General features: G+C 47.4%; 1 protein-coding gene across 1 annotated transcript; it reads left to right on the top strand.

The window, feature by feature from the left end:
- Positions 1-4418: 4418 nt before the first annotated feature.
- Positions 4419-51884, top strand: robo1 (roundabout, axon guidance receptor, homolog 1 (Drosophila)). Its single transcript, XM_053423192.1, is given in 33 exon segments — positions 4419-4565; positions 10591-10770; positions 15453-15573; positions 16569-16707; positions 16893-17020; positions 21001-21009; positions 22328-22452; positions 22660-22831; positions 24500-24705; positions 26566-26647; positions 26811-26979; positions 27078-27244; positions 27364-27485; positions 29147-29245; positions 29248-29380; positions 30320-30441; positions 32074-32103; positions 32105-32161; positions 32163-32247; positions 34317-34517; positions 36954-36980; positions 38365-38407; positions 40015-40169; positions 42549-42941; positions 43656-43772; positions 44890-45034; positions 45309-45542; positions 46211-46680; positions 46683-46706; positions 46845-46979; positions 49796-50071; positions 50179-50372; positions 50579-51884. Coding segments are annotated over 33 exon segments (4722 nt in total). The 3' UTR covers positions 50594-51884.
- The last annotated feature ends 4003 nt before the right edge of the window (positions 51885-55887 follow it).

The raw sequence follows: 55887 nt of genomic DNA, 5'->3' as shown, positions 1-55887 counted from the left end.
AGGGAGGAAAAACTTCTTTCTTTGTCCGTCCTCTAATGAAAATGTAAAGATGGAAAATCCTGGGGCTTAGCGTCAGTCTTGAAACCTTACACAGTGTCAATTTCACAGGGATCAGGCTAATTTCTGGCACACTTGCATTACGTTCTCCTTGGCATCAGCCACACTCGATATTGCATGTGGGACAACTTGACAAGCGCAGTGAGGAGCCACAGCACTGTCACTGTTTGGCAGTGATCACGTGCCACATTCCCATTGTAGACAAGTGCTCAAGATGAAATTACAACTCTCCATTTCTTTCTTGGCCAGTTCCCACTGACGGCGCTCCCTCCCTCGCTCGGCTCCTTTCCCTATCACCTCCCACTGTAACAGATCCCCTCTGCGATAGGGGTATGGTCATCGTTTCATCTGGTCCGGGTCCATCTGGGACAGTTTAGGGTCCATGTGGAAACCATTGAAACGGGGACAGAAACTGATCAGAGAAAGATGTGCCCCTCTGGAGATGCAGCACATGTTGGGATCCCTCGTTTGCTTTGTCTCACCCTCTTTAATGTCCCTGCGCCCTGTATCTGTGGAGGACCCCCCCCCCCGCCACACACACACACACCTCCACACTTTGACTTCATCCGCAGAACCTCTTCCCCTCTTTCTGTCCCTCTTCCTCCTTCCTTCCTCGTCTCCCCATTCCCCCCCGTGCCTGGTAAAGTGATCGCAGGAGGACCGGCGCGGTGGAAATGAAAGTGGCCATGACGAAAGGCTGAGGGATCTGCTGCAACATTACATCGGAGCCCCTTGTGTTTTTTTCCTTCCCCCCCCCCCCCCCCCCCGCCCCTCCCTCTGTGCCTGCCTGTTTCCCCCCCCCACGCGGCCGCTATCGTATTACGCCTCTGCAGTCACCTCCGCAACAGCCGCTGATGTAATCCAAGTTTATGACCACGCTGCTCTCCACAACAATCGCTCGCCCGCTCACTACCGTTTCCCAAACATCTATCACATTAGAGTTTCATTGGAAACTAAGTGTATTAGGCCGAGATTTCCATTACGCCAATTGGAGATAAAAGAGAGACTTCCAGCTTCCTCTGCTTTGAATTAGGTTGTTTGACATGTGCTGCAGAGGCATCCGCGCACCGCATGTGCACTGGAGCTCATTAGGCATGTATTAATAAGGCGTAGCCCAAACAGACAGGCAGTGGGGGGGGGGGGGAGTCTTAAAACGCAAGCAAACACACCTGCCCGCACACACACACAGGAGGATCCTGCACTGAGGCGATGGAGTCTGTGCATTGACCACCGGAGAGTCCAGCTGAGCAAAGGAATGAGCGGGAGCTGGTTAATGTTTATGATTTCCATTATCTCTGACATGAGGAGAAGTCAGACCCTGGGTCAACATCAGCTGTCTCATCTCCAGCTCCACACCAGGATCTCATTCCCCCCCCACCCCCCCCCTGTCTGCACAGCACCTCTGCAGAATAACACTCCGTCAGTCCCTGCTGTTTGTCGACGATATCTCTCTGTTTTTGGAAGATGAGGGGAAGATTGGTGGCCATCCTGTTATCTGGTCGGGGGGGGATCTGGGGCTAATAGAGAAGGGAACAGATCTGCAGCAGATGTGTGGGCTCCATAACGTACAGAGGAGGGTAAGCCGCGGGTCAAAAGGCGCTCTGCAGGAAAAGTGTGCCGTGTTTATGGACGTAATTTTCCTGATGGTGTGAGTTAGAGAGCGGACGGGCTCCTCTTACAGTGACCCCCCCCCCCCCCCCCCCCAAGCCCCCAAATCACGAGTCGTCCACCTCGCTCAAATGAGCCCGTGTCGATGCCTGTCACGTCAAATCAAGAGCGATTGTGATGAATGTGCCGCCTGACTGCTGCTAACGTATATTTATTCTTTCCTAGAGCTGCTCCCAAATACATAACAGACATGTTAGTCCAATGTAACCCCCCCCCCCCCAAGACCCTAAGTAAAATCTAAACATGGTGAATCAGCTTTTAGTCCCTGTGCAGCACAGGAGAGGAACCTACTGCCTGGTGCTCTTAGGAAGGCCTCATCCATTGTGATTTGTATCCATTTGTGTAGTTTGTAATCTTTTTCTTTAATAATCCTTTACAGCACTTTAAATCTGCCTCTGTGTGTGGAAGGTACTTTTAAAAACATATATTGCCTTGTCCTCTTTCCCTAATTTTCTATCTTTTCTTCACACACAAACGGTACAAATATGAACACACAAAGCAAAGACACATGTAAAAACAGACAAACCACACAGACTCTGGTTCCTCAGGAGGAAAAACACGTTGCCTCACACACACCCCCCACCCCCCACCCCCTCCCACCATCCCTCTCGCTCTATATTCAAGAGTCCCGTGGCCGGTCTGGGTCCTACACAGCTTCTTTGTCGTCGTAGAGCCGAGGAGGGGTCAGGTCTAGAGGAGCAGGGGGGGGGAGGGCCAGTGGGGCTCCAGGGACCAGGAATGTTAATTGGGAAGATTGTTTTAATAAGGCCCTCATCTCTGCAGATGCTGGGAGAGGGCGAGCTGCTGGGGCCACACAGATGGGAGGAGGGCGGCTCACAGTGAGTTATTGTCAGCAAACAGAGCCGACACAAAGTGAATTGAGCTGTGTGCAAAACACGTAGCAGGGTTTAGAGGCACAAGTGGATAGAGATATTCCACGGCTCTCGGCGTCTTCACGCCTGCGATTCTCGAGGTAAAGAGATTTACTGTAATGAGCATTCAAGGCAACAAATCTCCAATCTGCATATTCTCACCGGTTTCGTGTAAAATCCAATTACAGTGCAGCGCCTCAGACCGATGAGTGAGGCTGAACACAGGCGCCGCAGCGTGAAAACAGTGAGAAATTCAGATGTAAATAGCGAGGAAAGAGTTCACAAAGGGTCAGTCCTCCTAAATCGAACACAAAATATAGTTTTGGAGTATCCTAAGTAGTATTTAGTCACGCCTGATAGCTAGTTTTACTATTTTAATAACTCCATTTATTTTCTGCCTCTACTTCAACACAAGGAAAGTGTTTTTGTTGGTGCTCGGAGAGGAGCTCGTGGAAGAATGACATTTAAAGATTCAACTTCTCCTTCCAGAATCAATGCCCTCATTACTGGGGATAATCCACAGAGCTTTACGCACTGTCAGCACTTTTCATAGGCAGCGTTTATTCAGCCGAATTTAGCTCCAATGGAAATGTCTGCACCAAGGTCCCTTATAAAGAGATACACTTCCTCTGGGCTGTGTTTACAATAACCTACAACAACCCATGCAATAAATCCTTTAAACAAAATAAGCATTTTGGAGGTTTGTCTTATAATAACTTATAAATTAAAATGATCCCTCTGTGTAGAGTGTGTATAACCTATGAACAGGTCCCCGTGGCCTCTGTCTGTGTCATGTGTGTGAAAGGCAGAAAGAGCCGGAGAATGAGGGAACACACTGTACAGGTGTTCATGTTTGTGTGCGTGATAGTGTTACATCTGATCTTTTGTGTCTCTTAGCAGTGAGCTGCAGGCTCCAGGCTGTACAGTGAGTGAGTGGTGAAGAGCCAGGTTCTCAGTTCCTCCTCGCCCCCTGGGAGCAGGTGGTAGAGCTCCACCTATAGACAGAGCTTACAGCGCTGAGGACGGGCTTTACTCACTCAGCTTCTACCTCTGGACTTGAAAAGCAGAGACGACATAAATATAAGTGCGGCAGTTCAATGTTGAGAGCTCGGGTGTTGATGCAGCCACATCGTTTATCTTCTGCGGTTAAGTTTCTGCGAATGGAGGCAATTTTTTAACTTGTAAAATGTGTTGATTTACCTGCTTCTCCCGCTTTTTATTATTTTACTGCAACATGAAACTCCTGAAACACAGCGTGAGACTGGCACCAGAGTGAATTCCATTGGCTTCGGCTCTGTGCTGGTTTAAATTTAACATTTTACTCATCCAGCCCAGAATGAGAAAGCGCTGTACGTCTGAAGGCGTTTAGTGAGTACAATAGTTGATGTAGTGCTGCCGCAGCAGGTGACGAGATGTCCTTGAGAATCAAAACAGCCATGAAATCACTTTCATATGAAGACAGAGTGTTCGCTCTGATCTGTCAGGGGCTGACGAATCCCCCGATGGCTCCTTGATTCCTCTCAATCACTGCGTTCGATGTGATAATCCCATACATGTGCTCATTACACGGTTTCCTTTGCGGGGATGGTCGTTCCTATACGAGGATTTTATTAGATTAAATTCCTTTTTGAACATTTTCTTAACACTTTGCTTGAGTTATTTTTGTTCCTCCGACATTCCTCCAACACTGGAGACGCTGATTTCTTTAAGTCAAACTCCGGCTCACCCAGCACTCCAATCAAACGGGCTCTGTTTATTGAACTGGGAGCTGCCAAGTCACTCAGTCACTCACTCAGTCACTCACATAAACCTGCCTCCCCGATGCCCTCTGTGCCTTTGGCCGTGTTCACCACACGCCATGGCTCCCTCGCCGGGCCTGACGAGAAGACGTATGACCGTTTAAACAAACACAGGCACTCAATGGCCTCTCTGTCTGCGCGGCTGTGCAGCAGGGCTTTCCTTTATGTGGTAAATGTCTCTCTGTGTGTGCGTGTGTGTGTGTGTGTGTTTGCACGCTTGTGTTTCTTTATGTACACAAATTAATTGCACTTGGATGCCAACGCACTTGAGGCCTGCGTGTGTTTGTCGAGGTGTGTAACACAGAGAATGAAGCGCTGAGATTGAATCGTGTCGTGTGTAACCTCACTGGGCCGCGGCGAGGGCAGACACGTCCTCTGCTGTGCCAGTGGAAGGTCCGTAAAGCCATCTGCCCCCCCGGCTGCCGGTGCCAGGTAGGGACCGTAATCACCTGGCACGGCGCGGTGTTAATGCCTTTACCCCCCCCACACCCACCCTTCATCTCACCCCTGCTTTACTCTACACACATACAGCAGCTGGGCCAGGCTGAGTCATTTCCCTACATGGCGTGGTTTACATTTGTTTCTGTATATCTCCTCAGCTAGTAGCACATGTGCCGCTCATTCTCTGGAAGCCGATCAAAACACCGGGTCGCACACACACATTTTTTTCAAACACAGTTTCCCTCCAGTTTTTCACTTGAAAGGTCCCGTTGACAGACTCGCGCTGGGCACGCCGGCGTCTTTTTTGTTTATTTACTAATAGACTCGCATGGTTTATTATTAAGGCTCTGGATATTTACAGTTGTTAATCTCGACATCCTGTCTCCGCTCAATGACGTGACATCCGAAGCGTGAGGGATGACCTCACGGCATCCAGAGTGTGCAGGTGCAAAACCCTAAAGGCCAGCCGGGGAAACAGTGGCTCTGCTCCTGCTGACATATTTACGGGTGTCCACGAGGTATCTTGCGGTAAACCAGGCACTTAGGCTGTCAAGCATTTTTTTTAACCAATGAGAGTGGGCAGATGTGACCTCATATTGGATGTCACGCTTAGTCTTGAGAGCTGCTATTGTATCCTAGAGTGATTGATCGAAGCAGCATTTGAAAATAAATGTGAAAACTATTAATTAAATCCCAAAAGAATAAAGACAATGTGCTGTGAGAATGTGCTTTATCTCTAAATGTGTAGTGTAGATGAAGTGAATGTCTAAAATCACCAATCCCAGCCCGTGTTGTGGGCCTGCTCCGTTCAGCTCGCGTGCTGCAGGAGAGGATAGAGTGTCTGCCGGGTGCACGAGAGGGCATGAGCTCAGAGCTGAGGAACGAGAGCCAGATTGAGGAAGAGAGGGGAGGCTGCCATGTCCAATCCCACCTCCCCGGTGGTGGGGTCAGGGGAGGAACAAGGGAGAGAGAAGGAGGAGTGAGAGGGGGGGGGGGGGGGAGCAGCGGTTCTCCAGAGGACAGCAGGAGTGTTGTTGTATCTTCACACCCACCAGCAAACTACAGAGTTGTGCAGTGCAACGACACACACACACACAGACACACTCACTGTACACACGCCGCCGGCAAATTATCCAGCAGCCTTTGCAATAGAGTGGCATGGGTTAGCACACCATCGCTATGAGCGCGTCTTTGATGGGAGCTGCTCAGTGTGTGTGTGTGTGTGTGTGTGTGTGTGTGTGTGTGTGCAGAGAGAGAGGTAAGATAAGGGGGTCAAATGCTGAGAGGGGAGCGAGAAATCTGGAGACACAGTGGGAGGCTCGTAGAGGGAGAGGACGAGAGGTGTTGGTCCCACAAGACGAAGCCGGAGGCGAGGTGAGGAGCACAGAGCCGCCGCACCGACTGTGAACAAGGCAGATTTGTCTTTTTTGCTTGTGGCATAAACAAGTCTCATGAAGGAGCTGAGGAGTTATGTTGTACAGTGAGTACAGCGGCGCCCGAGGGGAGCTCATCCCTTGTAAAAACCTATTTTAATACCAGTAAACCTGTCAGTTGACCAACACGCAGCAGATTTGAATACGATTGCGCTACCGTGGAAATGTGACAGTTTTTACTCACCTGTGAAATATAACGGAAACCTCCCCCATTATGGTTTTATTTCTTATGCGGTAAAATATATTGCATTTTGCTGTTTTCCAGACGTGAACTTTTCCCTGTCGCTGCTTGGTAGTGTCGAGGAAATAAGAAAAGAGCTCTTCTGCTGCAGCTGGGCCTGGAAGCGGTCGCGTATTAACCAGGAACATCTGGGGCTGCTTAGCCATTTGATATTTTTCTCTGTATTCATTTTACAGTCCATTCATCCCTCCTCCATATCCTCAGGTAATGTTTGATGATGTCTGACCCCCGATAGCCCGACACTGCGGCCGCTTGTGAAGCAAATAGAGCTAATTTGTTCTATTTTCTTTATATGTGGCTCTCTCTCTCTCTTTTTGGCTTCTACAGTTCTTCCTTTCATTGGTTCCTTTTTGCTGCCGTTATCATTCATTCGCCGTCCCTTCCCTGTCCATTGTGTTATAAGGGAAAATAAGAAAAAAAAGAGCCAAAGGCGAGACCCATGCTCTGCTCAGTGTCTCTGCAGGATTGACTCCGGGTGCCTTCTGATAAATCTTAAATCCCTAGTGGGTCTGTTTTTGTATCCTTCCACAGATTTGCCGGGAAGCTTGTTGTACTTGGTTTAATTTCCTCAGAACAAAGCCGATCTGATCTTCCCACCCAGACTTGTGTGTGGCATTAGGTCTTCATTTTCATTAATGTTGGAGGGGCAGCACGGGGAATCTCATTTTAATTTGACATTTAAACATCTGTTTTCAATTTCCTGAGGCGAAGACGGCGTGAGTGTGTGCATGTGTGTGAGGGGGGGGTGAGGGGGGGTGGGTGGGTGGACGAGGGATGGTTTGTGGGGGTGATGAACCAGGGAGTTGTCAGAGCTGAGAGCAGCCATCTCCCCTGACCTTTAAACGAGGGTTTGGGTGTAAGAAATGATGGCGGCTAATTGCGTTAGCCTCAGCGCAGCTCCACTTTTGCTACTGTGGAGCCAGGCAGCGATTTATCATACAGTAGAGCACAGTGTGGTTAGACTTGGCTTGGCAGGACCCAACAGATGTTTGCCTCTGCATACTGAACCTCTGCTTTGATAGATGCAGTTGTTTTACGCCGAGTCAGCTGTTCGTGTTGCAGCCAGATGAGACACAATGTATTTTGTTTTTTTAGTGAACAAAGCGGAAGGAAACACAAACGCAGTAGATATCTTTTATCCCGACAAAGTGTCCAGCTCCGGATATTCACCCTGTTCGTCCCATCATCAGCATATTTGAGCAAATCCAGGACAGACAAAGAGGCGTCTTCATGCTGGGACCTGTGACTTTGGCCCATTTTCACATATTAAGCCACAAACTGAAAAAATCTGTACACACAAACACACGGATACACACACACACACACACACACATTGAGCTTGGCCTCTGTTAATAGTGAAGGAAATATTATCTGCTGGGGGACAGCTGCAGGCTCACTAGAGAGACAGAATGGTAGAGTAGGCTCATTATCCCAAACACAGACACAGACCACACCAGATACACACACATACACACACACACACACACACACACACACACACACATGCACACTTTCAGGACAGTGCACAGCGTGAGAGCCTCTCTCTCCCCATTTTATTATTTTCACCCAATTCTGGGTCCCAGAGCTGGAACAGTGAGGGAGTCAGGAGAGTGGGGGGGGGGGGGGGGTGGGCCTTGTGCAGGATAAATACAGGAAGGAGGGTCGCTGGATACCTTATTTAAACCAGGGGGGCCCATAGGCAACCAATTCCTACACAGCTCCGGATCTGACAGGGCTTCTGGCGGAAGAGTCGGGGCTTTGTACCCCGTCCAGATCTGGGTCCATCTGTCTGTCTGACAGACTGTCTGGCTGCAACTGCCCCCCCCCCCCCCCCCCCTTACTCACGCGGCCTCCATCCCAAAGGATTTTGTTTTCAGATACACAGATGTTCGGGGCTGTTCTGCCGCGCTACACTCAGCTGTGTTTACAACAAAGAGGTGTTGGTTTGGAGGAGGAGAGAGGGCAGCGGGGTGGGGGAGTGAGTGCTGCGGAGGAGGAGGTGGAGGTCACTGCGCTGTTGGTGTAAACACTGAATGATGCCAGCTCTCCCTCTGGCCTCCAGCTAGTCAGCACAGCATCCCTCTCCCCCCTCACCCGCCCTGTTTTTCCTCCACACATCCCTCTTTCATTTTCCACAGGGACAGATGCATCTGCATGTTAGTTGAAAGAGTTACAGCGAGGCCAGCAGGGGAGGTGGAGACCAACTGAGAGCAGATGAGGTGCACTTAATGCTACAGTTAAAGTCCCTGGGCTCGCTCATCCAACCGCTTATTACAGGCTCTGCGTTCGCCATGCAGGGGAAACACAAGTTCTCCGACAGACTCTGCACTGTTGAGTTCTTAAGTACACTTTGGTCTCGATCAACAGGATATTGCTCAATCGTTATCGCTCACACAAGACTTTTATCGAGTAGTGAAAAACTAGAAGGAGGGATGTTTGAAGCATATATCTGAGCGAAGGCTGCATATACGGCACCAGCAGTGTTTGACTCACCTTGATTCCTAAAGACTTTTACAATAACGCTCTGCAGAACAGGTTGACCTCGCTGGAACAAACAGAGACGGTGTTTCTTCAGATGGAGCTGGTGCTCTAATGGATCGGATGTTTACTGTTTACATTTCCATTCCTGAATGACTGTATCTGCTGTTAAGTGCAGCGAATGAGCTCATTGCCACACAGCTGCACAACTGAGTTTGGGTTGGATCGGAGCGAGTGTAGAGAGTCAAGGGGGTCACACACACAGACACACACTCACACACACACACACACACACACACACAGTTGTTATTCATCTCGGTGCAGCACAGTGTGCATACATCTGCAGATGCCTCCCTCGTCCTGAGGATTCCCACTCGGTGGAAGACGAGGCAAGGAGAAGTATCTAACAGAAACTGGCTTAAAGGGTTTAGTCAGGAATTTGTTGGCTGTCAGTAGGTGAGGGGTCCAGGGGCGAGTTAGACTTTGATCTGTAGCTAAGGTGACTTTAGAGCAAACCTAAGAGCGTGAGACAACAGACGGCAAAAGCTCAGTTTTATCCCTAAAACACAGACAAAATAACCCACCAGCATACTGTATATATACACATGCATGTAAAGATAATGCACGTGCACACACGGCGCTGACCTCACATACTTTGTGTGTGGCCTGAATTACAGCCCTGAAATTTACAAGCGCTGTTTCTTTTTCTTTTTTTTACAAGTGTATGCACTGGAGCTGGGAAAATGATTACTGGCATGCTGTCTGCAGAAGTGAGCTTGTTGCTTTTTCATTACTTTCTCAATAAAGCTCCAGTTTATCTCGTACACCAGATATATGGAGGCCAGAGCGCCGCTGGTCCTCTGCCCCTCGGAAAGTAGAGGTGCATTGATCTGCTTGTAGCAACCACCAGTTAGTAATGATATTGATGTGATATTCTGATAAGGCAGGCAGCCGAAGAGTAATGATTTGAGGTGAGGCGTGGTTTTTGCAATTTTACACTCGGCCCCAAATGAAAATCCGATTTGCTCATTTAATCTCCTCAAATCCTCCCATCTATTAGTATCAAATTTGTGCCAATGAGAATGAGGAGCTACGAAGCCCTAATGTCCAAATAATGGAAATCCATGGCTGTGTCATCTTTTTTTACACCACCCTCTCCGGGGAAAATCAATGCAAATAAGAGTCATATCCTTAGCAAGTTCTCAGCGAGGCAGCGATGGTGGATTGGATCTAATGTAGATTTTCATCTGTGTCAAGGCACCACGGGTGAAGGAGGGCGGGGGGGTGTGAATGCAGAGTGTCAGGGAGAGATGAGGCAGCGGTGATGGAGCGGTTGTGATCAGCCTGTACTGAAGTGCTCGAGCCTGATTGCATGTCGGTCTCTTTGGTTCGTTCAACAAAGAACGAGGTCTCTGCTTTTAGAGATGATGACGGTTGCAAATGTGTTCATCATTACTGTTGTAAAGCTTATTCACAGTCAAGCTATGGTGGAGCAGGCTATTAAAAGACGTCCTCTATGAATGTCCCAAGAGCATTAATTGTTTGTTTGGTACATCGCAATCATCGGCTTCTTCGACTTGCTGTTCATTTCACTGACAAAGTCCCCTTTCTGTTTTCTTGCAGTTCTACGAGACGACTTTAGACAAAACCCTGCAGATGTGATCGTGGCGGCCGGAGAGCCAGCGGTGCTGGAGTGCATGCCCCCACGTGGACATCCTGAACCCACCATCTCCTGGAAGAAAGATGCCGTGAACATCGACGACCGAGACGAGAGGATCACTGTAAGAAAACTGACTTTTATTTCTGAAAACTGCAGTGATGTAAACATTGTTATTGCTGACACGCAGTCTAAATCATCGCCTGGGGACTGATTCGTATATTAGGATGATGATGATGGCCCAGTGATGCAAGTCCAGTCATTACCAACACCTCAGTGTTTGTTGAAAGATTGATTTGTTTGACTAATTATTCACGTGCAGCAATTACCGAACCCAAAGGCAGCCCATTTCGGTGGCTACAGCCTTTACTGACGATGGTATAGAATGGGTCGTGCTTCATTAGTCAGCAGCAGGGCATTGATTTGGGATGTTTTGCTGATTGAATCAAGCAGGAGAAGCATAGTTGAGGAGGGAGAAATGAGCTGACTGGAATCCAAGAGGAGAAAGCTGCACTCAGCTGCAGCAGCACCTACAGAATCCAAACAACTCTCGACATCGGATTTACAGTGAAACCACCACTTTAACCACCTTAATTAAAACAACACTTAGCCAGCACTGCTGCATCAATCAACTCTACTGGCTTGCTTACTTAAAATCTGTCTTAAATACTTCAAGCTCAAACTGCTTCAACCAAACACGACTTTGTGTCCGTAGCCATTTTCCCTTCAGCAGGAAGAGGCTTGTAGTTGTGTTTGATTATACTGATTGGATGTGGGCTTTAGGGAAGTGAAGGCTCTGACTCAGCACTCGGCTCTAACACAAGCAGGTACTGAGAAGGAAGAAGTTAGCACTGGGTCTGGATCCCATTTTCAAATCCGACTGCTGGGGTTTCAAAGTTCCCACATGGCACGGTTGTTGAGCAGTCACATAGTTTGGCCCCCAAGTGCTGACGGTGGCTAACTTAACCGTACAGTCATGGAAAATCACGTCTTCCTCGGATAATGAATACAAGGCACCAAAAAAAAAGATGGTTGTCTCTCTTTGCCTGTAGCCTTCGAGCTTAGGAAAATCCAGCCTGGACTACTTTTCATTTTCATTACTGGGGATGTTGCTGGTGAGTGAGTCTTCAGCAGAGGACTGTACATGACTAACCATTGTTTTTCCCACTGAGGGCCATTTGAGGTTGCACACATTGAGCCCTTGACTTTAACTCCTTAGCCGTGCGAGTACCCTCCCTCCTTCTGATTGAGAGATGATAGAGAGTCCGTGTCTGGCCACCGAGCGGCATAACTGAAATAAACAAGCACATAACCTAGTTTGAAAGGAAGTAAATCATATCTGCTCCTTGAGTTGGGTGGTTAGTGTAGGTGAGGTTCACTGAGGACAAAGCATCCCAGTATGACTCTTGCACACATGGCCTCTTTCATAATTATATTTTAGCTCCACTGAACTCACACACACACACGCGATAATCTGATTTGTTTATTTGCACAGTAACATCATTTCCCCCCCCCCCCCTTGCATGCTGGAAGTGCAGGGACTTATCTCGCTGCTGTATTATGTGATCTTGTGCATCGATGGGTGAAATCCTTTGAGTACGCGCGGTGAACACTGCTCCTAAGCGACTCAGCGTTGTGTCCTTGTAGCCTGCAGCAGCGTTGGGCCTTCTGTGGAAGTGAAAACAGCGACTGGTACATTAAACAGCTGGTGTTGCTCACCGTAAACTTCCTGTCAGGCACACAAACCCCCCCCCCCCCACACTCGTAAGTGTTCCCGAATGACCACTTTTGAAAGTAGCGCTAGACGTCACGTATGACCAATCGCAGTGTGTGTAATCAGCTGTGGTTAACAGATGGGAGTCCGCGCCCACGCCCACGGATCAAGTTGTGTTGGATGCGGGACAATCAAGGGGGCCAATGTGAAGAATGTGTTTACATTACAGTAAATCTGGATCGGAGGGAATATGTGATTGACGAGAGGGAAGGCAGAGAGGGCGGAATCTTTATGTGTTGAACAGCTGAGCTCCTCAAAGGGCCCTCCTCGGCCAGCCCGCATTGTTGTGCTCGGTTCAGTCGACTCCTTCCACCGTGCAACATGCTCGAACGTGCAGTCTCCTTGGTGATCAGCGGCGATCAGAGCGGGGTCTCGAACCACCTGCAGCCGGGGGGGGGGGGTTTCTCCTAGCGCTGCACTTTTCCCCCGGAGTCGGGTTGGCTCGGCTTTGGTGGCTCCAGCACAAAGACGAGGGAGTGAACTTCAGAGAGAAGAGACACTTCAGAGGAAGCTCTTGTGTTTTTTCGATCTATTTCAGTCGGCCGTGTATAAACATCGATAGCATGCCGCGTGCCATCCCGCATGCATACGTGGTTTCATGTGGAGCAGCTGTGGAAAGTTTCACGCTGAGCCATATGAAAGTCAGGTGAAACCTTTGAGGCCAGTTTATTCTTTTGAGTAACTTCTACGACGTAGCTCACTTGATAGCCTGATGTGACCTCCATAGAAATCGAAATACACATTCCAACCAGTCAGGCTGCAGTAGGTGATCGGGCTGCTCCCAACATGTTTCTCAATGGCCCGAAAAACACCATCAAACACTTCAATGGTCGTCCACATCATCTCCTCCAGAATAAAAGTAATTGTTGCTCCGACATTTAATGGCACCAATTCAAAACCATTCAATCAGAGATTCAACACATTCAAAACCGATCACAGCGGGTGATCTGGTGCCGTAAAGACAAAATGACTCAAGCTCACCAGCAAACATGTTTAAATGCTCTCAGCGTTGATCTATGTTGATCTACGCTGAAGTGTAAACTGGGCTTTGCCCTTTAATGGTGCGGCGCCGGGAGCAGCAGCTGGCCACATTCATCTCATCTTGGCCAAACGGGTCTTTCAGGAACAATTTGGGCAACAATAAATAAACAGAGAAATGCCAGTATTTAAGCCCGGACCATTGTCTGTCTTTAGAGCAAGAGTCTGTCGGCCGGCATCACAACCGGCCCAAATGCTGCACATTGTCCCCTTTTGTGCAAATGTAGTTGTGGCTAATTATCAGCCTGGAAAATGAAGCGCTGTGTGAATACCAGCAGAGTGCACGCTGAATGGGGGCTTTTGCATTATCAGCATTGCCAAATGACATGAGACAAAAGGCAGCGGGATAGAGCCATCTCCCCGTAATGCAGGGATAATGGTCAGATTGTCGGGGCTTTCAGCGGCGTGTGTGCTGTGTGGAGAGGATATGCATGCGGAGAAAGAGAGGACCGCTGCTGCATTCATTTACTCCAGCCCCTGCTGCTCCGGCACTCTAAATATGCCTGTGGAGAATAGGGAAACTGCCACAGACACACAGAGGTAGGACTATGGAGAGAGTGGTCGGGGCCTTTAAGTGGATCCTCATGTCGAAGCCCAGTGGAACCAACATTATGCCCCCCCCCCTCCTCTTCCCCTGCCGCATGGTCTGCCCTGACCTTGGGCCTTTGTGAGTGTCACAGTGTTTTAGCCGTTAAGCCTTTCCTCAAACAAACAGTAACATAATGATACTTCAAACCCCTCGTGCACCACAGGGTACCCTAAATAAACCAGCCTTCCACGGCCTCTTCACGTCCCCCTCTGCCGCCTGCTTTTTTCACCATGAATATTAAACAGGGGCGAAGGGCTCAGGAATGCCTCTGAACCAGAAGAACATTTCCCAGTTGCAAAATTGTCCTTGAAGACTCTCATGCTTCCCCCGGCTGCTTCGTGAAAACTCAAATCCATTTGCACACCAGCTGAAGTTTGTTTCTGGTGAAACCTTGACTGCACGGTGCCGTGACGTAGATTTGCCGAGACACAGCTCGCCAGTGAACACACGCGTAGGAGGGCTTGAACAGGTTAGTCACTGGGAAAGCAGATTTTTTTTTGTGCAATATTGTGTGTCAAGTTCTCTGTCAGTGGTTCTCTAATGAGGGTATCGGTTACATACTTGCAGGTGGTGGTCCACGTCTCGCAGGCTGATGTGTGCATTTAAAACCTTAACCAGGCTATTGTGTGTGTCGGCTATGACTGGCGTGGTTGTCAGCTGAGAGACGTGCTGAGGGGCCTGCGCCGGGCCCTGGGCTGCCTTTCTGACTGCCTGAGAACAAAGCACCTCCTCTGGCCTGTAATCAAAGCCCTGGGAAATAACAGACATGACATTCACCTGGACAAACACACACACATTCACTCACTGCTGTGTGCGTGTGCGTAAGTGCTTGTGCTTGAATGTATGTTCACTTGCTCTCACTTGTAACTGTATGCACACACGGAAAGAAAGAAAAACCTATTCTTTCAAACATTCCCCCGCCCGGCTCGGTAATAGACTTGAGCGTTGAAGTTGTTAGAGGCCTCCAGCAAAGTGCTTGTGGTCCTGCAGAGCCCCAGGTGTTCCCTCAGGGACCTGCGGTTGTGTTGGACTGGGGAAGTGTTCTTTGGCTCGGCTTACCCTGAGGAGGAGCAGGCCGACTGATAGTGATTCAGGCCTCAAGTGGAAGTTGAGTGGGAACAGCACAGAGAGAGATATAGATCCAGTAGTCCGGTGGTCTCTGCAAGCTCCGAGCAAAAAAAGAACTAGAGTGAACCTCTAGCGCTGAGCCATTATGTGTTTGTGAGTACATTTATCTTTGTGTTGTAATGAGCGCTCACAGGCATTCTTCAACAGCAATCAGGAAATGTTTTGCAATGTTTGCTAATGTTGTGTCAACCGCAGGCCCTTGTGTGTCTCTCCGACTCGGATACAGCGGCTGCTCCTCTCCGTGTTTACCCTCTCACCTCCTCCTCTGTTCCCTCAGATACGCGGCGGGAAGCTGATGATCACAAACGCCCGGAAGAGTGACGCTGGGAAGTACGTGTGTGTCGGCACAAACATGGTCGGAGAACGTGAAAGCGAGATAGCTGAACTTACAGTGCTCGGTAAGTCTGATGTATACTTTGCTTGCTGTCCACATACAACCAAGGTGTTTGTCCTCAGTCTGTGGTGAAAAAAACAGATTCCAGATGTTAAGCTTTGATTGTTCATCTCCCGGAGAACTAAATGGTGTCGCTGACCTTTATCAGACAGAGTGTGAGATGACCTCCAATCTCACACCTCACTACGAATCCCACACTGACCCCGGTAGCTTCCCTCCTCTCTCCAGCTGCACCCTATTTCACCAGGAGTGACCTCCGACCCTGATACTCTCCCGTGTCCCGAGCACAGAGCTTGTCCAGACTCCTGATTTTACAGCCGGCATTTTCTCACTTCCTCCTCCACCTCCACCACCCCCCCTTCTCCTCCTCAGAGACCTCTTATAATCTGTGAGAGGGAACAACAACACAGGCAGTTTCGTAAAGATAAATAATTACACTGAAATAATCCTGTCAGGGCCGAAAGTGGGCCAGCTGGTTGCTTTTGTGTTTGCCCATACGTAACACAGAAACTCTGGTTAATCACCAACCACCCTGGTTAGGTTTTGGGCGCGAGACTGAGGGAATTTGATCCGAGCAACTGAAACACATGATGATTTTTTTTTTTTAAGCCTTGGAAATTGTAAAAAAATAAACAATGGAGGTTCGGTCATGACCCTGCACCTTTGGGATTCGGTGACTATAGTTAGTCCTGCCTCAGGTTTCTGTGGTTAACAAGACGACAAGAGGAGCTTGACTTTGTTTCAGGTCTTGTTCATTGTCCTGTCTTCCTTTCATTCATTGCCTTTCATTCACCTGTGTTTTAACTATTTACCTCTTATGATATGTCTCAAGACACCTTCAATTTAATTATTTAACAAAGTCAAACTTGTCTCACTCTGAATAGTCTGAATTGCCCAAAACCACAGATATAATGAGTTAAACCTAATCAAAACATTATTTAAGTGCTGCCGTTCTCCTCTTCATGATCTTCAATGTGTGTGCTTGGTTTGTCTTCACAGAGCGGCCCAGCTTTGTGCGTCGCCCCGGCAGCCAGGTGGTGTTAGTGGACCAGAGCGTGGAGTTCCGGTGTGAGGCCCGTGGTGACCCAGTTCCCACCGTGCGCTGGAGGAAAGACGACGGTGACCTGCCCAAAGCAAGGTACTGTATGACTCATCTGCCGGTCACCTCTCATGGCACCATACTGTCCTCCCTCACCCTCTCGCTGTGTTTGAGTGAATCCGCTGCTCTCCTTTGTCTGTGCTGCCTGTTCACACATGTTGAGACGAGTGAGTCTGTGCATGTTCAATTACATCCTGACCACATGGAGCCCTGTTTCGATCCAGATATGAGATTCGCGAGGACCACACCCTGAAGATCCGTCGTCTGACCTCGGCTGATGTGGGCTCCTACACCTGCGTGGCCGAGAACCTGGTGGGCAAGGCGGAAGCCTCGGCCACGCTCACCGTCCACGGTAAGACACCGGACTTTAGCACCGCGCCGTTAGCCAACTATGTGATTTACAGCTCTTTGAACAGCCATTCTAAATTCAACACTATTTGGGCCCGGCTGCACAGTAATAGCCTTCAGCTTTAGAGGTACACAGGCCTCACTTTCAACTATTCTCTCTCAATTAGTTGATTGATTTCTAATAAAAAAGAAACGCAAAAATCTATAGCAGCTATAGAGCAGTACACATGGGAGCTCAACAGAAATTGATTCCATTTGGCCAATACAAGTGGCATTTCTCTGGAGGCCTGTCCTTCGTCACGTCTTGAAGACATACAGTACTATCAGCGGACCTATAGAATATCTTTGTGTCTCCTGTGGTCCTCTCTCCATTGGACGTCTTATTAACACAGTTGGAATATAAAGCAGCCGGTCACAGAGTGTGAACATTCAGAAAGAGCCCATTCAGAGGAACTGGGGGCTGGGATCACCCCCCAAACTCTCCCGAGAGCCTGACGAACACAGGGGCTATTTAACGCCAAGCTAATGGGAATGTTGGGAGTCGGGTTAGAGGAGAGAAGGAGGCGGAGACTGGTGGCATGGGACACTGGGATTGGGTGGAAGGACAGTGAATATGTCGGTGTTGGTGGCGACTCACCGCTGATGCAGAACGGGGTCTGGGGGAGATTGCGGTGAAGAGGACAGAGGGGGATGGGGGGTTGGGGGGGGGGGGGGGGGGGGGGCTTTATGTGGTGAGGTCAGTCATATTAATGTCACTCCCAGAAGTCAGCCCGGCGGAGATATAAAGAGACAAGGCAATGCTATTACACTGCCGACCCCCAACCTGCAAACACAGATACTTCATCTTCACACGACTACACATGGCAATTATTTCTTGATTTTCTCTCCAGGAAAGCTCTCCTCTGATTGGAGGAGCGAAATTGGGCTCACCTGCCAATACACGCGTCAATATATCTGCTCCTCTTATTGCCTTTTTCCACTCTTCTCCTGTCCCTGACGAAAGCTTAGTTAATGAAAGGGAACAGCATTGATGCCCTGGTTCAATAGCCTGTTCTGCTGGCTTAGAATCATATTTGCAATGTTTAAGCCTCCTTTGTCCTCAGTGGAAATGAAATGTCTTAACCTCAGGCTAATTCCCTGTGGTCCGCATGCAGGGCCGAGGCACTGACCCTCTTTTCGTACATTGTGCCTTTCAACCCCCCCCGTGTTACACGAGTCAGACATGCGTGAAAACTGAAGTCAAAGCACAAAGAAGAAGCTCTTCCATAGCTTTAAAGGACAAATCTGGATGCTTTCTCAAAGTGTAAAATCAGGTTAAAAGGATAGTCGTACAACAGTCACAGTTGAATCTGACCCGACCCTCCGAGCTCTCTGAGTTCCTAGAACCATTTCCAGCTACTCTTCAGCTTCCTGAGTTGCATCCAGACCAGGACGCGAGGAGGCCAGGGAAGCTGTGGCCACTGAATAGTCCGGCTAATTAGAGGCAAGCAGGCCACAGTCCCACGCCCGGAAAGGACATGCTTCTAATTACAGATGCGGGCGCAGGAGAGGAAAGAAAAGACGGGTAATTGCAGGTCTAAACAGGCCAAACTAGCCAAAAACCATGTATAGGTAGTAAGATGTCGCTGTAGAAGTGAAGACAACAGTAATGTGGGGGGGGGGCGGGAGTTTAGACTGTGGGCTCTGTGGCCAGCGCTGTCGCTCTACATCAAGAGTCAAAGAATGGCGAGATCGCCGAGCTCCGGCATAAGAATAACTGAGCAGCTGAGTAAAATCATTTCAGTGGTGAGCTGCTGGCGGAGAGAGAACCTCGACCACAGAATGAGTCAAATGGGCCCGAGTGGAATTAATGTAAATAACTCAAGAATATTTCTGCTAAATCCGCTCTGATGTGTAAAAATAACGATAAAACCAACTAGAAAAATCCTTAAGTGTTGAAGTAATTCCCTGCAAAGCCATTACACAATGTGTTCATCACAGCAGTATAGACTGTGTGTAACTGACAGTAAGCAAGAGACAGAGTATTGAAGATATTGTCCTTCAAAGCAAATCCCTTTAAAGAGCCGGACAGTTTATGAGAATAATCCAGCTCTGTGCGGACGAGGGGGGGTGGGGTGGGGGGGGGGTCACAACTTCTGTCGTGAGATTGTCGGTGAATAATGTCGACATTGTGGGAGCGGCGCCCGGGGGCTATTTTTCTTTCAATGCGCTCTGCTGTCGCTCCTCACTTAATCAGTGAATCACTGTCTTACTCATGTGTTTGTCAGTCTGCTACACCTCCGCTGCCTTGTAAACATGTCGAGTAAAATACGTGATTTATTGATCGAAGAAAAACATAATTGGCCGAGTCACCTGACGCATTTATAGTTTTGTAAAAAGAATAAAATCATTAATCTAAGCAAGGTAGGAGTACAGTTGTGAGATGGGTTGTTCGGCTCTTGGTTCTACTTCGCTTGGGCCATAATTAAGTGTGTGTGTGTATTTAAAAGATTTAAGAATCATACAGAAGCGTTTTTTGATCCGGGTCTGGTCTGGTTAGATAATGTTTATACAGTGTTTTCTTAATTAAACCTCACCAGTGAACTTCCACCAAAGGAATGTAAATACAGACCGTACCGGACGGGATTCAGAAAAAAATCAACGTGTGGTGTTTTTTCTCAGCTGGTTAATTTTGCCGTTAGCGGTGATTTATGTGTAGAAAGGTCTTTGAATGGAAATGGTGGTCCCCAGAGCGGCGTTGCTAATAAGCCATGTAAAGGCTCTGGAAGGAGGTTTTGGAACTGGTGCCAAAATCCAGTGAATCAGACGAACTTCCTCATCAGCAGTCTGCGTGGTGTTACCGCGATGATGAACACCCACACCTGGTTGGGTGCCAGAACGGAGGCTGTGTGTCACTGTACATCAGTTTATCTCCATCTCATTCGTCTTGACCATGAAATTAACCGTCATTGTGTGTTTCCCCGCTGTCGCACAAAGTTGCAGCAACCCACATTTCAGTGGATGACAAAATTTCAGAGTGGAGCCGGATATTTAAAGCGTCCTCCAGTCCTTCCACTGGGAGCAACTATTAATCACCACCAAATCCTCTGCGAGCACCAGTGTGGATTTCAGGCAGACTGAACAGCCGCCACCACTCAACTCCACCCATTAATGTCTCTACTGTGGTCCTCGGTACGTAGTGTGCCTCCTGTTGGGCTGGAGGCCACAGTGCTCTGTGTGTTTCCCTCCGCTCCTCTGATCAGCGTATTGATAGAGACTCTCCCTTCATGCACTGAGGTCCACAACAAAGTAGCCTGGTCAGATTTAAGGCTCACCTCTCCCCTTCAGGTCCGCAACTGTGATCACAGCAGCGTGGGGAGAGGTAGGGTTACCTAATGAAAGGCTTAGACACACATGCATGGATGTGTGTGGGTGTTTGTAGGGGGTATGTTCTCACGATGGTGTGTACATGTGTGTGTGTGTGTGTGTGTGTGTGTGTGTGTTCACGGAGCCTCTCGCACACGGACAGCGCTGAGCGTCTTCTTCCAGGAGTGTTTGATCTGAGTCTTATCTGCATTTTAAAGGCCAGTGATGGGCGGGGGGGAGGAGGGAGGGGCCGGTCATTACTCTGAGTGACGGCGTTTATGTTTCCGAGGGAGCTGCTGGAGCAGACGGATTAGATAAGGTGAGCGATTGGCCGGGGGCAGGGGGGGGAGGGGGGGATTTACGGCCGGAGAGTGACAGTTAACATTCACCTTGTGTTTTTATGGACTGTGTATACATTTGCGAGGCTGTTGTTTGAGGGGCCGTGATGGAGCCGCTCCTCTGGGGCCTCTAAACTTCACCAAAGGCACCGGGATGTTCACCTTCACACAACACCTGGAGAGAGACGGGTGGGAAGTAAACAAAGCCCGACACTGTGGACATTAAACATCTGTCGCCTGCGTTTCATTCTGGTGCCTGTGTGTATTTTTGTCATTTGGTTTTATTTGATCCAGCTTTTAGTTTTTTCCTGTCCTAGAGCATTTCCTAAGTCTATGGAAGGAATGTTGAATCAGATGTTCCCCTGTTTATTTTCCTGTGTGTGTGCATTTTTAATGGATTCCTGGTCATTTATGGTAATTATTCTGTGCTGTGTGCAGCACGGGTTCCCTGGGGTACGAATCCAGGATGAAATATGACATGTCTTCTATTCACTGCATAATAATGATTTGTACCCATGGACATCACATTGTTATTTTTTCCTTATCTCTCTTCACTGTCATGCCATTTGTTGTTTCGTTATTCATCCTTACATTTTTTTTTGTTGTTGTCTTTTTTTGTTCCCTTTTTAGTCGTGTCTGGTAAGTTGAAATGTCACCCGTCACCTATTCACCGCCCTGACAGAGACAGGAAGCTGTCACCGCCCCCCTTCATCCTCCTCCCATCACCTCTCCACCCTCCAATCAGCACTCATGTTTCTGTTGTCATGGGAAACAGTGAGAAAAGGACATTAATGGGTAAAAAAAAAAATATGCTCAGCGTGGGCCTCCAAGGTAAAGCCGCATCATTTCATTCTATTATTTCCCCCTTTTATGCATTGCCAAACACCCCCCATCTTATTCATGGACAAATTATGTCTGTATTTCAGATGACAGCTTTCAGATTGCTTTTATTTATGTACGACACAGCCCTTTTGAGAAAGGGATTGAAATGTTGGCCGATTTAATATAATTGAGGAAATATATCCGTGGCCCTTTTGAAATGAACATGTAAACTGTCCAGCCTCTGGAGCTCTACAATCAGAGGGTCTCCTCACAGAGATGGCCTATTAGACCGAGGCCTGGTGTCTACAGTCCGGGGTGCATGTGGTTGACATTGGACTGTGACACCACACTTAGTCTGAAATGGAATTTGTCATTAAGATGGATACTGCATCCCGGCCCAGGCCTGTGCTGTTGGGGGGTGTCAGCGTGGACAGATGGCTCAAATCTATTCCCAATTTCAATGTAAATTTTAATGGTGCCCTTGCCAATGCAAATACAGGGGCATTGGAGTAACCCTTGTTTTGTTTTTTCCTCTTCATTACATCTATAATATGCCTGCATTTTGAATTTGAGCAGTGCACTGTTTAATCTGCAGGGCACGCTCCATGGAGAGTTTTGAACGAGAGCCCGTTCCTCTAGGAACTGATTTGAATTGGCTGCGAGCTCCAGCGCTTCTGTCGAAACTCCTTTGTCTTCTGTTCAAATAAGCCAGCACACTTGTAACTGTAATATTATGACAACCATAATAACACACTATGGCATGTTTGTCTATTCAATGGCTAACCATTGTCATGGCTGTCCTGTAGTGCCCCCGGCATTTGTGGTGAGACCAAGGAACCAGGTGGTTGGGGTTGGCAGAACCGTGACTTTCCAGTGCGAGGCCACTGGAAACCCGCAGCCGGCCATTTTCTGGCAGCGGGAAGGCAGTCAGGTAAGCAAAATAAACCATGATCAATGTTTTCGTTCCAGGATGCTCTTTATCCACTTGGAACACATTTTTACACAACCACAAGCTTTGGAAATGTTGTCGGCATAGTTCACAAGACAGATGTTTGCAAAGAGTGAAACATTCAACCCCTCCAGTTGATATACTCTTGCCAGATAAAAAGTTTGACTCTATGGGTTTTGTTCTCCACAGAACCTGCTCTTCTCCTCCCAGCCTCCTCAGCCCTCCAGCCGATTCTCTGTAACCCAGACTGGGGATCTGACGATCACTGACGCCGAGCGCTCAGACGTGGGATATTACAGCTGCCAGGCCCTCAACATCGCTGGCAGTGTCATCACCAAAGCTCTGCTGGAGGTCACCGATGGTAAGCGGCCTTCCCCTTAAACACAGTTTCTGCATATAGAGCAAAGCCCCAGAGAGAATTAGAGGAACACTGAGAGGATGAATATTGGTATTTCAGATAATCTTTGGCTCATGAGGGTAAAGCTCTTCGTCTGAAATGCTGTGGTCCCACTCTGGAGCATATTAATATCTGAAATGAGGTTGGTGAGGTTTGGTCTGGCCTGTTCAGTGTGTTCCTGTCAGAGGTAGAGACTCTCTGGTGCCTGTGCACCCAGACCGTGGCTCAGTAGTTGGCTTCGCTGGCTTCACACTGGCTAATGTTTCCTTTGGTATTCCATGGATGGCTTGCTGCTGTCTACCGTTGGAAGACTGTGGCCGTGTGGTGAGGTCTGGATCCAGTCCTCTAATTACTCCGCTTAGCCAATCCCTGTCAGCCCGGTGGACGGACCTCGGTTTGCGTTTTCCACCGATCCCACAAGGGACTGGGCGGCTGTTACATCGTCCACGACACACCTAGATTCATCCCTGCGTCCGCCAAACGTCCTTCTTCATTTCAGACCAACAATGGCACGCTCCATCTCGCTCTCCTCCTCTCCTCCTCGTTCTCTCGTGCTCTCTGGGTAATAATAACAGTTATTAAAGTTAGCAGGCCGCTCCAAGGCCGCCACTTCTCCGCGGGCAGATGTAGTAATTACAGGTCACGCTGACAGTGTTTCAGTAATGGCATCATCCCCGGCGCAAAGGCTAAGACAAAGCGTCCCAGAGATTACACCGCGGCGTGCGTCTGAGGATGCTACATTCATCTTTGTGTGTTGCCTTTACACCGCGTTATTAATGCGATCGCTCCTCGCTGAAGGTACCTCGCTGGTAAATCAGTGGAGCTGACAGTAATGGTCATCAATAGAGCGATGAATAATGATAATAATCCGAGGGAGGCAGACAACCTGCAGCGGAACCGTGATGAATAACACTCAGTGGAGATAAAGTAAAAACTGTTGGAGAAAGAAAATATTCGGCGCATGTAATCAAAGTCTCTTAAATCTTTATTTGCTTCTTCTTCCCTCATTACAGCGTTTTCTCTTCTTGTCAAACACAACATGCTGTGTCTCTGTCTTGCTTCTGGCTGTTTGTTGTTGTGTCTTCTGGATGAACAGCCAGTGGGCAGGGAGCAGGAGTTTAACCGTCTTCATGCTAATAGCTCGGTCCTCTCCGGCTGGATGTTTCTGAGCGTTTTCTCTCCCTTGTTTTGTGTTTTACGGGGGGGGGGGGGGGGGGGGCACTGGGATTGCTGGGCCGCGAGCGTTCCTCTGCTTCGTGCCAGGCATCTGGCGGAGCTGCAGCGAGAAAGACTCTGAGTATCTGAGGCTGTTTCGTTTTAATTACGCTGCTTTTATTTGGCTGAGTTTGACTCCTGCTGCTGAATGATTAGAAAATTGTTTCCAGTTCTTAAAAATTGGATTTAATCCCTCCCCGACTACCCTCGCAGTTTTCACATGCTCACATTGCTACAATGCTGTTTGTCAGCTTCTCACCATTCTCTGCCTTTTTGTGCGTTTTCTCCCACAAGCTGGATGTAATCGTCCGAATCCCCTTGTTCTCTCTGGGCCTGTTTCCACCACATGAACACCTTCACAGCCTTGCACCTTCCACCTCTCCACACTCTTACTCACTCTCCTCGCTCCTTCCACAGTTGTGTCGGACCGCCCGCCGCCGGTCATCCGCCAAGGCCCGACCAATCAGACGGTGGCCGTGGACGGCACGGTGGTTCTCAACTGTATGGCATCGAGTAACCCCACACCCACCATCCTCTGGAGGAAGGATGGAGTACTGGTGTCCACTCACGACTCCAGGGTCAAACAGCTGGACACCGGTGCTCTGCAGATCCGCTACGCAAAGGTGAGACGTCACATGCACAAAACATGCTCGGATTATTTTAACGTCAAGCAGAGTTAATGTACAAACCAGTTCCCAGTGCTGCTCTGTGGCATTTGGAGTTGATTTGTAATTTGACTTTAAATGAATAAACTCGCCATGTATTTTTATATTTACATAAGACTATAGATATGTTTTTAATCAGGGTTTGGTATTAGGTTGCCTTTAATGTCAAAACCCATTCGTATAAACTTCAAAGTCGTACATATCACATCCATAATGTGCTGAGACAACCCCTGCTGGTCGCTAAATAAAGCATGTGTTCCCCGCCAGCAACCAGCCCCCGGCGAGCTGTCAGTCAGTTGTCGTGGGTTTGAAACGGAGTCTGTGAAGTCGAACAGTCTGTAGCTGCTGTCAGTCAGTAGGCGCAGTGGGTTCTGTGTGTGTGTGATTTTTGCGCCTGGGCTCAGAAGTGTGTGTTTGAGTACGGCCAACTGTGTGACGCTGAAACACACTGTTAGAGAGAGGCAAGCATGTGTGGGGGGGGCGGCCGCTGACGTGTCTTCCAGATGGAGGCGTCACGGGGTCAGAGGTCGCGTCAGTCTGCGGCGTTCTGATGAGAGCTGGCAGGTCTTGTGGTGAGGAGATAGTGGTGTGATTGGGCGGCCGGTGTGAGGCAGGAGGGAGGAGATCTGAACCACTCTCCTGTCCTCGCCGGGGAAACTCCGCAGGCACCGAGCAAATGGAATTTGTCATTTCTCCCTGACAAACGTTTTAATGAAGAGGTTCTGATGAGGGTGGTAATTCATTTCATTGATGTGGTTCCATGAATGTTATTACGGAGAGAAATACATTTCTTTAACCTGCCAGACGAAAAAACAACACAAACCTTGAGGGTCATTGTCGAGACGTGTTCACATTCAATTTGTCTCTTTCTCTCTTTTCACTGACACACCAGCTCCATATGGATTCACCAGCGAAAACCACAGAAGAACTATTTGTTCTCACTCTCAGACTTTGCAGTTGACAGGACAGACATTTAAACATGTGTAATTTAGTCATTTACTGTTGCCAGCAGGGTTTTTTTATGTCTTGTGCTTTGTTTATTGGCCTGCGGGCTCCCAGAGCATCTCAGGAACTTGTAAACATGGAGGAAATTTAGGTCATGAGCTCAGAAAACAATGATTTGTTTTGGTCCGGATTCAGATTCAGGTGCTGATCTAATAATCCGTGTCTTTGTTTTCTCATGAACTCCTGCACCTTCAGCGAAACAGAACCTGGCAGCACCACACACAGTGATTGTCTCTCGCTGTGTATGTTGATGCAGATCCAGATCTAATTCAGATCACATTTGCAATTACCAAACTTATGGTGCAGCCGTGGTGGAGAGAGAGGTATGCGCTCGTGTAGTGCTTTCCCATGAACAAAACATTTTCGTGCACTTCTCATTTCCCAACACAGTCATATATTAAAGCTTATGAATAATCGAGGTCTGACCACATGTATGGCTGGATTGTCATCACACATCTGGTGAACGGGGGCAGCTGCCTCCATGTTTGGAAGTCAGGGGGGAGGGCGGCGAGAGAAAAAAGGTCTCCAATTAGTCTGTGATTCTGTGGAAATCTTTTCCATTTGACCAGGAATGGTTCAGTCACCTTTCCAGCTGCTTTCCCCCCCCAGTTTCTGCTGTGAAAGAGATGCTATTGAGATGATCAGGCACTGACAGCGACCTGCCACAGACTCCAGCAGACTGTCAATAACTGGGGCAGTGAAGTGGAGAAATAGCAAAGGGGACGCAGGGAAGAGACTGCTGCCTCTCTGGAAGCTGTAACACATATTTGAATGATTTCCATTAAACTGATATCCTCCTCTCTTCTGCTCCAGCTCGGTGACACTGGCACCTACACCTGCATCGCCTCCACCCCCAGCGGCGAGGCCTCGTGGAAAGCTTATTTAGAGGTTCACGGTAAGCTCAATCCAATAGTGGCCCGGTTCCTAGCTTTCTAAGAAGTGTATTTCTTTTTCAGTTGCAGGTTTGTATTTTCATTTGATTTATTCAGTTCTGTGAAATGCCTTTGGCTTTTAGGAAAATACTCAACTAACTGGTTTCTTTCCTTCTCCTAATCCAGAGTTTGGAGTTTCAATCCAGCCAAACAGACCCACTGACCCCAACCTGATCCCCAGTGCCCCGTCCAGACCTGAGGTCACCGACGTCACCCGCACCTCCGTCACCCTCTCCTGGAAGCCCAACCTTAACGCCGGGGCCACGCCCACCTCCTACATAATAGAGGCCTTCAGGTACAACTAATCAACTTCACCATCAACACGCTAATCATTCCTCTCTTTGTTTAGTTGAAACCTCTTAGACTTAAACTCCCTCTGTTGTGTGTCCACAGTCATGCATCAGGGAGCAGCTGGCAGACCTTGGCGGAGCATGTGAAAACTGAGTCATTTGTACTGAAGGGCCTGAAGCCCAGCGCAGTCTACCTCTTCTTAGTGCGGGCAGCCAATGCCTACGGGCTGAGTGATCCCAGCCCCATCACTGAAGCTGTGAAAACCCAAGGTGAGAACTGCCTTGTTACTGATATTAAGCTGACATGCCGCACAGCAGTGTTTGTGGTTTTCTCCGGTTTTACGAGAGTGTAAATCAGTTTTGGTGATTTACACCCTGTTCCTCCGCAGACATCCCCCCCACCAGTCAGGGTGTGGACCACCGTCAGATCCAGAGGGAGCTGGGGGACGTGCTGATCCACCTGCACAACCCCACCATCCTCTCCTCCTCGTCTGTCAGGGTGCAGTGGACAGTGAGTATCATTTTCTCCATGACTGCGTTGTTGTCACTCTCACGCAGCTGCAGCCAGTTACAGATTGCCGTGTGGTTCATCGGAATAACCGGCCTCCGCTGCTCCGAGGTCAGTTTAGTGATATACCTACGGTCAATTTGTCAGGCGACTCAGCCGAGCTAATGCGTTAACAGGAAGGACTCTGCTGATATCAGCCTGGAAAGGAATTCTTAGTGTTTCTTCAAATCCATCTGGCACGAGTGTGACCGGTCAGCTGGCGAGAGATCCGAAAGTCTGCACATTTTTCCATAGGGCGCCTCTAGACCAAACCCGAAATCTACACCGCAGAGAGCTCAGGCTCCTGCGAGCGGCCGCGCGGGGCCGTGTAGCAGCGTGTGGCGTGCCAGCTTGTGCCCTCTCAGATTGAAAACACTTGACGGCTGTTAAAATAATACAAGCGAGAAGAAGGAGGCGGCCAACTCATGCTCCTTAAGTGGAAATGGCTTGCAGATGTTAGAGCGGATAGGTGGGAGACGAGGAAGTAGAAGCAGGACTGGGAGCTCGTGTTGCTGCTGATAGAACAAGCTGAATGCGGAGCACGAGTGTCCACCTGCAACCGATCTGGTTCATGTGCAGTTGTTTGAAATCACGAAACAACACAACTGAAGTGTACATTACGGCTGTCGACCCGAGATGTTAGTCCGTGGGATGACTCACTGGAGGGAGAGAACTGCCCATTTTGCCTCTTGACATACGGCCACCCCAACGTTCCCAGTTATTATGAAGTGCCCCAGTGAGTGATGAATGGGACGGAGGAAGCGTTAAGAGGATAGTGACGTGTCAAGACTGATTTGAAACGTTACTGCCCAGTTACCCTGACACCGTGGAATGTTCCAGGAAAACACGCGACACGACGGAGACGGACATTCGAGTCAAACTCCAACACTCTCCTGGTTTTCCTTGGTTTTTACATATTCCTTTGTGTGAAGGTAAATGGAGCACAGTTTCCTGGCTAATGAAGACCACCTGAGCCGCAGCAATTTTTTAAAGAAATCAGTATAATCTTTACAAGCCAGTGCTGCTCGCCTTCCACAGGGATATTAGCATACTGGTTAGCGGTTATATTCTTTTTCTCAAACCATGCTGCTTCACAAAAGCAACATTAGTTATCCCGAGATTAAACAAACAGACAAAACCCTTCCTATTGCATTTACTCAATGTCTTTAGCTACCGTGCATCAGATGCTGTTTGAAACAGTCGCATTCTCAACTTCTGAAATTCCGGATTAAGATCCACTTTTCCGCGCCTTCCCCGGACTTCAGCAGCCTGTCAGTGCACTTCAGAGCAGGGCAGGATGAGACAGGCTGCTGTGGGAGCCCGGGCCCTGTTTAACCAGCTCCAGACTTAGAGGAACCTCTGGCCAATGACCTCATACTGTGGTTTTGCACAAATCGCTGCTGCTGCTCCAAATGGCTCATAGACAGACAGGGAAGAGAGATGTAGATGTGGATGAACGAACAGAAGGGCCATATGATGAGTTAGCTTCCTTTTCCATTCAGCTCCTGCTGTATCAGTTGAATCAAGTGGTTCTACAATTAATTACATTGCTGTATAATTTTCCACTGCATACTGTGAAGCATATAATCCACCGACACTGTCTGTGTTTCTGTGCCATTCCCCAGGTGGAGCAGCAGTCTCAGTACATCCAGGGCTACAAGGTGATGTACAGGCCGTCACCGGAGGGGCTGCAGAGGAGCGAGTGGGCCGTGTTCGAGGTGCGCACACGCCCGGGGAGGACAGCGCCGTGGTGCCACAGCTCCGGAAGGGAGTCACATATGAATTCAAACTCCGCCCCTTCTTCAATGAATTCCAGGGAACAGACAGCGATGTGAAAATTGGCAAGACGCTGGAGGAAGGTGGGGGATGTGAACGTGTGCGACTGCCTGCAAGTGTGCTTCAGCGCCTAGCATGTGTGTGTGCATGCATGTTTCCGTGTTTACACAATTTTTTATGTGCACAGCTTGTATGTGTGAGAGCATACAACAGCTGTTCACAGCGGGCAGTGAGGGAAGGATTATGTTAGGTTCAGATGCAGTGTATTCAAGCGTGCTAAGAGTTGATGTTGAGCTCTTTAAAAAGGCCCTATGGAAAACCATACACAACACACAACATGGCAGGACTGGTGTTATACTAATTTTTCACAGGGTGTGGCAGTTGTGGTAGTCTCGTGAGGTTTGGTCCAGAACCCAACTGCAAATTGTAATCTGCGGCAAACAGTTAGGAGAAACGTGAGCGAGGGTGTTTACTGGAATGTGTGTGTTTGTGTGTGTGTGTGTGTGTGTGTGTTTGTGTGTGTGTAATTTGGTCTTGCGTGTGTAGTGTGGAGTGTTTTGATCTTTTTTCCTGCCGAATTCTCCTTTGTTCCAAATTTAGTTTATAATTGTTTTTTGGAGATTTATGCACGTTTGTTTTTGTAACACTCGCCTTTTATGTTGGACTGGTAATTGTTTCGGCTTAATTACTGTCACTGCGCCACAGGTTGACGTCTGCGCCCCCCCCCCCCCCCCCCCCCCCCCCCCGGCTCCCTGTCTGTTTTCAGTAAACACTTATTGTTGTCGTCCACATAAACACTTGTGTGAAGCAAACCCAATTTTCTGATAAAAGGGTTGTAATTTCCATCATTAGTGCTTTGTTGTCACCTCAGCTTGAATCTCACACAAAGACACAGGATAGACTCCAGCAGCTAAATGTGATGGCAGGGCCAGACTGTGTGCAGTTATGGAAAAAAAACTCGGTCTCATGTATGAAGGTGTGTGTTTAAAAAAAAAAAAATCTTTTGTCTCCCCAACCCTCAGCCCCCGGCGCCCCCCCTCGTGAGGTTACAGTGACGGAGAGTGGGGACAATGGGACCGCCATCGTGGTCTCCTGGCAACCCCCTCCGGAAGAGGAACAGAATGGGGTGGTCCAGGAGTACAAGGTAAAAACAACAACAACAACAACAACTAAAAATGCACCCTGCAGAAAAAGCCAGGTCTGAGCGTGAGAGGGACTCGGGGCTGTGGAGACACAAAGGAGAAAAACAAACAGGGATGCAGGCAGAGCAGATAACCGAGAAAGGGACAATGCACAGACATGGAAAGGTAATGAATTCCTGGAGGAGGCACACCTTTGTGCGCTCCTCGGTGCTCCTCCTCTGTGTGCTGACAAGAGGCTCAGACAGAAGAAAGGAGTCTGAGCAGGGGAGGTGGTGGAAACTCTTATGAACCAGTGCCATCTGGTGGAGAGAGCAGGCTCCTGGATACTCGCTGGGAACAAGCTCTGGTGGACTACTGATCTTTTTCTTTCTCCCTCGAGTGGTAGTTAGGCCTTAACTAGTGATTTACAATCCTTGTGTGTTGGGAGGAAATAGGAGAAACGTTTGGCTTTGAATTTCATTAATTGGATAATAACTATTTGTACTGATATGAATGACAATTAATAGAATTTTGAATTAAATGATGACAAACTATATAAAATTAGACTCAGCTGTACATCTAATATAAATTTAGAACAGATTTGAATGCATAGGCGGAATATGTTGTATAATGACCAATGACAGAAATTGACATCATCATTTCTTCGATCCAGATCTATACTAAATTCATCCTTAAATCTACAGCACGTCTCTTTGGTTCCCTTTCCTCTCCTCCTCCTCCTCCTCCTCCTCCTCCTCCTCCTCCTCCTCCTTCTCCTCCTTCTCCTCCTCCTCCTCCTCACTCGACAACGCATGCTCTTTTTGTAATGCCCCCCCTTTGCAGAGCACACCCCTCTCATTCTTTATGCTGTGGAAGTCCTGTATTTTAATTGGGAGGCCTTAGTGTGTCAAAGGGAAATGTAGGCTGGTGGTGGAAGGGAGGCCGAAGCAGAGCCACTGTTAATTTCCCAGGTAAATGTTCCTGGTGATAGGGTGATAGAGTAATTTCATGGGTTTTAAGTCCGGCCCGAGAGTGTTCCCTGCTCATTACCGAGCCCTGGGCCCTGGCGGCAATTTCACCCGCCGCAATTTTTGGAGATACACAGCGAGAAAAATTTCAGGGCTTTCTAGCTCCATCATAGATAGTGCCCACCCAAGGAAGTGTATGTGTTAACCTAGTTAACTGCTGCTAGGAGGTGGGGAGCAAAGAAAGTAGATTGTCAGGGCTGCAGGATGTGGAGGTCTCCAGGCCTTGGAGCTGGGGTGAATGTAAACTTGTCTTTGTGCCGCGTGGCTCGAGTCCAACTGAGACTCGGCTCTCCTGCCTGGGAGTGACAGCTCTTAGCTTCTGCTGTAATTGGGTTACAGGGGGTGATTACTGATCCCCCCACTTGTTTCTCGGGGGCTTCAGGCTACACTGAGATGTTATGGCTACCTCAACTATAACTGACTCTGTGTTTCGCCTCAGCCTGTAAAAGCCAGAATCGTGTTGTAAAAAATGTTTTGCTTCCTCGGAGATGTAACGCAATACCCGCAGTGCTTGAAAATGTCGCAATAACAGCAGCGGCCAATTACCAGAGCACAGATTGGTGTTGTCAGGAAAACCCTCATAACATTCCCTCAATCTCCACTTTGTCCTTGTCTCTGTTTTGGCAGATTTGGTGTTTGGGGAACGAGACTCGGTACCCACATCAACCGTACAGTCGACGGCTCAACCTTATCCGTGCTGATCCCCAGTCTGGCCCCCGGGGATCCGCTACAGCGTGGAGGTGGCGGCCAGCACCGGGGCGGGTCCTGGGGTCAAGAGCGACACCACCGTCTTCCAGCTCGGTGAGTTTGAACCAACCTTTTAATTCTTAAGTCTTATTCAGCTTTGCAGTTTGTGAATGCATGTACTGTCTTTACTGTGAGTGTGTCCTCCGGCTCTCCTTGCACACCACAATAAACCCCCAATCATCCGATAAATAATAACGGCATTAATCCCGTCATCTTCGAAATTAGCAGGTTTTCCAGTGATGTGACATTTTGCCAAGTAAACAGACAATTATGCAATTCCTTTCTTTGCAGTAATGCACAACGCTCAAGCCCCGGCCTGCTTTCCCCCCCCCTTCCATTATCAAGGATACTTAAAAACTGTAATTGTGAGTTATTACTGCTCTACAGACATCATCAAGAAGAGGAGTGTGATGAGTGCAACAGGGAACTTTTTTTTACAGTTTTCCTGCACTTTGAAATGGCTTTTTTTTAGTTTCCAGTAGCTGGCAGTTATAATGAACTCAGGCACTTTGAATGTGTGTAGGGGGGGGGCGGGGGGGGTGGGGGGGGGGGGCTGTTGAGCTGGCTGCCCCACCCTGCTGCTCTCCATTCTTCAGTCAAGGATGCAATGTTTTCTTTCTCTGCTTCACTTCAAACAACAAAGGCAATAATGAATCCTGCACTCAGGGCTCGGGCTCGACACGTTATTAATACCGAGGAACACGGTGCAGAGCCGAGCAGTGAGGCCGGTTGTTCTAATTTACTCCCTGTTTTTTTGTCCTTTTAGTCTAGACAGACAGATATTTTGAGATATTTTTTTTGTCAGCTCTTATTCCCCCAAAGCTCTGGGCTGGGCGACTCAGGAGAGAGATGGAAAACACATGAAGAGCAGGAAGAGGCAGAGACAGAGAGAGAAGGAGAGAAAGAGAGAGAGAACTCCATCTGGTTTTAAATGTGTGATTGAATGGGATGGGATGGGCATGAAGGAGCATCGACTGTAGCTGATACAATTCCTCTCACTTCGAAGAGTTCCTGTGGTGATTGCTGCCGTTGTTCCGACGCTTGCGTGGTGATTGCTGCCGTGTTCCGACGCTGCGGTGGAACAATGCGCCTTCGGGGACCAGCACTTCGCCCAAATGCATTTGTCACACTCTGAGCTGGCGTGCGTCATCCCAGCCTAGATACCTGTACAGTCCCTCGTGGGATTCTTAGTCACATCGGCATGCTCTGTTCACCGGGGCCCGACAGAGCCACAAATTGAGCAGACAGAGGAGTGGGAAGGGAGGCAACCCGACATGGAGACATGGACTGAGTGACTGAGACAAAGATAGGCGGAGGGATACGGAGGGGTAAAGGCAGGGAGCTGATCTCTTCTGGGGGGGGGGGAAGTGTTTCTGCCTCCGGCTCCGAGAGTTGACAGATAAGAGAGGCTGCAACATGAAAGACCGGAGAAAAAAAGATATGAAGGAGAGTAACGCGTACATGACGACATTTCCGAATGGCGGCGGGGGGTGTGCGGGGGGGAGGTGGGGCATCCTAGAGAGGCCTTTCATGTATCACGCATGAGGGAGAAGCACAGAGAGAATGGAGAGATGAGGAAAACAGGCCGAGAGCGGGTTGTTGTGAGCAGCAGCCAGGCAGACGCTGCTTTTCACGGTGGAATCGGCTTGGAGCCTTTCACACCTCAGCTTCCCACAGATGTGCCTCTGTTCGGCTAATTACCGTGGTGTCTGGATCCGAGGATGATCTCATTGGATTTGTTTACATGATTATGAAACAGCCAGTGCTCAGTGCTCTGTGTTCGGTGGCCCCTGGTGCGTTCGAATGTGTCCGGCTTCTTTCGCCTGCTCACCTGCTATTTGTTGTGAGAGATTATTGATGGAAGCAGTTTGAATAATACAGAGAAAAACACTTTGTTTCCACAACCCAGCGTCTCACACACACGTTGAGATGCAGACTCTCTATATGCGTCTTTCAGGAAAAAAGAGGACTTTAGCTGACTCCATTTATTTTACATCGATTTCCCCTTTTTCAGATCTTTCCATGGTTTGAGTTTTATTTTTCTCCTCCTCTCTTGCCTGCGTCCTTGCTCGTCTCATTCTAACTCCACACATCATTTGAATCCTGCTCTCCTGTGTCCTCAGATGCTTCTGGGCGGATGACGGACGCCGACGCCCCAGAGAACCCCCTGTCCCAGCAGATCTCCGACGTGGTCAAGCAGCCGGCCTTCATAGCCGGCATCGGAGCCGCCTGCTGGATCATCCTCATGGTCTTCAGCATCTGGTTGTACCGACACCGCAAGAAGAGGAACGGCCTCTCCAGCAGCTACGCAGGCATCCGCAAAGGTCAGTGCACGCGTGTCTGGCATTTATCAGGTGGATCTACCTGAATTTTGGGTTTGCCGGTTGCTGGTTTGAGGTTACAAGAGGTTTTCTCACTCATAAAATGGGTGGATTGAACACAGTGGAATGATCAGTGTGTTCGCCTCTGTGTCAATCCAGTCCTCGCCATCATCTTCCTCCCACATTCTGCCAGCCTCCCTCACACCTCCCTGTCACCCACAGAGAGATGTCTTTATAGAGCGCTCGAGGTGAAGTCGGAGTGAAAGTATACTCTCCTGTCGAGCACTTTAAAATGTGATGTGTACTCCTGTTGTCAGCGCCGCATGAAGACATCTCTCATTTCTTTCTTTTTTCCCCCCCTCGGTCACGCTGATTCTGCACAAGGTGTGTTTTTCGTAAAGTACATTTCGAGGGTTCAAAAGCCTTTTTTAGCAACGACCCCTTTTAGCTCCCTCCCTCTTAGAGCAGCCACAGAGCAAACCCAGTGGGCTCTCACCTGAGTGGAAGTGACAGGGTTCACGACTTGCCCAACCTCTGCCCACAATAGTTAGAGGATAAAGAGAGCTATTAGCCTTTCTTTCTGAGTCTCATTTGTGTTTAGACTGGCTTAATGTGTAGCCTGGGGCTGTGCAGCTGCTGCCTGGGAGAGCTACCTGCGCCGCACTCACTTCTGGGCTCAGGTTTACCGCTGACGACCAGGGTTAGAGGAGATCCACCTTCAACCTCCCAACACACTCAGAGACTCGACCGACTTAGCTGTTGCTAATCTGTGGCTGTCACACAGAAAACACAGGTTATCCGTGATCTGAAACCAGGGCACCGCAGCTAAATGTGTGAATTGTGAAGGTTTTCCTTAAAAGGCCTTTTAAAAAAATACCTGTGTCAACTTGAAAACACTCAAACACCCAGATAACTTTTTTTTGTTATTGCTATGGGAATAAATTCTATGAACAAAATTAAATGTTGCCTTTAGTATTTTAACAAAAGGAACTTGAGAGCAGAGGTGACTCAGTAGCACACCATGACACTGCGTAGGCTAAGATTAGCCTCTGGTCCTGCGTGATTCTCGATGTTTTCTCTCATAAACTTAAAAAGCTCTTCAGAAGCACAGTAGACGAGCATCACTCCCCCCTCCCTCTCCTCCCCGTGTCCCCAGACCACAAGAGGCCACGGCCTTTGTTGGAACTGGTAACGAAGAATGTTTTCAAAAGTGTATAATTGCAACCACATGAAGCAGCGATCTGCACTCGGGGTGAAACGAGTTGAAGAGGGACAGTACTGTGTATGTGTAAGTGCAACAGTGTAGATTACATATTTCAATTTGTCAACTCGAAAAGGAGAAAAAGGAAAAGAAAGAAAAAACAGCTTTTTCTTATTTCCTCAACAATGAATCCAATCCTACGAACCACATGGTGCTCTTCTGTTGAATATTAAGCATTCTGCAATCCCACACTGGAGGAGTCCTCAAGAAAAATATCATAACTGAAATAATACAAACAAATAAACTACACAAAAAAAGAAGCTGTTATCCAACATGGTCACAGCTCCGTGGCAGCTCCATGCAGCCGGAGACTGAGCAGCTGTGACAGTCCTGCGACAGAAGAGAATTCTGATTCACGTATTTTAGTCACGTTTCTCTGACTTTCGACTACAAAGTGATAAAGTCTGCTCCTCTGAGACGTTCATCAACCGGAGAAAAGTCGTCCAACTTCTCAAATCTTTCGACTTCTCTAAGCGTCGAGAGATTATTCAGAGGATATTTATTGGCGCAGGCTCTGAATGAATTAATCGTTTGAGGAAATGAAAATGTGAAAACAGCCGTTTCTGTCTCCTCAGATGAAGTTTTAGGTTAAAGGCAGACAGCAGCGCTTCTAAAAATGTGCATATTTAAGGCCGAGCGCTGGATGACTACCAGCGTGGTTCAGCGTTGCATCAGCTGTGGTGCATGCTGGAGCATTCTTCACTTCTTCAAAGAGAGCAACAACAAACAAAGTGCATTTTAAAGAAGAAGAGAAACCCACAGACCACACCGTTTATTACAGAATATAAATCAGCCCTTTTCCCACAGGAACCCCCGTCCGTGCCAAAAGTGGAGTAATTGAGATGTGTGGGTGATGATGTGGGTGTGAGATAGAGCAACAGCTATCTCTCTGGTGTGTGACCCCCACCCAGCAGGTCTCTGATACTCTGGGTCGGGATTTGAACCAGCAGCTGCCACAACACTCACTTTCCCTCCGTCGGGGTCCAGACATGTCTGAAGGGAATCAAAGACTTGAGGGCAGCGAGGAAGCGTGTGAATACAGGCTGAGCTCCATCTCCAGGATTTATTTACTCGGGCAGATGTTGTGTGGTGATGAAGCAGAAGAAACTGTCACATGAACTGACTCCTGACATTTTTATCCAACAATGATTTAATGTCCTTTGTTTCTGTCCCTACAGTGCCGTCCTTTACTTTCACACCAACCGGTAAGAATTCACATATTTTAACATATACACATAGTGAGTAATGTCTGTTTGTGCTGGATCCTTTTCCCCGTGTTAGTAAAGCTCTTCATTTAATTGCCATAGACTGCAGAGAATTCAGGCAGGGACACTTCATGCTCTAATCTTCAGCACCGTTTGAGGATCTATGTGCAAATAAATATTTCACCAAATGATGTTTTGGGGGCTCGTGTCAGAACACAGCTCGTCGAGGAGCCGGCCACGCGGCCGATCAAACGCTGTTAAAACTCGTGGCAACTCGATCAAAGGGCCGCGGCCGACCTCAGATGGGATTTAAGAGAATGACACACCAGCAGTGCTCCAACGCGCCAATTAGAAAGGCGAGCAGCGGCACAGCTGAGGAGGTTATCTGTGAACTGAGGTGACACAGTGTAGAGCAGATACAAATCAAAGCTCTCTCTCTCCGCGCCTCGCCATCATTCTCCCTCTGAGAGTTTGTATTTACAGTGCTCGCCTTCTGACTTTCTTTCATCCGTCTGAAATACTTTGTTCCCCAGAGGTGTGGCAGGGAGTGCAATGGCGAATGTGAACCATTGAATATGTGAGGGGAAGTGAAGAAGAGATAAAACCTGTGTGCTCTGTGTTTGCGGTCACACTGGCTCATCCTGAGATTGTAGCTGAACAGTAGCCGTGTTGTTTGTGTGTCTGCCTCAAGGCTTCCAGTCAGTCAGAATCTTTTTTTGCAGTTGCAAGTTTGTTTCTTGATCTGCTGGAAATGTTTCAGGCTTGTGTTGTTGGGTCTCTGTCGGTCTGAAGGAGAAAATCCCTGCACTCTTCTAAACCCAGGATGCACGAGGGAATTGTGATGGTTTTAATCTGCAACCAGATCGTGACACTTTGCATTAAAGAGAGCTAATCTGAGAGCTCCTCCGGCTGCATGTAGGGGCCGAAAACACACACTTCCTGTTTTGAAAAAGAGAGACAGGGAATCGACATATAGCCGAGTCCCCCCGACCTACCCTGCTTCCTCCATCTCTGCTCTCAGGGAAAAAGATTGTAATTAAAGTTGGGAGTTTATCTCTCCTCCACACACCGGCAGCTTATGGCTCCTTGAAAGAGTCCAACTTGCAGCGTATGAAGCTTCAAAACCCGCTGAACCCGAGCCAGACAACCTCAGAGCTCTGGCTCTCTGTTCCTCATAAGCCTCTTACATATCCTCCTCCTGCTCCTGTTGCTGTTTGGGTGACTCAGCCCAAATTATACCTCACACTCGCCCGTAAAAAAAAGAAGAAGCGTTGCCGTCATGGCTTGCAACGCCGATGATTCAGAATCAAATGAATAATCTGTTCGGTATAGATGCTGATTGTAGTGTTGACAGAAGTAACAGTTCTTTTCCTTTTCTTTTCAGTGGCATATCAGAGAGGTGGAGAAGGTGTGAGCAGCGCCGGAAGGTAAGAGTTCACTCATTGTTTTTTCATGTATGTGATAATATTAGATATATAACACAAATGATCAATTCAAGCCTTGTAATCACAAACACAATAGGACGAGTGCAGTTGGGCACGTGCACTTTTGTTTGACGGACACTAGGGGGAGTGCTGTGCCTTTCTAAAGCCGCAGAGAGCTGAGGAGGAGTAAGGAGGTGCTCTAAGCAAAAAGGAACAAAGCCCCATATAGAGTGCCAGGAGCCCATCCTCATCCCGTGTAGTGGAGAGACACATCCGGCCACAAGGCTGTGCCATAGCAACACCATACAACTTTAGAGGAGATGCATGCAAACACACACACACACACACACACACACACAGCAGTAACAACACAACTCTTCATGTTGTGGAATGGTGCATTGTGCATAAACTGTGAGACTGCACAGGGAAAACACTGCATCAACTTGCTAATGCGCATCTATATAAATATAGAATATGCACAGTGTTGTACTGTGAGTGTGCGTGTGTTGTTTATGTGTTAATGAATACTAAGCTTGGAGCCTTCAGCAGGAAATCCATATTCATTATTCTGTCCCGTCCTGTGACTGAATCCCATATGCAGCATGGCTGTCTCGGCTCTGTACAAAGACAATGGCCATTCAATAACAACATACAACTGCCCGGGTGATTGAGGAGCCATTGTGAGATTGTATTTGGCTGCACAAGACAAATGTGTTCATTACCCAAAATGAATCCAAGAAAGGAGTCATTTGAGGGGGACTGAGGAAATGTGATTCAATGCTTATTCAGTGTTTGGAAATGCAAACCGGGAGTGGTTCTGTGGAGATTTGAATACCGAAACAATATGTGGCACTGCGTTCTCTTTGTACACTGGATTGATTCATTCTATGAGGAAAAGGAAGCTATTTATTCTCCCTGTTTGGCCTGAGGTCAGGTTGTACAGTGGAATCTCGTTGCACAGCTGATCTTGTATTGTATTGGGATTAAAGCCCGAGAAACAGGCGTAAGACACGGACACAATAGAGATGGACGGTTGCACGATGATGTGTAACACTGGTCCACGTTGGTTTCTCCTCTGGTGCTTGGATTTCTCTCCGTTCCCTCTGTGCAAATATTAAAAAAGAACTTTTTCAACTGATAGAGATGTTGTGTGACACCATGGAATCTACTCTGGGAGCCTTTGTGGTTCACTGACTGTTCAGGACACGCATTTCGCAACATTGGGAGTGAATTTTCTCTGTGCTGTCTAATCCAGCCGGATCGCTAATGCTCACGAGGGCTCAGGGAAAGTGTCATCGGCTGTGGGCAAGTCAAGCACACACAATCTATTTAGCTGGGCTTTTTTTTTTTCTAATGTGCTCCCCGGGCCTGTGCACGTACGACCATGCGTGTTTGGCCAAAAGCCAAAAAAAAAGAGCTAAAGCCGGATTTTTTATTTTTTTGTTTTTTCTATTGTGAGCTGCTGGATAAACAAACTCCACATAATCTTCTCTTTAAGATATTGTTTCTGGGGCTGTTTTTCGGTTGAGTCACATAAATGTCACTGTGGTGTTGTCTCTTACTATTGTTAAACCATTTGGTCCTGTTTTTTTTTGTGTGTTTTTTTTCAGGCCTGGTTTGCTGAACATCGGGGAATCTGCCACTCAGCCCTGGCTGGCGGACACGTGGCCCAACTCCTGCTCCAACCACAACGACTGCAGCATGAACTGCTGCACGGCTGGCAACGGGAACAGTGACAGTAACTTGGCCACGTACAGCCGACCAGGTATGTCGTGTTGACCCCTCCGCAAGAAGGCGGCGAACAAAACAAACACTCCCCTCGAAGGCAATGATGCAGCCCTCGACAAAATAACTGTAGAGATAAGAAATGCAGGCACCGGGGGAATCTGCAGTGCAAAAAGGAAGTAGAATCTGATATCTGGGTTAGCTCCCCGGAGAGTTGTTCCTGTGTATCTCTCCTTTGTGTGTTAGGTCTCCACGAGAAAAAACCCGGAGAAATATTAGGATTAAGAGTGGCTGTGTGCTTGTGTGTTTGATTTATCTGAGGTTAAAGTAGGAGCTGTTTTAGGCAGGAAATAAAAGGAGCACACTGAGAGGGGCTTATGGCTCTACTCTGTTGCTAATCGAATTGCTTTGCTGATTTCCATACTGTTGTTATAGCCTGTAATGTAATTTCCCCTAAGTGCTCAGTTATTTAAGAAATGTGCAGCGGGCGAAGAGGTCAAGGCTGGACTGCAGTCGGTGGCCAGGAAGAAAGAGAGAGTGAGAGAGAGAGAGAGGGAGAAGAGAGAGAGAGAGAGAGAGAGAGAGAGGTGCACCTGTTCACCAGATGGAAGGAGTGATGAAGAAAGAGTATATGCTAAATCAAACACATAGAGTGCAGGAGAGCATGAATGAGATACAGTAGGGGAGGTGAAGAGGAAATAAGAGGAGGTGATGTATGGAACACCAGCAGGTGGCCTGTGAGTTTATTCTGCACAACGAGAGATGTCAACAAAAAAAACACACATTACACAACACAAAAGTAACTTCTGTGCATAACAGGGATAGGAATCTGTGCAGATGCATAAAAGTTGACACCAATTAAAAAAGTAAATGTTAGTATGCACTGGAAAATAGTTTGAATTTGGGAATTGCTACAAATTCAATGTCTTAGCAATATTTCAGTTTTCAAAATAGAGACAGATGCATCCAATTTTTAAAATGCTGTGCTGCGATAAAATATAGAAACATCAGCACTGTCGTAGCTCTGACTGTGTAGCTGCACTCACTGAGCTGCCGAAGGATGTATATTCCTCGTGATTCCCGAACAGGAAGTGCTGTCACAACCATGTCAGAATAAAAGAGGCCCCCGTTCTCCCAGTTACAAGTCAGTGTACCGTAAAACTGATTCTGAAGCTGTTATTTCAGGGTAAAGCAGATGCATAATGCTGCTCTAACTTATCGGATCATTGACGATGCATTAAGATGTGTATTGTGTGATGCACATCCTTATTAGATATGCAGACGCTCACTGTGACCTTTCTGAAAAGAGACGAGGGTAAAACCTCTGAGCCAAAAACATCAGTTTGGATGAAACAGAGCTTAATGTTATTAATTTTTCAACTGTGACCAAAGTCTTAAAAAAGAAAAAGAAACTATCCTTGGAAACTTGGACTGTAATGAAATGCTTTATGTTCTAAATGATGCACTTTGGGACTGTGCCTTTAAGGGCAGACCATAATTCCTCTCCAGCTGTTTGGCCTAATATCCATCCAGCCGCTCGGTAGTCTCTTCTCACTTCATACCTTCCCCAACCAGGATTAATAATTCATTCTGTAGACTCTAGTCATCAAGTTCGTTTTTCTTCTCTGCGCTAATCACCCCTCTGAGGCTGAAGTGTTGAACTCTACCTTAACGCGGTGTGAGATGTTTAACAGGGAATAACAGGCTAAAGGCAGCCCTCACTCCTCGCATGATGCCCCCCCCCCCCCACCTCCTCTGTATGACACTAAGGCGCTTGCCAGACGCATGCTTTGTGTGTGTTGCCAAACCTAAACTCTGTGAACATTAGGAGGATCACTGAATGGGTGACAGAGCAAAGAAATGGGAGTTAATGTCCCTTTATCTCAGCCATAGGGGCGCTTTCCCAGATCAGCCATTGATGTGTCGATCACGTGCAGCAGCGTGCGCCTATGGCCGTCCTCGGTATTTACCGCAAGGCTGGCTCTCAGATCTGCCGGAGGATTTGAATATTTTATGAGCCAGGGAAAATTGGATCTGTCAGTGGGAGCTGTGCTTCTGCTGCGTGCCTCATCCCGAGTCTTTGATACAGACATGTCTCTCTGTCCCTCTCGATGAGAGAAGACGCTCCCGCCGTCGGTTTGGGGAAAGAATAGAGATGACACCCACATTGAAACACTGAGGAGAGACAGAGAGAGAGTGGTGCAATACCACCTGTGTCACTCACCTTAAATAGAACATTATTTGCCAAACAATTCTAATGCTTTAAATGGAGATCTCTCTCTCTCGTTGGCAGGGAGTTTTTTTTTCTTTTCTCAAAAGCCCCGAAATGAATTGCTTCCCTCAGGTAAATGCTTTCAGCTCTGTAGTAGATCAGACGAGGCCGTGTTGTTTCAAAGCTTCTACCCCTCGTGTTCTCCAGCCGACTGCATCGCCAATTATAACAACCAGATGGAAAACAAGCAGACCAACCTCCTGGTGCCGGAGTCGGGAGTCTACGGGGATGTGGACCTGTCCAACAAGATCAATGAGATGAAGACCTTCAACAGCCCCAACCTGAAAGACGGACGCTTTGTGGGTCCGGGGGGCCAGCCGACGCCTTACGCCACCACCCAGCTCATCCAGTCCTCCATCATGGGCAACAATATAAACTCGGACAGAGGCCCCGGAGGGATCGGAGGTGGGCCCGGGGGCGGAGGGGAGCTGAACGAGAAGCACTGCTGGAAGCCCACCCCGGTCCAGCAGCAGCAGCAGAAGCAGGAAATGGGCTCGCAGCTGCAGTACATCATCATGGAGCAAAACAAGCTGAACAAGGGTGAGTGTGTGGGATACCCAGCAGCCACGGTTGAAGAGGTCATCTCCGAGCCGTGATCTTCCTCCACCTGGTTTTTCCCTCCTGTTCTCTCCTCTCCCGGCTCTTCCAGCCTCACTGTGGAAACCTGTAGAAGAGTCTCACGCTCCTATTCTCCTTGGTTCTGTCTCGCTCCTTCTTTCAAATCAACACACGCGTCATCACTCTTTCTTTCTGCCCCGTCTGTTCGGAATTCATCTAACCCCCCCAATCACCCCTTCTTGCAATCATGTATAATCTTTGCCGCTAAACGTGAGCCATGCTTGAATCGTTGTCGTGTCTGGGTTGTGTTGTGGTGGAGGCAGGTGTGAAGGTTTTATTTGGGTCTTTAGATGCTTGGAACAAAGCTATCATCGCCTCGTTGGAGCTGCCACGTGTGGTGTGATAGTTTTGAGATTTCTGTGCAGATGTTTGCATGTGTTCTCATACTCACCTGGAAATTACAAAGCATTAACTGCATGGCTCTCTTCATCTCTGGCACTGTGCTCGGTGTAATGTCATTTCATGGTATACATATTTCCATATTTCTCCACCGTGAAATGATTTTTGTGCTGCAACTCGAATGCAGCTCTTAATTTCCTTGTTTCATTACCAAGTGAGCGGTTGCTTTGCTTGAGTGTTTGTGAGATGTCTCCCTGGGGCCACACTAACCATGAGCTCCACCGTTCCCACCATCAGACCGCTACAGAGGAGGAGACAGTCCTATGCCGGCCACCATCCCCTACAACCAGACCCATGACAGCCACACTGGGGGCTCCTACAACAGCTCCGACCGAGGCAGCAGTAGTACCTCCGGTAAGAACAAAAGAAAATGTACATCTAAGGACTCATTCTCCTCCTTTTAGCTCTCAGAAGTATCTCTTTATTGTTTCGTTCCTCTAAACCAAACTGGCAGAGTGATTTCCACAGCTTATTGTTGTTGTTGAACTATATAATCGCCTACATCCCCGCGGCTCCATTTGAAGAACCCCAGTTTTCCTCAGAAGCAATAAATCACTTTGAGACGCTAATAATGCCTGCTTTAAAATGGTAATGTGATTAATTTCCATGTCAGCCAGGTTTGAGGAGAAATTGAAGGAGGGATTCCTTCAGAAAGTGGAAAATTGCCCGAATAAAGAGAGGAGGAACAACAATGCTTTCAAACAAAGGCACCAGCCCCATGCTAGACATTCGATTGTGCCTTTTGTTTCCCGGGTGCAATGTCATCCAAGGGATGTTTAAAGCAAATTAGATAAAAGCAGCTTCCTGTTTTGTTTTGTTTCTCATGCCTTAATATTTTATTTCTGTTTGTCCTTGCTTATTTTGCATTGCTTACATTAATTGGCTTTACTTTAATTCCGGTCTGGAGCAGCCTAATTTCATCAGGGCCGCAATGTCTGTCTGTGGACAAGGACAAACGATAACACATTGCGGACGGCATGCAACGCTGCCACCTTAATGCCATGTATCCATTCTGATATTGCGTTTGAAGTTCAAGCCATTAAGGAGAAGCCTTTAGTGCTCACTGCACCTCACAGCTCATTGGTTCACCGTCCTAATAGTTTGGTATTAATTAGATCCCTCTCTGCTGCTCCCTTCCTACCCTCTCTGGTAGTACTGGTTAACACCACAGTATGGAAATGACTGTGTTTTGTAGTGTTTCCACCTCATGTAGTAACCTCGAGGTTTGTGTGCACACTTGCATAAAGTGGAGCGTTGCATTAGCCTCAGCACTCTATTGTGTAAAAAATCAATTTTTTTGTCAGCCGGTCCTGTTAAAGCGTTTTATCAGCTGTCATATCCTCGCTCATTAACTTGAGATTTCCTTCAACATTAATAATTGATGTGTTTTCCAGAGGCAGGTATTGTGTACGTGTGTAGGTGTGCTGTGACGGATGGATGCTAATCTTTTTTTCCCATTTCCTCGGAGCAGGCAGCCAGGGCCAGAAGAAGGGAATGCGCACCCCCAAACTACCCAAACAGAGCACAATGAACTGGGCTGACCTGCTGCCCCCTCCCCCTGCTAACCCACCCCCCAGTCGGAGCATGGAGGAGTACTCTCTACCGATGGAAGAAAGGTGGGACATGTCAGTGCCGGCCGAAAGACACAGACAACCTGACAGGCGTGTAGCACTATCTCTACATGCTCATTCACTCTTCCAGCCTTCTCCTCCAGTTTCTTGCATTTATTACATGTATTTACCCCAAGGGTGCTCAATCTACCAGTGCTAGGTTCATGATAGAAGGATGGCATGAATATTAAGTGCATGTTTTTCTGGCTTCAATGTAGAAACATCCATTTTTTCTGTGAGTGATGTGACGGTAACGAGGCTTGTTTCTCTCTGTTGGCAGCTGTGACCCAGACATGCAGTGCCCCATGCCCCCCTCGCACATGTACCTGCAGCCTCACGAGCTGGAGGAGGAGGAAGAGGAGATGGAGAGGGGCCCCACTCCTCCCATCCGGGGGGCGGCATCTTCCCCGGCTGCCGTGTCTTACAGCCACCAGTCCACGGCCACGCTCACCCCCTCGCCCCAGGAGGAGATGCGGCCGATGCTCCAGGACGCGGCCGACAGCCACGAACGCAGGTACATCTGCCAGGATACAAACATGACAAGTAGCAGGAGATGAGCGTTTCTTTGAATCCTCACAGAGAATCAATGTCTCCCCGACGTGATTGAAATTCATTTATTTTTCAGTTTTAGCCCATTAATTCAGAATTCTGTATATTCTGTCGACCATCTTCTCTTGATTTGTTACCTCACTGGGAGCCATTAGTCTCCCTTCATTTCAGTGCAGCATGAAAATCAACTTTGCAGCGATTTGAATGTTTTTTGAAAAGAATTCATACGTCACAGTCTGAATTTCGTCCATTCGATGGTTTTTTTGTCAAAGATATATTACTGTTGCGTGTTAATAGAGCTGTGAGCAGGAACTGTTCATCCTTGTTAGCACATAAGGGAAAAAAACCACATCATCATAAATTCAGGAAGGAGCTGCCAGAAGAAGCTGTATTAAGCTGTAAAGATAATACAAAACCATCACATTCACATCATTGTTGGCATTTCTGGTTTCTTATAGGTTAATTTATGGGACCGATTTCAGCATAGTTGTAAACCCTCAAATCTTGAATGTTATGTCAATATATTTAATGCAAATACCAGAACCTCCTCATAATAATAGGCAGGAGAATTTTGCTTTGCGTTTAATTTGATGAAAATATTCTATATTCTGACGTGTCTCCATCTTTTAACAGGCGCCGTGGTGTAAGCCCCCCAGCGCCTCAAAGACCCCTCTCCCCTTCACACACATATGGGTACAACTGCAGCCCGCTTGCCTTGGACACGGACGGCATGGAGGAGGACGACATACTGGAGGAAGAGGAAGAGGAGGAGGACGACACAGATGCAGAGGTGGCCAAGATGCACTACCACCACACCCACCCCCACACACACACACACCCTCACCACCCCCAAATGCACCCGCGAAGGCTGCTGCTACGGGGGCTCGAACAGACGCCGGCGTCCAGCATGGGCGACCTAGAGAGTTCAGTGACCGGCTCTATGATCAACGGATGGGGGTCGGCCTCTGAAGAGGATAATGTCTCTTCGGGGAGGTCTAGTGCAGTCAGCTCTTCAGACGGATCCTTCTTCACTGATGCTGACTTTGCCCAGGCGGTCGCTGCAGCTGCAGAGTATTCAGGCGTCCGAGTGGCCAAGTACCCCAACACACACGGCCAGGAGGTTGGAGGAGCTTCAGGTAGGTCTAATAATGACCGCCACATCCACGAGAAATGTTATTGCAAGGTTTTTTTTTAAGGAATGAGGGAAAAGACCAATATATCTCTCTCTTTTCTTTTTCAGCACGAAAATACCAAATAAACCCATCAGGCCACCGTCCAGGCAGCCCGGTGTCCACAGACAGTAACATGAGTATGGCCGCGGTTCACAGGAGGCCTCCTAAAAAGCAGAAGCAGCCTCCTGCAGTCCATCCAGGCAACCAGAGACGTGATCCCTACAATGAAGGTACACACATGTCCGGATTATTAATACAAACCTTTATCAAAATGATTTTCACAATAAAAGACATTCTTTTAAAATATCCTTCGGTTGTAGGCTCCTAGCCAAATAATGAATATGAAGCCAAATATGTGTTTTCAATGTGTTTTAGCTAAAGCTCTGGTTTCCTAGAGGTTATATGTGTACACAAACTAAAGATATACCACAACTGTGTTTGTGTAAATATGCACAGTAGACCTAAAACAATTATTACTGAGACTGTGAGTATTACGCTTTGAACCCACTGGTCTGTAAAGGATGTGAATGACTCAATGCAGCCAACACCCTGACAGAGCTGCCGCAGTAGTGGGTCAGCTGTAGAACACAGATGGCCGGTTTGTATCAGTGGCTCTCCCTCTATTCCCTCTCCAGAAATGAAAGTGAAAAATGCAGTTTACTGTAATGCGTTGGAGCACTGCTGTGCTGGCGAGCCAGAGGTTTAATCATCTTCTTTCATGTGTTTCATGCACATGCATACGTGGCATCACTCCTAATCTGTGGCGCTGCTGAACAGATCGGGCGAGGGGTGGGCAGGAGTGGAGGGGGAGTGGAGGGGGGTGGGGGGGGGGGGGGGGGGCTGTCTCGGGGGAGCGTTGCCCGGCTCCGCAGTGCTGACACTGGGATGTCTCTCCACTCTAGCCACTAATGAAATTGATCCAGGTGCTCTGGCTCATTCTGGAGTGCCACCTTTTACTCGGCAGGGGCCGGACATAAACCAAACAGGGGCTAAATACCAGAGCAGCTGCACACAGATAGCAGAGCTTAAGTAAAAGAGCAATTAACTTTTCTATTGCATCATCTTTTTTTACAGCACAAACCCCTTCTTTCTCTAATCTTTCCTCTATGTATCTATGTGTGCGTTGTGTGGGTTGTGTGCGTTGTGTGCACCCTCCCTCTGCTGTGCAGCGTGTGCAGTCCCGGAGCTGGCTCTCCTCTTTCTGTCAGGTGTCCTTGAGGCTTGGAAGCACTTGACAGGGAGATTTAATATCCAGCTCACTAGGAGCCAGACCAGCTATATCACAGCAGAAAATCCAACACCCCCTCCTCCAAACCCCCCCCCCCCCCCCCCCCCTCCACCTCCTGCCATCATCCTTATACCCTGGCTTCTTCCCCATCCGCTGCCCCTCCCTCTGGAGTGATCTCCATCCCTCTCCGCTCTTCTCCCTGCTCCCCTCTCCTCCGTCTTTGTTTGAGCAGCGAGGGGGCGGGCTGACAGCTCCGCAGCTCTGTCTGTCCATCAGTTCTCCTGCTGATTGCATTTGATCTGAATGGATTGTTTTTCATTTGGAGGTTATTGCCTCCCCCCCCCCCCCCCATCTCTCCCTCTCCACCCCCACCCGACCGGCCCTGTCTGTGGTCTGCAGGACCCGTGCTGAGGTGATAGGTGAGAAGGTGATTTAATGAAATGTAAAGGAGGATGGAAAACAAAGAAAAGCCCAGATGTTGGCCACCCACACAACGTAATGTAATGTGTATTTCTATTGTTTGTTTTATGTCGCTCTACCTTTCCAATTACTCCACACTGGGCGCTCTATGCGGGCAGCATCATTATAGTACATAAAGACTGCAATAAAAAGGCAGGAAAACACATGAGCAATGGGATCAGCCCCCTTCCTTACCTCTTACCCCACTTTGACCTATAATCATTTCACACGTTTACACAGTGGATGTAGAAAAACACAAGTTCTATTCCCCCCCCCTGACTCATATTGGGTTTGGCTGTGATGCCTTTGTCTTCTACCCCCTCTCTGAACTTAACCCTTTCCTGTCTCCTCATCTGTCTTGGCCTTGTCCGCCCAATTAACCACCACGCCCTCCGATAAACTCTCCCTGGCAAATCCAGAGACACTTTTCAGAGCCGAGCTCTGTCCTCCATGATATTTCCTCATAAATCTCCCAGGCGCCCGGCTCCTCCCTCGCAGTGGGCTATATCTCACAGACTGTGGCATTGATCGGACTCTGACTGAGCCAGGACTCAGGAGGCAAGAGAGATATTAAAAAACTGCAGACGCCTCTCTGCTGTATGATATTGACTGGCTCCCTTTTGTATTCAGGAGTGGACAGAGGTGGAGGATAATGAGAACAGTGTATTGAAGGTACCTGATTCTGCCAACAAGACAGGAGCAATGAGATCACCTGCCTCATTAGCCCTTCATGTGGTAAAACACTTGAATAAAAAAAGGTTATATTAAAGCTTTGATTCTTGTTCAATCTTAAAAAGTACAAAGTATCCATTGGGATGCACGGAATGATAATTATCTTTATTAACGTTTGAATCCAATGTGGATTATCGGTCTGGGTGCCGACAAAACCATCATGCAGGTTAGAGCCATCAAATCACAGGTCCCAGACTTTCCCCTCTGCGATCTGTTTAGACGTCTGTGATGTGTGGGAGACCCGGCCGCCCACTGGTTGGCCTCATGTGACTAATGGCTCAGAGAAGAGCAGCATTGATTCATCAACAGGGGAAAGGGGAGCGGGTCAGAGACCCAGCTGCTGACCATCACGCTCCCCTCGTCCTCTTCACACTCCCCATCTCACAGCGCCGCGGCCAGATTAGGGCTGTCTCATGCTATCTGCTCTGTTTACTGTGTCCCTGTGTGCAGATATAAGTGCATGTGCACACACTGCAGCTGTGTTTGTGTATCACCTCGCAGGTGTGAGACAGTTGAGAGGCAGATGATACACACTGAAGTTTCAAGAGTACACAGATTCTCGGTCCTCAGTCTTGTGCGTTTATGTCGGTGGCTCATGTGCTTTTTCTTCCTGTGTTTATCCTCTAGATCTCCCCCCTCCTCCCATCCCTCCTCCAGCAGGGCTCAAGTCCCCCACACATCCCTCCAAGGCAGCACTGGAGGGCCGGGGGGTGGTGTCCCCCAAAACAGGCGAGGGTCGAGACAAGCGAGGAGCGACGGGAGGCTACCGGCCCCGAGAGGGTTCGGACCCCAGAACCAGCTCCTCTGAACGCAAGGAGGCTCAGGAGAGACAGAAGACTTCTCACGGAGAGAAAGGGAATAGACACGAGAGTAGCACTGCCAGCAAGGCACGCCAACATGCAGGTAGGGCAACATGTGGAGGAATCCTTCAGTGACACGTGCACTACTTGTGATCACGCCAGTGTCAATTCTCTCTAACATGCTCCTCCGTCCTCCCCCCCCCCCCCCAGGTCCAGAGGACATTCTGCCCTACAACAGACCCCAGTTCCCCACAGTCAACAGCACCCGAGACCCGAGCTCCTCCAGCTCCATGTCCTCTCGGGGCTCAGGGGGCCGGCGGAGAGGAGAGGGAGGCCGCAGGAACCAAGCAGACATGGGCCTCATCACCACGGGGGCCTTACAACCAGGAGATGAAGAGCTAGAGGTATAAATCACCAGATCTCACCACTAGTCAGTATTGATATTTAGAAGTTTGAAAAACAAAATATTGATAGTTTATTATCCTTTTTTCTACTTTATTACGTTGCCTTTTTTTCTAATCAGGTGACATATACACAAATATTGGCAGATTGTTCAGTCCTGTCTCTAGTTTTGACAGATGGATGTTTGTTTGTGTGTTTTTTCCCCCAGATGGCAGAGAGCTGAAGATCCACGGAGACAAGAGGAGGAGCTGTCCTGATTTTTCCAAGAGTGAAGCACCATTGTTTCTCTTACATTTTTAAATATCTCAGTATTTCACCGTCATGTTTGCTGCCATCATACTGTACATCAGTAGTGTTTCTTTACATCTGGAAATCAGACCTATGTTTTTTTTTTCTTTTTTTTTCTAACTATTCATTTTCTATGTCCATTTGACAAAAAAAAAAAAGGCGAGCGTGTGTGAAGATAGAAGAACGGTGCATTCAAAAACTAAAATACGCAGTAGTATATTTATGTTTTAATTCCAATGCAATATGGAGTGATATCTGACTCCAGACATTGACATGACTCGGCTTGACAAGAACTTTGCAGAGCCCATCACAGTCACATGTTACTGTAATAAAAATAGCTGCAAGCAGAGGTGGACTGTAAATATACGTGTATACATGATGTCCTCTTGTTTTACCCACTGTGGTACCTCGAATTTGTCTTCCTTTGTTTTTTTTCGCGAATTCTAATTTTATTATGCCAGTAAATATAAATATTATTTTATCATTTCCATTCATGTTGTAAATTGCAATATTATTTAGCTGCCCCCCCCCCAAGAAAGTGCCACTTTGGGATTATTCTTCTTTTTTTTTTTCTCTCTCTCTCTTTTCTTTTTTTGTTGTTTTTGTAATGCACTGTTATGTTTCGTGTTGTCGTCAACGTTTGTCATTTTGTTTTACTTTGGTTTTAAAAGCACAATCACTAAACTTTATTTTAAACCATTCTATCTATTAACCTTTTTGTCTTACTGGAGGAAAACAGGTACGACAAGAGAGTCTAGTTAATCCTGATGATGGTGATGATGATGATGTAGGTAAAGGTTGCTGTTTACGAAGGCTGTGCTTGAAAGGAGACTCCTTTCATTTTGATTGTCTCCCTCTCCGGTTCTGACGCTAGCTCCAGTGAAAAAAACTAAAAACAGACAGTTAATGTGAGTCATAGCTGCAATGTAAATATCTTTTTCGCATTGACCATAAACTCAGCTATTGCACATTAATGGAAATGGTTACGTCGTCTACTAATGCACTTAAATGAATTTCAAATACAGGAAATAAAGAGTCACTTTGGGAACCTGGAGAGGTTGTTATTGGACAAGAAGGGTCTCTTTTCTCGAGAAGGCAGTCGCCTCCCTGTCTTTGAGAAGAAAGGTGCTGTTGTTTATTCATAGAACATCTGCAAACATTTGTTTCGTAAAGCAAAAAAGGAAAAAGAACTACAAAAAAAAATGATGAATAAAAAGTTCAAACTATTCGCGCTCCTCTCGTCATTTGTCAACATTTTCATTTGGAATGAAGTGGTGTATTCTTCTTGATTTGATTCCACTGCTACAAATTCCATATAAACCCTGCATCGTTGTTGTGCTTTCATATTTGAACCTTTCCCTGCCCTGTCTGTAATGAATTCTTACTGAAGACACACATTTTAAAGTTTCAATTTTGAAAAAGTACTTTTCTTACCATCCGGGCACTAGATAGAGGGATGAATGGATAGATCTGATTGGTTTATAAAGGTTCCGTGACACTGCTAGTCCAGCTATTAGCCGGTTTCTATACATGTTTAAGCCATTACATTTAATCACATGTTCCTGTGATGTCTCCAATATTATAGGCCTATCATTAAACGTCAGTAATAAACAACCTAGTTTATGTGAATATTACTTATATTGACAATATAAAGACATTTTATTAAACTACCGTATCCTTCTTTGTCCTATTATTTCAGATTTTGATCAAAGAATCCATTAATTCAGTGTTAGATCTAAAATGGTATTGAGCACGTACCACCTCCCAGGTCCAACAGTCCCATTAAGTTCAATCAAGCTGCAACGGAATTTCACACACTCATCATTCTACTAAACACGACAGCTTTATTTTAACAAGATCCATAAATTATTCCCTCGGGTAAAAATGTCAAAAAACGCCAATTCACAACATTAAAGGAAGTGAAAAGCTGATCGTGGATCTGCCGGATTCAGAGTCAACATTTAATGATCTTTTTTAGACCATGTCCCATTATTGTAAGTTTTGTAGAAATCTGTTCAGTATTTTTTGGCCTAGTGACCAACAAACACACAAACACACAAACACACAGGGTGAAAACATCATCCCCTTGGCGGAGATAAAAAGCCTCCATTTGTAATGATCCAGATTTGTTATCACCCAACATGAAAAAGTACGCAACACCCAAATTTGCTTTGTAATGATCCAGATTTGTTATCACCCAACATGAAAAAGTACGCAACACTCAAATTTGCGGGGATAAAAAATATTAATAAAAGTGATAAATTAATCCCACTGACATATTTATTACAGCTATAATTGAAAAGCATCACAATAAAAGCTCAATGTCAGCGCGTCTATTGCATTTTAATGTGAAACCATCGGAGTCGGCCTCAACCCCCGAAAGGACAGGATGTACTTCAGCAGCAGCGTCAAGGAGGCAACTATCAATATCCCCGGCTCGGAGTCTAAACAGCTATTCCTGTTCCGTACAGTAGCCATTCAGATATATTACCTAACGCCAATTCCATTAGCGCTCTCCATTACTCCCAGTATCAGCATCCCATGTCATTCAGCAAAGGCATTTGGGGCCACGGGAGGGAAGCTAAAACCGATGGTGACGGGATTATATTCGATTTGACAGGGCTAGATTGCTGCCAATTAGGCGTGAGGAGGCTTCAATGAGGTTACGTAAGAGAGAGCGAGGACAGTGCTCATCTTATTTGTCATCACTCACCATAGCCGGCGAGATAAGCTGCTGACGCGGCAAAACAAAATGTCCCCGGATTCAGAAGATGACATTATTGCTGCCGCAGAGCGACTTCCAGACGGCGACTTATCCTAATAGGAGAGCCAGATACATTTGTTCCAGTTTATTACATCTAACCTGCCAACTGCTTGTCCTCGCAGAGGCAATAACCGGGCCGATGGGAGTCCTTAATGTCCGTCCAGGCTTATTCAAACATCGTTGATGAAGAAAGAGAGTCGGGCTCCTCCCGTTCACTCGCCCTCCCGAGCCCTCCGCACAACTGGAATGGAAGTCCTGTTTTTACAAGTTAATGAAGAGTGCTGCCCGACGCGACGCGGTGGAGCCTCGGGAGGGCCACCGCTCCGAGTCGACAGAGCGACAAGAGAGTCCACGTGCTCTACGCTCACTGACTGCCACCGTTTGATAAGGGTCAGCCCATTTAAAGACATGTCATTTGGGTTTTGAGAGGGAAAATACTGGAATTTATACATATAAATGGAAACTGCATTTTCAGCAGTGAATACGTGTCATCAAGGGAATTTTAATCAAACCACAGTTTTGCTGCATACGGTGTTGACAGAGACAAATTGGAAGCAGATCGGTGTAACTCAGTAATGTTTTAGTGATGACAACTGTGGTCTCTGAATCCCCCTCACTCCTCCTGCTCCTCCTCCTCCTCCTCCTCCTCCTCCTCCTCCTCCTCCTCAGCTCTCTCAGCATTTGAGCCCCCGCCCCCACACCTATATTCCCCCCCAGGTGTTCTCTAATAAGCACCTTTCTAAACAAGAACAAATTTGGAACAGGGGAGAGCATCCCCCCCCCTTATGCCTCCATCCATCATTTTAATGAGTGGAGGTGTGTCCGGGCCCCACGAGGAGATGCAGGTGATTAAGGACATTAAGCGGATCCACTGGCTGCCCCCTCACAACCCCATGAATATGCAGGATGAGGCTGCAGGGTCTTTAGTCTGGTCCTTACAGTTACTCTACCTGTGTGCTGGGGGGTTGGGGGGGGGGGGGGGGGGGGGGGCTCCCAGGTGTAGTGGCATGTGAGCAGGATTAAAACTGGAGGAAGTAGAATTACAACGAGTAGTTGCATTTATTACAATGCTGTATTTTGTCTCCCTCACTATTAACACTACCTAAGCCTGTATAGATATAATATAAACAGGAAAGAGATAGTAACACAACACCACAGCATCTGAAACCTGTGAACTGAGATGATGTTTAACTCTGAGATGTTTTTTCAAATCTGACCTTCAGAATCATACTCTCATGCCATGTCTAAGGTAGGGCAGTCGGTGGATGAACAGTATGTGCGTCCATTTGTCGTTGAGGAAGATATCAGGAAGTCCTACTGACAAACATTGTTGTGCATTTTAAAGAACAAAGTATTTTCATGTGAGAGAACAAGTATTTCAATGAAAACTAGGGCTGCGCAAAATGATCAAAATCTCATATCCTCTTGTAGAAGTCATTTCATATCCAGTTAGTCATATGTATTGTAATTGGTCATCCGTCTCCGTGATTCTTTAGGTTTTGTTTGAGCTCTGAGCTGTATTACTCTCATCCATAGACACCTAAGAAGGTATTTTCTGCTGCAAAACACCTGTCTAATGGAATTTGTGGTTGTAGAAAATCGTCTTTTCTTAAATGTTCTCCATACAGTGTGACATGAACCTCTTGGTAAAAGAAATTTAAACTATTTAAGTCTGAATTTTGTTTGGAAATATCCTAGGTTGTATAATGTTCACATGTTCGTTTGTGATGAAATACTGCGGCTAAGAGTTACATGACGAATTGAACAATAGAGAATGAAATGAAACAAAATACATTTTCTACCATCACACAATGTGTATGTGTATGTATGTATACATGCATATGTATATGTATATAAACATATATGTAAGTATATATTTGTATAAATATATATATAAATACTATATACAAAAAATATATATATATATTTATATATATATCTTCTCTTCTCATCTCATATCATTATTATATATCAACCCACTGTCCATCCCTTTACTGGCTATACTAGCCCCATGCACAGACTTTACCACTACATATTCTTATATATTTATATATTTATATATATTTTTTTTTTTTCTGCTGTTTTTATATATATATACATTTTATTTTGTATTGTACTTTCCACTCCAGCAGCACAAGAAGACTTTCCTACTGGACACTGACACAATCACAGCCTTCCATTCCTGTATCTGTACATTTGTTCTCTGTATGTGATTTATATGTGTATGTCAGTGATGTGTTAAGGGTACAAGCTACTGGATGATCTGAATTTCCCACGGGATTAATAAAGTATCTATCTATCTATCTATCTATCTATGTATATATATATATATAAATATATTAATACTAAGACAAGAAGGTGATAAGACAGGAGCCATTAAAAAATTAAAGATCAGATGCTGCAAGAATGACGCAATTAAAAGTCCACCAAAATGAAACGTCCTGTTTTTATTTACCGAAATAAAT

The sequence above is a fragment of the Pleuronectes platessa genome, chromosome 5, assembly GCF_947347685.1.
Source record: "Pleuronectes platessa chromosome 5, fPlePla1.1, whole genome shotgun sequence".
Taxonomy (NCBI): Eukaryota; Metazoa; Chordata; class Actinopteri; order Pleuronectiformes; family Pleuronectidae; genus Pleuronectes; species Pleuronectes platessa.
Note: the sequence above shows the minus strand (reverse complement) of the source record. Positions and strands in the feature narration are given on the sequence as shown.